The sequence below is a fragment of the Sabethes cyaneus genome, chromosome 3 (assembly GCF_943734655.1).
Source record: "Sabethes cyaneus chromosome 3, idSabCyanKW18_F2, whole genome shotgun sequence".
NCBI classification, from domain to species: Eukaryota; Metazoa; Arthropoda; class Insecta; order Diptera; family Culicidae; genus Sabethes; species Sabethes cyaneus.
The window spans coordinates 30,934,943-31,007,031 of record NC_071355.1 but is presented as its reverse complement, the minus strand read 5'-3'; the positions used below and the strand labels follow the sequence as shown (position 1 = coordinate 31,007,031).

Below are 72,089 nucleotides of genomic sequence, written 5' to 3'. Positions count from 1 at the left end.
TGAGCAGCTGAGTCGAGCAGTCAAGTCGAGCAGTCGAGTCGAGCAGTCGAGTCGAGTAGTCTAGTCGAGTAGTTCAGTCGAGTAGTCCAGTCGAGCAGTTGAGTCGAGTAGTCCAGTCGAGCAGTTGTATCGATATAAATTCGATTCGTATCGAGCATTTGAATCGAGCAGTTGAATCGAGCAGTTAAGTCGAGCTGTCGAATCAAACAGAAGTCAAGCAGTTGAGTCGAGCAGTCAAATCAAGCTGTTCAATCAAGCAGTTCAGCCGAGCAGTTGAGTCTACCAGTCGAGATGGCCAGTTGAACCGAGTAGTCGAGTCGAGCAGTTTAATCGAACAGTACAGTCAAGCAGTTTAATCTAGCAGTTAAGTCGAGTAGTCCCGTCGAGCAGTTGAGTCGAGTAGTCCCGTCGAGCAGCTGAATCGAGTAGTCTAGTCGAGCAGTTGAGTTAAGCAGTTGAGTTAAGCAGTCTAGTCGAGCAGTTGGGTCAAGCGATTCAGGCGAGCAGTTAAGTCGAACAGTTGAGTCGAGCAGTTCAGTTGAGTAGTCCAGTCAAGCAGTTGAATCGAGTAGTTAAGTCGAGCTGTCGAATCAAACAGTTAAGTCAAGCAGTCGGGTTGAGTGGCTAGGTCGAGCAGTCTAGTCGAGCTGTAGAATCAAGCTGTCAGTTGAATCGAGCAATCAAATCGTGTAGTTTAGTCGAGCAGTTGAATCGAGCAATCAGGTTATGCAGTTGAGTCGAGCAGCCTATTCGAATAGTCCATTGAGAGCAAATTGGAGGTACGCTAACGCTATGTTACTCTATGACGTGCAACTACATTACTTTTGCTCGTCTTGAATGTAATCTGGTATGATTGGTTTGAGTCTTTGCTTACTGTGGGCGATTATTACCACGAAAATACATATCGCGCCCCTCGTTTTGGCGACAGACATAAGCCTCTTATATTTATGACGATGATAATAATGATCATTAACACAAGCAGAAGATGACTGGTAGGGGGATTGTCTTCAGAAAATATAAACGCAAAACATTTCCGAACTATTTGGTACAAGTTGACTATTGTTTTATACTTTACAGCTTATCATGACGTGATCAGAATTAGAACCACCCCTTAAAATTGATGATCGGAATTAGGTGCACTGATACATCATACTTTGATGCATTTTTTATAACTTTCGGTAAATAATTTAGGCATTTTAATATTTTTCCATGAAACATAATTGAAAATGCTTGCTAAAGACACATACCATGTAAATTAATGTCTAAGCTTTATTTTTTAGTGAGGAAGAGGATTCAAAGATGAATCATACCTTAGGTGATCGGAATTAAGTGCTTTCATGATAAACTTGAATGGACTAAGTCGCACATAAAATGAGAGTTGAAACCGGGCTTGAAATCAGGGTTGAAGTTGGATTTGAAATTGAAATTAGGTTAGAATTGGATTTCGGATTGCATCTATTTTTATGCAATCAATTCAATTGCCACAAAATACTGTCAGTGTGGTTAACCTTTACGTCCCCGACATCAAAAATGAAGGTACTTTCAGTTACACTTTTGGCTCTATCTCCACTAATTTTCAATCGATTTTTATGAAACTAGTCTTAAAAGAACCACATTAGATTGGCCTTTAATGAAAATATATGCAGGTAAATTATGGTTCCATTTTTCCGGAGATATTCCAGATCGCGGTGGGATTTTTTTTGACGTCATAAGTAACAGATGAAATAAAATTAGAAATCTGTTTAATTGACATCGCAAAAGTTATCCATTTTATTTTTATCAAATATTCGCTGGCTTACGCCTCACTCTCCGGAACATCCGTTGTCGGTTCTACCGGAACTCAAAAGTGGTCATTCAGTATTCTCTTCGAAAGTATGGCAAATGGGGTATCAAATCACAGGATTTTTCAACACGAGCTCGTTAGTGGACATTTGGATGTATTTTGAGTCGATCTGGACATTTTGGAACATCCGGCATCGGTTCTACCGGACTTCAAAAGTGGCCATTTGGAATTCTCTTCAAAAACATGGCAAATGGGGTATCAAATCACAGGATTTTTCAACACGAACTCTTTAGTGCATATTTGAATATATTTTGAGTCGATCTGGGCATTCCGGAACATCCGGCATCGGTTCTACCGGGCCTCAAAAATGGCCATTTGTAATTCTCTTCGAAAACATGGCAAATGGGGTATCAAATGACAGGATTTTTCAACTCGAACGCTTTAGTGGACATTTGGATGTATTTTGAGTCGATCTGGACATTTCGGAACATCCGGCATCGGTTCTACCGGACCTCAAAAGTGGCCATTTGGAATTCTCTTCGAAAACATGGCAAATGGGGTATCAAATGACAGGATTTTTCAACACGAGCTCTTTAGTGCATATTTGGATCTATTTTGAGTCGATTTGGACATTCCGGAACATTCGGAATCGGTTCTACCGGAACTCAAAAGTGGTCATTTGAAATTATTTTCGAAAATATGGCAAATGGGGTATCAAATCACGGGATTTTTCAACTCGACCACTTTAGTGGGCATTTGGATGTATTTTGAGCCGATTTGGACATTTTCACACCCCATTTGCCATATTTTCGACAAAAATTCCAAATGACCACTTTTGAGTTCCGGTAGAACCGATGCCGGATGTCCGAAATGTCCAGATCTACTCAAAATACATCCAAATGTCCACTAAAGAGCTCGCGTTGAAAAATCCTCTGATTTGATACCCCATTTGCTATGTTTTTGAAGAGAATTCCAAAAAGCCACTTTTGAGTTCCGGTAGAACCGATGCCGGATGTTCCGGAATGCCCAGATCGACTCAAAATACATCCAAATGTCCACTAACGAGCTCGTGTTGAAAAACCCTGTGATTTGATACCCCATTTGCCATATTTTCGAAGAGAATACTGAACGACCACTTTTGAGTTCCGGTAGAACCGACAACGGATGTTCCGGAGAGTGAGGCGTAAGCCAGCGCTCTACAGGATAGTGTACAAGTCATTATTAGTGACTACAAATAAAATGGATAACTTTTGCGCTGTCAATTAAACAGATTTCTAATTTTATTTCATCTGTTACTTATGACGTCAAAAAAAATCCCACCGCGATCTGGAATATCTCCGGGAAAATGGAACCATAATTTACCTGCATATTTTTTCATTAAAGGCCAATCTAATGTGGTTCTTTTAAGACTAGTTTCATAAAAATCGATTGAAAATTAGTGGAGATAGACCCAAAAGTGTAACTGAAAGTACCTTCATTTTTGATGTCGGGGACGTAAAGGTTAACATCACGCACTCTCTTACGGCAAATAAATTCCGATGTAAATTTCTTAATTGGGAATACATCAAAATTTGACAATAAAATTTTTCTCGTGTATAAAATATTTTGATGGCAAATTTATTGTCGCTCAGGTTAGTTTTATGGCATTCATTCCAATCACTTTTTTTTTAATATTCCACTAATCATACGCTGAAATTGTTGAAGTCTTGACCGTACACTGATTGTACACTGTTTATATATTTCTTAAAGTCCATATACAGACTTTAATACTGAAGTAGCACAGTTTCGTTGCTATTCCACACTGCGACAGTAAACGAAATCAATGAACGAAGCAATTTTCCATCATCAGCAAGTTCGTTGTCTACCTATTACTACCAAAATTGATTTCGAACCGACTTCTCATCTACGGTGGATAACGCAGTCGACTCGAAACCAAGTTACAGACAGTTTGTCAATATCAACTTCCGTTCCGAGCGATATGATGCGATGGATGGTCCGGAACCCAACCGGGTAGTGGGATTGAATGCTTTCGAAATACAAAATCACAACGTCAAACGTAATTCGGTGAGTATCGCCGGAACTCCATATCATAAACTGCCGTCCCTACGCTCCTGAATACTAAATCCTACCTGTCTGCGGCGGCGTTGCACCCCTGTCCGGGGAGCGAGACACGAGAAATGATGCCGATTTGACGAAATCGTCAGATGATGAAATCGGATATCGATTTGATGATTGCTTTTCAGCGCAGCCGGTCTGTTACCGTCGAGCTTGGAATACGAATCGAACGGAACAGGACCTACACGTGTAGGGAATACCGATTACGGATGCCGTGGTAGCGGGCTTCAGAATGAAACAAATTAAAGTTCTATTGTGGCTGAACAATTTCGCAGGGGTTAGATGTTTGCCCAATGCCGGACGCAGGGATTTGTTGTACAAATTCTGGGTTTCTGAATATTTCCGGCTACTTAGGGAGCTTATTCAGAACATTGTCTCTGTTTATCAATAAAATGTAGTTGAAACTGATGTGAAGTAATGAATACTTTGTTTCAAAAGTACCAAACTTAAAAATTCCTTTTTGAAAAATTAATGTTACCATTATTCAACCAAACATTCAAAGGATGTATCAAAGTTAATTTAAAATTTTAAACAGGAAATCAAAAATCATAAAAAAATGCACAACTAACAATCATTAGCATAATTACACTTTTCATCTTTTATTCATCCGTGCGCACTGGCCATGACCACCCACAGGCCCGACTACACCCGGCATGTTACTACGGTTAGTACCCCCACCGCCGTCCTGTACCCGGCCCGTATAGTGCTCGGAAGGCGCGCATCGGTGCGATTCCTCCTGCGATGCGGTGCGACCTGCGGCTGCGGGCAATACTGTTTTTCTTTTTTTTCTCCCTACTCGAAATCCCTCATATCTTCACCCGTGCAGTTGAGAGCCACTTCGTGCCAAGGCAATTTGTTCAAGGATCGATGCCTACCAAAGTGTAATTTATGGATATCAAAAACCCATATACATCCGGCGGGGCGGCGGGCGGGTAACCCGTCCGCCGCCGTCGGCACCAGCTGTGGCTTTTACTTCACACTGCAGAGAATCGGTCCCAGCTGGCGAAAGGAATACGGTTACTCTACCGAGTCCTTTGAGGTATGTCTGTGTGTGTTCTTTGACGTAATGCCCGGAACGATAGGTCGAGTTACATGCTGTAGCTTTTGCAACGTAAGCTTCACGGTAATATAAAATTGAATGCCCAAAAGAAAACCAGCAGTTGAACCCCCTTTGAGTGAAGACCTTCCGACGTACCTGTGCGCATTAATGTTTCGATGTGTGATATGAGTATGCCCCCGTGTGGTGGGTACATGTGATGTGACCGGAAGCCGGCCGGTGGAGCACGCAACTGTGCGAATGTAGCGAAAATTCATGATTCATTCCCTGATTTGATATTGCGGAAAAATGATATTTGATAGCGACCGGGCCGTATCGTGCAATGGAGGCGATGTGGTTGAACGCCAAGCGCAAAATATTGTGCGCCTTCCGGTGACCGACAGGATAAAATGAATATTTTTTTCATATATTTGGCGACCGATAACAATACATTGAGCTGATTCGTCGTGCTTGAAAAATATCCATGCGTACTTATCGTTTTTGATGATTAAAGTAATAAATTTGAGTCGGCTTTTTTGCCCGGAAGGGACGGCACTTTGTGGAATGAAACCCGGAAACTGCTAGAAATAAATTGGAGTTATTTTGTATAATTTTTTATATAGTAAACAAATGGTTTAAAAAAAGATATTTGAATTGCTCGTTTCAATATTTTTTTAGGGTTTCCAATTCCAAAGTCCGTAGAAATTCAAATTTTTGCTAGTCATTGTATCCACTCACCTCTTGTTTTCACAGTTCGATTTACGGAAAAGTTCTTCGCAAATCGATTCTGCAGGTTGGCAATAAAAAGCACGGATTATCCGCTTATGAGTAGGCTGAACTATTTAATTATCCTAATTTCATGGCGGGTGCTAAAGCAAAACAATTGAGAAAACAGCTGGTCGTCGATCACAAACCTAATCTAATCTAATCTAATCTAATCTAATCTAATCTAATCTAATCTAATCTAATCTAATCTAATCTAATCTAATCTAATCTAATCTAATCTAATCTCATACTAAAGCAGGCAATCCTTGAAAACATCCTGGAAAATGACGATTACTAGCATCAAATATTTTTCTTGTCAACAACCAAGCCAACTGCGCAGCATGTAGCACAAAGAAAATTATAAAGAATTAAGTGAAACCATAACTAATACCTAATTGCATTCAATTCCCTGAAATCAAGGAGAAGGAAGAAAGCGTGGACCTCCCGTACTAAACGATAGGAAGCGATAATGTGATAATGATATGAAGGGTTAAGTGATACTCCGAACCCTCGGGGATGAACTATGCTGTGCGTCTTCAATGTCTCGACGGTCCCACACTTTCGGGATCCTGCTCCACATGGTCTAAAAATCGAGCACGTTGCGCACCTCTGCGTCTGGTACCAACCGAACCATTGTAACCTTCCAGCTTTAGCAACTTTCTGGATACTGGGTTCGCCGAAGAGCTGTGCCAGCTAGTGCTTCATCCTTCTCCTTCATACACCGCCAAAGGTGGTCCTAAGCACACGACGTTCAAAAATGGCTAGCGCTTTCAAGTCCCCGTCGAGCATTGTCCACTTGATAACGCGCCCGAAATTCTCACACGGCACCGAAAACCATTCATCGTGGCCTAATCAGTCTTGTCTGCTTCTCGGGGAAGCCATTTTCATCCATAATTTTCCATAGCTCTTCACGATCGATAGTATCGTAGGCGGCCTTTAACTTTATAAATACTTAGGTGCTGCGTAAGTACTTAGTATTCGCGACTCTTTTGCAGGATCTCTTGCAGCACAACAATTTGGTCCGTTGACGATCGGCCGTCTACAAAACCGGCTTAATAACTTCCCACGAATCTACTTGCTAGCGGCGAAAGACGGCTAAAGATGATCTGAGAAAGCACTTTATAGGCGGCATTAAGAACAGTGATCGCTCGATAGTTCACACATTCCAACTTGTCGCCCAGATTCTGACTAGGGGAATTGTGTATAACGTGCCCCCCCTGGCCAATGTGCCCCCCCTTCGTTTTTCATTAAACAAGCGGAATTAAAATGCAAAACCACCCAGAAACCATAGTATTTGATGGAACTAGCCTACTATGCAAGTATGACAGTTGTCACATGCTGTAAAAACAAAACAAAAATAAATTTGTTTTTGAACAGCTTCCGATGTAACTTTTGGCGTCATTTCCATAAGCTATTTTCTTGTCAAAATCTGTTAATAACCGGTTGTTGCGATTCGATTGCGTGAAGTGAACTTCAAAAAGACATCCTTGCCAAAAATGGCGGTTTGAAACGCTTTATTTGCTTTAGCATTTAATATTTTTTCAAATAAGTTAAAGCAGGCCAAAATGCCCCACTTGCGGTGGTGCAATTTGCCCCCCTTGCAAATGTGGCTATAAACATATGTAATCAGATCTAAGTTGAAGTCAATTGCCATTATTTAATTCAATTACTATTGTAGAGTTACCGTGGTGGGAATAATTTATTACCTACGTCCAAATTCCAGGTAATTCAACTACGCGGTGCGAAATGCCACAGCTGCGGTATAATGTGCCCCACGCAGAAAAGAAAACGTGCACCAGAAGGCCGAAACTAGGTTTATTTTATGTAAAAATACGGTATTTTGAAAACAAAGGAAATAGTTTTACTTTATACAAAGTAGAGTTGGTCTGTCACTGGTAGAAATACTCAAATTACCGCATTGGGCATATTATACCGCAGGTGGGGCATTTTACCCAGCGCAGACGAGAAACACAACATTTAGGTGCTTTTCTTAAATAATTCCTAGCATCTTTATTCCACAATACTAAACGAAATAAACAATTGCAATTGGTTGTAAGCTTAAATACCAACATATACTCGTAGTTGTCACGTTAGCTTGGGGAAGCATAACAGAGATATATCCATTTATTCTTAGGGGGGGCACATTATACACATTTCCCCTATCAGCCGGTGCTCCTGTCTGCAACCTATCCGGGCCCATCTTGATAAGCTCCGATGCCATCCTGGTCAGCTGCCTTGTTGTTTGTGAGCTGCTTGATGGCTTCGATCACTTCACCTATTGTGGGTGTCGGCACATCACCATCATCCGCCGTACTGATGTAGTCATTCTCACTGCTGTCTTGATATACATATTCAGTTCCGGGGATGAACTAATGGCATTTAAATCAGAAGCCTGGCTGCAAATGGCCAAGGGTGTAGCACCTTATTTTGCTCTCTGAAAATAGATTAAACAAACTAACTACCAAAAATATTAGTTTAAATAATAACCATTGAAAATAAAGCCATGTGGTTCCATGGTTGCTAATTAGCTTATTTACTTACTTACTTAGTTAACTGGCCTGAGCTAATCAGCAAAACGCGTAATTTTTTAGGCATGGTGTCTTTAAAGAAGTTTATTAATAAAACATAGCGCATCTTTCTGCACTATTAGGGTGACCGTGAATTCTCCTATTAGGCTGATATAAACTTTTTTTATCTTTAAGGTTCATTCACAAATATAAACTTTTGTTTTTTTAATAATTTCATAAATTCCTGTAAAAAGTTATAGAAGGTACGAAAATAAGCAACTTTGCTGAATATAGTAACTATCTATCTCTTACTGGTTGCATAATATAATTATGTGTGTTGTGGCTCGAATTAAATTTGTGCTTTAGTGTAGCGATTAACGGTGTTCGATGAGAATAGCAGAGCCGATTACAATAATCTATCGGAAGCGATCGTTTGTGAGAGTATTCCTGTTCAAGGCCAAACGATTTGGCTCTGGTAATCCACCTACTTACATTGGAATTATTTTGGTTCACTGTTCGGTGTGGCAAAACACTGTTCAGTTTCCATTGGCATCCGCAAGCAGTAAGCTTGTAATTCCCGGTCCAGTAAAACAACAGATCCCGCAGCGATTTTTCCTATTGAGTGGCGGTTATTTAGCATCCGCAAGCAGAAAGCTTCTACTTCCCGGTTCAGCTGAACTATAGATCCACTAGCGATCTTTCCCAAGCAGTGGCAATAATTAATCGAGTATCCACATGACGGCTATATAGTTCCCGGATTTCAACATACAAGGCATATTTACCCTAGAGTGACTATATATAGAGTGGCGACAACGTCAAAATTGGAATGATAATTATCTGTCAGTGTCATTCCAATCGAGCAGACGACCAATCCAACGCGTATGCAGGAAAGAGAAAGAAACTATAAAATAAATACGCATTGCATACTTTTGGGATGACATGTCGCGACTCTGTATATAGTCACTCTAATTTACCCTTAGAAAAGAAAAAGGTCGCAGTAACGCTTCATCATCACCTTCATCGTTTATCATCATTCCACGTAAGGTGAACACAAAATGTGCGAAAAACGACATTTGCAGCTTTGACGAATATCGTTACTGTCGGTATTTGAACGAGCTAAACAATTTCTGCAACATATGAGGCAGACAGAGATCAGTTTGAGGTGGCACCGCGATTGGAAACCCTGGGTAGTATTTGGCGTCAGCTAGATAAGCTGCAAGCGGCACTGGAGGCAGCCGAGGAAAGCAGTGAGAGTTTATTACACAATAACGAAATTCGTGCAAAATTTGAAGGCAAATATTTTAGAATAAAAGGTAATCTAATCTCTAAACTGCCACCTTCTATTTTGGATGCTGGTGCTTCCCAAATTGGTTCACCTGTGGTTTCCTCTAGTCCTATGAATACGGCTCACCGTTTAAGTCTAGTTTATACTAAACGGTTATGTTATTGTCGGAGTGACAACTTCTTTAGCAACTGTTTATCGAAATATACGTGTGGGTTTTGCAAAAGACGTCAGCATTCCCTCCTCCATCCTGGGCTCGACAATAGTTATGATCAGCGCCCGGCTAGTACATCTACCAATGCGCATACAAAGGTTGAGTGTTACATAGCACCGGTCCCCTGCGGTTCTCATTGAATGGAATTCGGAGCTGAAGAAGAAACATCAGGAATTCACGGCAGAATACCTCTCCCTCGGACAGCGGTTTGTTCGAGAGGATGACAGGCAACCTTTAAAGGTGTGTTACCTCCCACATCATCCGGCTCTCAAAGCAATCAGTACAGTAACAAAGGTTGGGGGGAATTTTGAATCTTCGGCCAAGACCTCAATAGGCTTATCTGTTAATGAAGCACTATTAGCAGGTCCTATGGTGCATGACCACCTCTTACCAATTATCTTTCGGTTGCATCGCCAAAATTTTCCTTATTCGGATGATACATCATATCGGACAAATTTTGTAGTGAAGCAAGCACCGATACAACTTCTCACTTCACTTTTAGTACCATTGGATACCGTTCATGTAGAGAGAAGACCCTCAGACCAGCCATTGCAATCCGAGCTTCCAATTCTTGTACCAAGTAATCATCATCTATCATGCTGTATTGGCAAATCCTACCACCTGTCATTTATTCACGGTGGCGGCCATGTTATCCTCGCCGTCATGCTTGAAAAATATTGGCCAATGCACAGCAGAAGACTTGTTCGCAGCATTATTTACAGCTGCAGCAACTTAGTGAAGACTCCAAGAACACTGTACCCGTATCCATCCGCACACTGGCCGATCGGAGCTTTGATGGATTCACTTCCTGAAGGAGACTTGAACCGTGTACCAATAAGCTATTTCGACCGTTACCAGATCCTTCAACTGGGTTATCAACCTTTTTGGCATCACTGGAGAACAAAGTATTCGCAGGAGATGCAACGTGTTCAAGACGTGTCATCCCTTTCGATTAAGCAGCTACAGTCCTCGAAAAGAACGTTGTGTGCGTCATTACGTCAACCAGAAAATGTTGCCGTTGGTGGATGAGAATGAGCAAGGCGATTAAGTGAAATCCTACTAGACGATCAATCAACTTCAAGTTATTATGTGTCATCAATATAGATTTATGGGAAGCAAGTAATATTCCAAATTTTTTTGTAAATATATGATCAAATTGTTATAGTTAGTCTATTTGTGAAAAACTATTTATTTGAAAATTCCATTTGTCAAAGGTGGCGGCGATGTTGTGGCTCGAATTAAATTTGTGCCTTGGGTTAGCGATTAACGGTGTAATTCAATTTCGATGAGAATAGCAGAGCCGATGACAATAATCTATCGGGAGCGATCGTTTGTGAGAGTATTCAATCACATCGGTAGATCGGTAGCGTTCTCGCCTATCAGTTAGTTAGTCTATGTCGTACCACAGAATAGTCCGGATGCGGACAGCATCAGTGAAATAAAGTTAAGTAAAACGACATTGTGTTTGGCTATCCCTTGTGGCACCGGTTGACAGTTAGCTTGAAAAAATCGAAAAAAATTCACTTTTTTAATTTTCTTAATGTAAAGAAACAATATACTCCTCTCACGCCGAAGACCCGGGTTCAAATCCCAACCCCGCAGAAGTCACAAATGACCCAAAACTGGTTAAAGTGACTATAGAGTAGGGCGGGGCATAAGCGCGATGTTTGAAGTTGTCATCAATTTTCGTGAGATACAAAGAAGGACAACAACATAATGTATTTTATAGTGATGCAGCAACTCAATGTCTTCACAATCTATACCTATAAAGAAGGATTTCTGTCTGTCTGTCTGTCTGTCCGTATGTTCCTTATAGAATCGAAAACTACTGTACCAATCGACATGAAAATATGCATGTTGAGGTTTTTTGGGGCCAGGAAAGGTTTTAGTGATGGTTAGAAACCCCTCCCCCCACTAAGAGGGGGGGCTCCCATACAAATGAAACACAAATTTCTGCATAACTCGACAACTAATCAAGCAAATGGAACCAAATTTGGCATGTGAAGGTTTTCAAGGGAAAGAATATTTTCTATAGTAAATTAGGACCCCTCTCCACTTTAAGAGGGGGGGATCCTGTACCAAAGAAACACAATTTTCCTTATAACTAGAGAAGTAATTAAGCAAATGGAACCAAATTTGGCATGTGGGTGTTTATGGAGACAAAAATTTTTTCTATGATGAATTGGGACCCCTCCCCGTTTTAGGAGGGGGGGATCCTATACACATGGAATCCAAATTTCCTCATAACTGAAGAACTAATCAAGCTAATGGAACAAAATTTGGCATGTGAAAGTTTTCGAGGGCAAGAATATTTTCAATGGTGAATAAGGACCCCTCCCCACTTTAAGAGGGGGGGCTCCTATACAAACGAAATACAAATTTCCTCATAACTCGAGAACATCAAGCAAATGGAACCAAATTTAGCACGTGGGTGTTTTTGGAGACAAAGTTTTTTTCTATGATGAATTGGGACCCCTCTCCACTTTAGGAAGGGGGGCTCCTATACAAATGAAATGCAAATTTCCTCATAACTCGAGAATTAATCAAGCAAATTTAACCAAATTTGGCATGTGAAAGTTTTCTAGGGCATGAATATTTTCTATGGTGAATTAGAACCCCTCCCCACTTTAAGAGGGGGGGCTCCTATACAAACGAAATACAGATTTCCTCATAACTCGACAACTCATCAAGCAAATGGAACCAAGTTTGACACGTGGGTGTTTTTGGAGACAAGATTTTTTTCTATGATGAACTGGGACCTCTCCTCACTTTAGGAGGGGGGGCTCCTATACAAATGAAATACAAATTTCCTCATAATTCGAGAACTAATCAAGCAAATGGAACCAAATTTGGCATGTGGGAGATTTTGGAGTCTTGAATTTATTTTACGATAGTTAGGGACCTCTCACCCCTAAAGGGGGATATGAACTCTCATACAAATAAAACAGAAATTTTTGCGAAACTCAAAAACTAATCGAATTCGAGAAATTCGAGACTCTTCCATAAAACATTAGTCAATACAAGACCACCAAAACTATCTATAGTAACACTAGATCATTTAGGACGAGACGGTCGCGAGTGTTGCCGGTGACCCGCCGTCGGAAGCGCCGCCCACTGGGGGGCTTGCAAAACTCGAGATTGTGACAAAGATCAACCGAGATTCATGATTTATGTACAACACAGGTTAATTTGTGGCAATACGAAGTTTGTCGGGTCAGCTAGTCAACTATAAATCATCTGCGGTAATAGTGTTTTGCAAAATAAATTCTTCTTTCTTCTGATCAAGTGCAGATTCGCACTTTTACCCCACTAGCGGGGCAAAAGTGCGAATGCCGCGGGGTAAAAGTACGAAGCTATAATCCATAAAATTATCCCAGCAGTAGCTAATAAAACCATATTATCTTCAATCTGCGGTATGTTTCGGTAAGAAATTTCCGCTGGTGTATTGCAGCCTCCGTTAGATCGAAACTTTTCCAAACGTTTGTTTTTTGTTTCATCAACGGAAACACATTGTTTTTCTTCGGCCAACATCTGTAGAGCACACAGTTTTCAGCAGGTCTTTTATTTCTAGTATCTGTAATATAGTGCCTAAAGCTGTATATAATTAGCTATACATTTTTACCTCGTCCATGAATCGCACTTTTGCCCCTTCCATGAATCGAACTTTTACCCCGCTAGACGCTTGACGGGGATAGATTAAATTAAAGAAAATCGAAATATATTTTGTAAATTATTTGCGCCGTATTTTCAAAACAGATTTGTGAGTGATGTAAAACGCTGCTACAAATTTTCAACAAGTAATATCCTCCTGTTGATATCGTATTTGCCGTATAACGAAAAATTACGTCAAAACCGCGCTAAAATAACATTTGCTCATAACTCAGCAACTATGCTTCGTAAGCAACCAAAGTTTACGTTAGATTTAAGCTGTCAAAGTAGTCACCCATCCATACCAATGTAGAAAATTTACTCGGAATCTACACCGATAAATCATTGAATCGCACTTTTACCCACATCGTACTTTTACCCCTCCCTCTAATATAAGCAAAACAAAAACAAAGGTAAAAAAACTATGTACAAGTGAAATTATTATTGCAAAATGTAAGAAAATTGTGTACCTTATTTTTGGTATATACTTTTTCAATGGTTTGTGTACGGTATATCCGAGAAAATAATGTTTTTGTATATTTGTGCGACAAAAGACAAGTTATATATCACGTTAAATTATTAAAATCGACGTGTTCAAGTGCTAAAAAACTTGTTTTTTTTTTGGTTAAATTACCAGGCTATTGCAAGCAAGAAACGACCTGTGCTTCTTTAAAAGGATACCAAATACACTAGAAGCACATATAATATTTCAATGTTCATTTTTTTTTTTTGTTTTTAGTTAAAATTAAATTTTATCATAATATTTTGATCTGCTCTCAACCAATTAAATTTTGTTTTTCTTGTTTAGTCTATAGTTGAGTGTTAAGTGTCCATTTACAGGGGGCTCACGAGAGTTTTTTAATGTGGGGGAGAGCGGAGGGTTAATTAAATAAACAATGAAAAAAATACACGATAACCCCAAATAAAACATTCATGGGGAAATATTTTCATGCAGTGCCGGAGCAACATGGTTTGCTAGGACACTAAGTCTTTACTAAACTACATGGGAGATTAGGTACAACCGGTTTGTACTGAGTGTTAAGCCAAATTGCTTGCAGTAAACAAAGTAAGAGCGGCTGTTCCTTTACGTTAAAGGGGATGTATTTCAAATTTCGCATTCAACAGACACGTCGCATGAAGTGAACAATATGGTGTGGTAGCTGTATTGCATACGTAAAGCAGGAACAGAACACTGCGAATACATTGTTTATTGTAGATTAGCCAGCATTCGTCTTTTTTTTCTCTGAAAAAATTTAAGATATTGTTGAAGCATATATACGTCCGATATAACAAAGTTTTTTTGTCGTTTTCCAGAACTTTGACTTGAACCGATGCAAAACAAGCATGTGTTCTTCAAATTTATGATCTTTTTATTCACAATTTTAAAAGTATTTTTAAAATACCTTGCAAAACAGTAATTTTCTTACAAAACCTGATGAAAATTTAGGGAAGTTTTCAATCGAAAACTAGTTAAAAATTAAATTGACTGAAATTTTTTTTATGAAAAATATACCGCATCTGACGTTTGTTTTCGTTTTTATCACCATCGCAGCAAGTAGCGCCACGGCGCCTGTGGCAGTTTTTATTCGAATTCGTCAATAGCTTTGTTTACATTTCGCACATGAAGTAATTTGCGGTTTCGTCACTAACCAGAATGACATTAGCTGAGGATCGGTTATGTAGGAGTGACAGGGGAGCGAAGAGTGGAGGAGAGGATCCGGGAGTTTGATATTTGATGTTTTTGATATTATTCCTACTGCAAACAGCCTCAGCGAGGGCCTCAGCTAATGTCAAAAAATCCTTATATGTGTGCGTGGTGGAATACTTCATGTTACCAGTTTATCATCACATTCGTCTTCTGTTTTGTTCTGAATCGGTTGTTGAAGATTTAGTGATTTTGTTTTTAAATAAATTGAAACAATAATACGCCAATGCCAATCAAATGCTGTGTTAAAGACTGTACTTCTTAGGTACGGAACAATTGGGGTAAGTTTCCATCGATTTCCGGCTACTACAACACCTCGCGATGCAATGCAACGAGAACTCTGGTCAAAAGCTGTGCCAGCAGATGTAGCTAACTTAAATAAAACTTGTTTCTGGTCGGCATTTCAGTACAGGTAATATCTAGTAAAATTACCCAAGCACACATTAACATCGATAACTTAATCAACAGGAAAACCAGCACAGCCCTTTGTAAGGCCAAGTATGATTTAAATTCGATACCCTCTTTATTTTTAAAGAACCACCAGGAAACAGATGCTATCGCAAACCCGGCCGTTTGCAATCCGTGTAGGTCGTTTGTAACCAGCAAGTAAAATTTTCTGGATGAAAACTCAAATCCTCTGTGCAGTTCTTCAAATTTCGCGACACAAGATGAATGCCACGAGGAAGACTTTAATCAAGGATTTGTAAGTATCTTAGTGAAGGACTTTTCGTTCAACAGCACGACCGTGAATAATGTTTAAGCATGGTTTGAGGTGACATTTCCGGTACTATCCGGACAGCTACAGCTCAAAACTCCTCAAATGGCCGCGATACGATTTATCTTCACCTGGAAGTGTTATTGAAAAAAAAGTAATTCGTATAAGAAATCGGCTAGTTTAATTCGAAAGACATAAAAATTTGTCTAACAATTTTTATAAAATTTGACTCGAAAGTAGACAACTATTCAGCATTTTCTTTTTCTGATTTGTTTTTTTTTTTGTATAATGGTCAGAAGAGCACCGTGGCAATGCCAAACGTGAACGTTTCCAGCAGATTTCACTCAGCTCAATGTTAAATATTAAAACGGAGCAAGTTTCACAGCTGTTCCACAGCTAAAGAGCTAAACAAAATTTTGCTTTCTACATCCATTGGCGCAATTGGCATTTATTTCTAGAGTGTAAAAACTAAATGCAAATTTAAAGCGATAAACCGAGTTTTAGCAGATAGCTTTAAAAGTTGCACTGTTTCTTGCAGGAGCGTGACAATATTCTTCTTCTAGTAAAGGCATAGTTATCCTAGCTCCTTCCGCTTCCGGTTCCGCCAATGGCTAAATTACCGTTTTTGTTTTAGGTACAATGTGAGGCGACTTTTGATGACGAAGTACTTGAACGAAAAATCGTTAATGAGTGGACTAAAGAGCGATTAGAAAATGATTCTGTACTGATAACTGATAAAATAATATCAGCAACTTTATAGTCGCGAATGATGACTCGTTTATCGTTCCGGACTGGTGCTCCAAACAGAAACATGAAGTCTTTGGACGTCTGAAAAAAAAACAAATTGAATAGTGAGAGTTTTTGACGTAGGACTACGTCTTTGTTTACTATACTGCGACTGGGTAGCACTTTGTGAAAACGAAAATAGAAGTGTAACGTTTGAATGAAAGATTTCAAATGCGAATAACTACTAAACTACAGAACGAAACTGAACAATTTATATGTCGTTGGATAGATAAAATGACCAGCAATTTTATAGGGGGGTGAGAGAGCAATTTTAAGGAGGGCGTAAGAAGGGGGAGCTCCTATACAAATGAAACACAAATTTCCTCATAACTCGAGTACTAATAAAGCAAATTGAACCAAAATTGACATGTGCGGGTTCTTGGAGGTAAGATGTTTTTCTATGGTGTACTGAGACCCCTTCTTCTAAGAGGGAGGAGGGGCTCTCATACAAATGACATACAAATTTCCTCATAACTCTAGAACTAATCAAGCAAATGGGACCAAATTGAGGGGAATTAAGACCTTATTTAGGAGGGGGCAGGGCTCCCATACAAATAATACACAAATTTCTTCATAACTCAAGAACCAATCAAGCAAATGGAACCTAATTTGGCGTGTGGGGGTTTTAGAAGGCAGGAATTTTTTCAATGGTATAATGAGACCCATCCGTCTTTTAACAGGGGGAGGGAGAATTTTTTCAATGGTGAATAAGAACCTTTGCTTTCTTTAAGAAGGGGAGGTTCCATACAAATTAAATACAAATTTCTTCATGACTCGAGAACTATTCAAGCAAATGGAACCAAATTTGGCATATGGGGGTTTTTGGAGGCATGAATTTATTTTGAATTTATTTATTTAATGACGGTTTGAGACCCCCCACCCCTGTGATAGGAGGATAAGGACTCTCATACAAATAAAACAGAAATTGGTCATTCATTACCATTTCAACTTTTATGATCCACACAAGTGATTTTTAAAAGTAATCTCTATGTCTCAATGGTTACTGGCGTTGTACTTATGAACCCCCGTCCACGTATTTCAAAGCCACCATTGCATTCAATGAAGAATTGAATCTGAATTTTGCACTCTTCTCTTTTAAACATTTACTTAAGCAATGGCACTCACAGATTCTTATAAACATACATATGCCAGAAATGCAGTTTGCATTAGTCTTTGATCTGATGATCTGATATAGTCCTACGTCACCCTTTCGTACAACCCTTAGGGCTGTATACCTTGTAGTTTTTTTTCTTAAATTCTTTCATAACTCATTAAATATGCGTTTTAGCGACAAACAGTTTTCAGAGAAAATGTGTTTTTTAACACATTGAATAGCTTTGGTTGCCTGGGTAAGCATAGATATCCCAAGAAACATTTATACGCTGAATAAACATTTTAGCAGTCATAATTATTCAGCCATAGCTGGATATGCATCGAATAAAATTTATGTAAACAACTGTACAATACTTATTCAGCCGAAATTGGAGAACTTATACAACCTATTTTATTCGAGGCGGAAAAACACTTTTTAAGCCGTTATATCGCCTCTATGCGCCTTATTTCCAGCTTTGCGCAAATTGGTTATTTAAAAACGCGCAAAAGCCTCTATTAAGCTATATTACAGCTTCAAAGCAGCTATTAGCAAGCCCGAGCTTCACTTAGATGTTTAGGAGCTGAAAAAAGGTTTTTATTTCTAATACTAAACCATAGTTCAGCCACAGGTTGAATATACTCAGCTAAAAAACGTTTGATCAGCCTGGAATTGTTACTTGGGTAGCTACATTCAAAGCTGCAATGGAGCTTAATAGAGGCTTTTACGTGTTTTTAAATAACCCATTTGCGCAATACTGTCAATTTTTAGAACGAGAAATAGTTTTGCAATGCTTTTTCAGTCGCTTAATCAACGTCTTATCAACCTTTATGGAGCCAAAAAATAATCTATTCTGAAATTTGAAAAAGAATAGAACGCGTCATATTTATTTTGCAATGGCGTCGTATGCGATGTTTTAAATTTTGTATAACTTGAATTCGTATATGCTAGCTAATAAAAATTGCATGTCGTCATCGTTCAGGAATTGAACCGCCATATTCTGGTCCATAAGCACTCATCGTATGATCCGCCTCATCTGCATCTGCAGAACAGACAGTGGAAATATCTTTACACTTGAAGCAGTCGATAATGTCGATAACTGACATATATTTTTGCTGCCAGTCTAATTGCGAAACTCTATGATCTGACAGTATGTGTGCTGTAAACCGAACGAAAGCATGGTATTAGTTTGTAAAGCCACTTTTACACCCTTAAGCATCTTTAAAGTAGTTTGAAAGCTGTGAGCCTAATGAAAGCGTCTACTGGTTTGTAAAGCCACTTTAACACCTTTAAGCAACCGTAAAACGGTTTTACGTTTATGGCTGTTTAGAAGCGGATTGTTTAGCAGAAAAATCCGCTATTCAACTTGTTTATCAGCTTTTGAGGAAAGCTGGTTTAGAAAACTTAAAGTAGCTTAAACACGAGGGGCAAGACACTTCATAATATTATCATATATTAATATATTACGCCCTATTAAAGCCCTATAAATGTATAACTTTATAGGGCTTTAGGTTATATTATGGGTGGGAAAGGTAAATATATTAAGGTTGAAAAAATATTTCCATAGGGAAAAGTAATATATTTTCAACAGTGTCTTGCCCCTCGGTCAAACACCATTTGATTTTTATGCAGCTTGGATCGCCTTAAACCAACTCGGAAACAGCAATTGCTCTTGCTGTTTACGAGTTGGTTTAAGGCGATCCAGTGTCCAAGATTTTTCGAAAACAGACACTGATGAAACCTGCATGTCGTAGGCGAAATACGTATCTGTCGCGAATAAATATAAATAGTAGAATTTAATTGGAAAGTTTTTAATTTCAGAAGATGGCGGTTCAATTCCCGAAAGATGACGACATGCATTTTTAATTAGCTAGCATATACGAATTCAAGTTATTCGAAATTTAAAATATAGCTTATGACGCCATTGCAAAATAAATATGACGCGTTCCATTTTTGAAGTTTAAAAATAGATTATTTTTTGGCTCCATAAAGGTTGATGAGACGTTGATTAAGCGACTGAAAAAGCATTGCAAATCTATTTCTCGGTCTAAAAATAGAATTGACAGCATTGCGCAAATTGGTTATTTAAAAACACGCAAAAGCCTCTATTAAGCTCCATTGCAGCTTTGAAAGCAGCTACCCAAGTAACAATTTCAGGCTGATCAAACGCTTTTATAGCTGAATTTATTCTACCTGTGACTGAACTATGGTTTAGTATTATAGATAACAAACCTTTTTTCAGCTCTTAAACATGTAAATTTGGTGATTTTATCAAGCTTCGGGCTTGCTAATAGCTGCTTTCGAAGCTGCAATGGAGCTTAATAGAGGCTTTTGCGCGTTTAAAGTAACCAATTTGCGCAAAGCTGAACATAAGGCGCATGGAGGTTATATATAGGACAATATAATCGCTTAACAAGTGTTTTTTCTGCCTCAAGCGAAATAGTTTGTATAAGTTCTAATTTCGGCTGAATAAGTATTGTAGAATCGTTTACATAAATTTTATTCGATGCATATTCAGCTATTGCTGAATAATAATGGCTGCTAAAATATTTAATCGTGGGATGTTTCGTGGGAGGGCTGTTTATTAAGATGACAAACCGTTTAATCAGCTAGTATAGCACAATTATTGAGAATATTGACAGGTTGTGGAAAGGTTGAAGATGCGCTTAATCTACTGGTGACACTATTATGTGAAGCAGCTGATTTACAGCGCATTCGTTGGCTGCTTAATCATTTATAGAATACAGAGGCCTTTGCTTAAATTTGTTCAGCGTCTACCACCTGTATTCAGAGTTAAATCAACTGTGACCAAATCAGTAGCATTTTAATTCAGCTTCGGTGTTTGTTGGGATGGGAAGAAGACACGAGAAACAGAAATCGAATTAGCAAATGGAAGATAAAAGGCAAAAACTAAGAGTATAAGAAATATAACAGGCGCAGGGAAAAGGCAGAAGGTAATTAAACTAAAATGCTAAAAGAAGAATGGAAAAAGAAAGCCAAGAAACGTGAAAAAAAAGTGGGAAAAAAAGAATCAGGAAAAATAAAAAGAATATTTGAAAAGAAAAGAGGAAAGAAAAACTGGAAATGAGACAAACAAAAACGTAAAAAAGACTGGGAAAGGTTGGACGAGAAACGGCAAATGAAATTGGGAATTAAAATGGAAAATAGGAAAATGGAGAGCAAAACAGGAAAATAAAAAGTAAAAGTGAAGATGAAAATGAAAAGAAAACCAGAAGGCGCAAGAAACAAACTGTGTAAATATGAAAGTCCAAAGAAAGTCGGAAAGGAAAAAAAGAAATAATAGAAAAAGTATAGGTAAAATTAAATAGAATTACGACGAACAATAAAAATAGGAACGGAATCAGGGAAGTAGGCGTAAAAATTGCAGTAAACCTGGGATAGGAAAAGAGAATAAAATAAGGAACAATGGGAGTAAATGTGGCGGTCCTTGTTAGCTCTGACGGCAGTGACGGTATTCTTCATCAGATGAAGAAAAACCGATGATTTTCTTAAAGGAACAAACATCTTCTTAGTGAAATGTTCCATGTTTAGCAGCAGAGTTTCAACTTTTCTTGTATGAAAAGAAGTCGAAACTTAATTTTTTATCCGCGGATATTTTTTTTACTTTTCTTCTGTAGAATTGGCTTCTCACATGATGCTGCTACCGATTTACATATCTGCCGTACCACGAGCGATATTCGAGTTGAAAACTTTTACACGGTTCAATCTAATCTACCTATTTCCATGAATCCGCTTAAGGCGCAATCGGAAAGCTGTCGCTGGATTCGAAAATGCGAGTTCGATTCGGTGTGCGACGTGTATGCCTCTGACATCGGAAACTATAGCGTAGGGAGCGTTTTTCTTACCAGAGGTTAATGCAATGCAAATCGGCAATCGTTTAGTATAATGCCGAGACCATCCTAACACGGTGCGAAAGTCGAATTAACATTTTCTTTCAAAACTTTTACGTACCGAAGCATAGTTTGTTGAACCCAAAGAATCTTTTTTGCGTTGCCGCTTTCAGCATAGAAAAAATCTTTCCAAAAATCAACCACAATAAATAAGCAATAACTGTCCAATCACCAAAAGAAGCAAGTCAACCGTCGTAACCGGCATAAGTCGCTGATAAACGACAATGATTTTTTGCATATTAGCAGCTATTTGTCACCGGTAACAAAATCGATACTGATTTTCCGTATTCCCTAATCGTACTTCTCCTAAAGCAACAGCGAACAGTGTTTCACAACCTGCCAAGTAAAAAAAACAGATAGCTATCCTAATCCGGAGACCGACAGATGGTACAATCAAGTGATTTACCAGGCTTGATTGCGGTGCTGAACCGGGATTAACAGCTGGCAGGGTTTCCCCTTTCCCGTGCGTCTCCGCCCGCCCCTGCAAGGGGGACCACCGACTCTCCCACAATCAATGTTGGGATGCAAAACAGCTACCTTCGCTGGTCCGACCGCATTCGCAGAAGAAAGCAGGATGACGACGATGTACGTACCTACTATCGTTGGAGAATATCAATTTGACTACGCGGAAAGGACTCCCGACGAAGAGGAAGTCGGATGTCGCAACACACCGACCGACTGCGACTGGTTAGATCTTTTTCTCGCACCCCCCACAAACTGAGCTTACGTAGCTAGTAGGGCAGCGATTTCGCAGGAAATTTTGAAGCCTATCATCTGCTGGATCGATTTATTCGCGGCGCTGCTGAAATCATGACGCCGCCGTCGCCGTCGCCGTCGCCATCGTACCGAAAGCAAAAGGAAAAGAAGGACATGGAGATGGAGAAGGATAATTTGCGACAAGCGCAAGCGACACGGGTTTGATTAAGCCCAAACGATCGGTGAATGATTGGAGGAAATTCGATTAATGAAGTATCTATTTTGAGTAATCGAAGTCGGTGAGCAGGTGTTCAATTTCCGGTTTATTGACGCTTGAATTTAACGGAACGTGCCCGTGGGTTGATTATAATTTCTTCGAAATAATAGACACGTAGATTTTGTGCGTAAAGTTGTTTCTAATAAAAAATAATACCTTTAATGTTACTATTAAGAGGAAGATTTTCGCTCGGTTTACACTTTCTCACTCTGGATAGAAAAAAAAGTATTTTAAAATTTGTTATCCGGGAAAAAATGGATAACCATTTTTCGAAATTATTGGTTCATTTGTTTATTTTACTCCATGTTTTCTCCGATATTCTTATCGAAACCGTGGAAAATTTTGTGAGAAACTTTTTCAAATGATAATAATTTTAGATCAGGCCAAAGATTTTGTCCTTCCGATGCTGGACAACTGAAGGGGGGAAGGGGGGGGGGATCTCGACAAAAAACAAAGAATTTTTTTTAATCACGCAAAAAATTGAGATTTTTAGGAATTTTTACTTGAAGTCTTATCGTGAAACCCGAATCTATTCTTGCTTTTCATGTATACGTTATTATTTTTCATGCAAAAACCTTCCAAAATATTTTCTTTCCAATAAATTTTCGTTTGCCGATTTTCGTAAATTACATTATTTGTACTTCCACTTTTGTTTCATACTAGAAGCGTTAACACTCCGTACACACTTTTTTCGAGTTCTTTAGGCTGTAAAACCGATAGATAATTGATTTTATACAAAAAAGCTTTTACTCAAGTTTAACAATTTTTTTTCAGGACGCATCGCCTACACTACTAAGGCAGTCCCTGAGCCACCCGACCAAGTCGTGCTTGCAGACAGTTCATTTCTACACACTCGGCAATCTTCTGATAGTTCCTGCCAACAAAGTCGTCCTGGCCCTTCGGTCTTGGTTGGTGACGGGATCTACCGACAATCAATCTGCTGTTGCTGTTTTGAACTTGACTTCTTCTGATCCGTCGATTGCTTCTAGTTTGTCTCAACCAGTTTGTTCTCGTCGATTATCACCTGAAGGTCACGCGGGACGCATTGAAGTTGGTATTATGGAAGCCCTTGATCCCTCAGCTACAGTCGTCCAATTCCTGCCAGCGGCCAGCAGCCGTCCCCGCCCTGTGTACTGATGTGGTGACAGGGTCTTCCAACCCAGTTATGCAGGTAAGTGCAATTGTAATCCGGACATTCCTTCCGCTGATGTATTTCCCGCTTCCAGCGTAGAATCTCCACGTGCAGAGAGTTTTATTTCGGAGCACACGCCAATGACGTGGATGGTATTTGTGCATTCTATCAGAATGTGCGAGGTTTAAGGACTAAAGTAGACGACCTATTCGTTGCAACTAATGACTGCAACTACGATGTAATCCTGCTAACTGAAACCGGTTTGGACGACTGCATCGATTCTCTTCAGCTGTTTGGATCCGCCTTCAACGTGTATCGTTGTGATAGTAGCTCGAAGAATAGTGACAAAAGTAATTTTGGTGGCGTGTTGATTGCCGTTGCTCAACCGTACTCTAGTTCGCTGGTCAACTTAAGACATGGAAATTGTTTCGAACAAGTCTGTGTTTCTGCTGTCATCAAAGGAATGAAGTTTTCGCTTGCTGCAGTTTACATCCCACCTGACAGAAGTAAAGTTGTCAAGTTTATCGATGAGCCTATTCTCTCAATCCGTGAATTACGTGACAAGGGGTCTTCAGAAGAAAGAATTCCCATTTGTGGTGATTATAACCAACCGCAAATTTCTTGGTTTAACGGAGAGGATGGAGTACAATACAACAATTCTCTCCCGCTTCCTGCTGCTAGCGCTGCTGTGGTCGATGAATTTGAATTCCTGAACTTGAAACAAGTTAATTCACTGCGTAATAATCTCGGACGAACAGTGTATCTCGTTTACTGCCTTCCTGAACAAGAGATCGCTGTGCGTCGGGCTATTTCTCTGCTACTTCCTGTTGATCTTCCTCATCCTCCATTGGATTTACTCTTACCTATACTGGCATGCCCCGTTGAAGTTCCAGCTGTCAGTTTCGAAATTGCACCTCTGAACTATCGTCGTATTAACTTTGATGTTCTTGTGAACCACCTTTTGTCTCTGGATTGGGCTGCTTTATAAGACGAGGTCGATGTAGATGATATGGCATTGCGGTTTTGCGAAGCTATTTGCATCTGACTGAACGAGAATCTTCCCAGAATTAGAGCTCCTTCAAAACCTGTCTGGAGTAATAGTGAGTTGCACAAATTGAAACGGCATCGAAATGCAAAGCAGAGACTACTTCGTAAGCAACGAACACCGCTGAATAAACGCACTTTCAAATTTGCAGTAATGCATACCGTAGGCTGAATAGTTCTCTCTACAAATCACACGTACTGCGGACGCAATTCAGAACTAATCCAAAAAGCTTTTAGACATTCGTAAACTCTAAGAGAAAATGATCTTCTATTCCTTCTACTGTATTCTTGGGCTAGCTGCGTCAGGTGTCCCCGATGGTGCTGTTGATCTGGACATTTTTGACATCACTCCCGACATGGTAATTTCTGGTGCAAAGATATTGAAGAGCTCCTACTCGCCTGGTTCCGATGGTGTTCCGGCTATAATTTTCTGTCGTTGCACTACTGCTCTTGCCGTGCCTCTAAGTCGAATTTTCACCAAATCGTTTGAGCAACGGAAGTTTCCAACGCTGTAGAAACAGTCCCATTAGTTTCCCGTATTTAAAAAATGAGAAAAGCGAGATGTAAGGAAGTGGTATAATTTTGAATAGCACCAAAAACTAACAGACCGTACTTTACGGGTCAAGCTGGATTCCACAGTTTCACGTGCATTCAGTAATACTTCTGGTGTTCCGCAAGGCAGTAACCTGGGGCCTTTGCTATACGCCTTGTACTTTAACGACATTCTGCTTGGTTTCAGATGCACACTGGTATATGCCGACGATCTAAAGATCTACCTCGTTGTGAAATCTATCACTGATTGCTACCGATTGCAAGCGCTGTTGGACACCTTTGCTGATTGGTGTAATAGAAACAAGCTCACAATAAGCATTGCCAAATGTGTATTTATAACATTCCACCGATGTAATACGCCCATCTCATTTAATTACCGGATAAACAGAGCTATTCTCGGAGGCGTCGATCAGATCAGCGATCCTGGAGTTCTGCTGGATAATAAGCTCATGTCCAATCAACAGTATACTGCTGTCATCTCTAGAGCTTCGCAACAACTTGGGTTCATCACAAAAATTTCCCGGGACTTCACAGATCCCCATTGCTTGAAGGCATTGTACTGCGCGTTCATACGGCCAATACTTGAGAATGCCTGTGTCATCTGGAATCCTCATAGCCTATGTTGGAAAACCAGAATAGAACGTGTTCAACGAAGATTTGGTCGTATCGCCCTGAGACATCTACCCTGGCGTCTACCTCACAACCTCCCCCGCTACGTAGACCGATGCCAGCTTTTGGATTTTCAGACATTAGAGAGTCGTCGAAGGATTCAACAAGCAACTTTTGTGGCCAAGCTGCTTAACGATGAAATAGATACCCCGGTTCTGTTGTCCCGTATTGATTTTCGTGCTTCACGTAGACAGTTTCGTTTATCAAATTTACTGACAACCAGATCCCATCGGACTATGTACGGGTTTTATGAACCACTGACGTCATGCATCCGCGCCTTCACGCTGGTCGAAGAATTATTTGACTTTGGAGACGTTTCTTCACGCGCCTCTAGTAGAAGACTGACACGGTATAGGATGCTGCAATAGTTTTATTCTAGATTTAAGTTGATATTCATGCATATAATATCAAAATTGTCAGATGGATCAACCAAAACACAAACATACAAACATCATTCCTATTGCTACTTCTATTCTTGTTCCTATTTCTATTCTTTGTCCTTTTCCTTTTCCTTTTTCTTTTTCTTTTCCTTTTCCTTTTCCTTTTTCTTTTCCTTTTCCTTTTCTTTTGCCTTTTCCTTTTTCTTTTCCTTTACCTTTTCCTTTTCCTAACTATCGTAAACGCACCTAACCCTGCGCACCCCGCCATTGCGAATTGCGACAAATTTTTATTTTAATTTAACACATCTAGGCAAATATGTATACATAGAGGTATTCATTTGAGAATGCAATGATTTTTAATAAAAGTATGCAGTGTGCAGAATTAGGTGCGCTTACGGTAAAAGGTACCGAAAACATTGTAATAAAGAAATGGCGTGTTTTCAATTTGGGTTTATCATTTGGGGTTATTAACCCCAATATTAAACTTATTTTGGTGATCTTTTTTTTTGGCCTTTATCAGTGATGGCGACAAGGTCTGTTGGCTGGGCTGAAACAATCGGTGTGAGCCTGGAACCAGAAAATTGGGGTTCAAGCCTGCTGGCTCTGGCCGACGCTACCTGGAAGAGCAGAAATATGCAGAGTTAGAGCGGCTGCATCGTTCTCAGGAAACACGAAAGTTCTATCAGAAACTGAACGGATCCCGCATAGGTTTTGTGCCGCGAGCCGAAATGTGTCGGGATTAGAATGGCGCCCGGGCGGAAAACTATGGCGACGGGGAAAGCGATTTCGACGGTGCAGCAAACGGGGAAGAGGTACCAGCCCCAACGATAGGCGAAGTTAAGGAAGCCATCATGCTGCTAAAGAACAATGAATCAGCTGGGAAAGATGGTCGGAACGAAGCTTACTACAATGGGCACAGAAAAGCTAGCCGTTTGTATGCACCGGCTAATTGTTACAATTTGGGATACGGAACAGCTACCGGAGGAGTGGAAAGATGGGGTTATCTGCCCGATCTACAGAAAGGGTGACAAGTTGGACTGTGCGAACAATCGAGCGATCACCGTTCTCAATGCCGTCTACAAAGTGCAGTCCCAAATCATTTTCCTCCAACTATCACCAATTGCGAACAGATTTGTTGGAACTTATCAGGCCGACTTCGTCCTAGGTCAGTCTACAACGGATCAAATATTTACACTTCGGTAGATCCTCCAAAAGGGCCGTGAATACAGAGTTCCCACGCATCATTTCGACAGTTGCACCGTTTATATTTGGATGGATTGCAAAGAAATATCCAGTCCAATCCAAAAGGTTCTGGAATTTTGCAAATAACAAACGCAAAGACAAGGGTGTTCCTTTGAATGTCATTCAAAACTCTAAAAAAAGTGATAATATGCAGGATACCGTTGATATATTTGCTGATTTCTTCAAAAGTGTCTACGACACTGTATCGGTCATCAATATACCTGAGTTTATTGCATCTGACACAAGAACCTATGCCTGTAATTGACTTGAACATGGAAAAAATTCGTGAAAAAATAATTTTGTTGGATGTATCGAAAGGATCGGGACCGGATGGAATACCGAACTCCTTGCTAAAATATTGTGTGGATGGTTTTCTACTTCCGCTTTACATTCTATTCAACGCATCTTTGACAACTGGCATATTTCCAGACCCCTGGAAAATATCTCATATTGTACCAATTCACAAGAATGGTTGGAAGATATCAGTTGAAAATTATAGAAAGCAAAGCCTGGGTGCTAATACCGTTATCGAAATTTGACCTTCTGTTTTTATACGACAGACTTCGCAACCAGCTGTTAGAATACAGGACAGTGCGGGGTCAGTGCTACGATTTTACTGACTCTAACAGCCTCTCCCAGCCGAGATTCGAACATACGACGACTGGCTTATTAGACCAGCGTCTTACCTCGAGGCCAACTGCGAGGGTGGAAGGCAAAATTATAGAGGCGTTTCTATTTTGTCGGCAATGCCGAAGATGTTGTGAAAGTATTGTGTACAAGGGGTTTCCAGCAGCAATGATTACTACGCACCTTTGAAAAAAGTTACTTTTGATTACTTTAATGATTACCGCTGATTACCAGTAATCAATCTCTTGTGATTACTAAAAATTAATCATGATTACCAATGACTACTTAAGATTATAATTGATTACTATTTACTAATTACCATTGATTACCTAATTAATTCGTAAATGATTACAAAAGTAATCTCTGATTACTACACACTGATACGCCTTACTGGAAACTCCTTGATTTTGTACGATCATGCATATACATGGATCGAGCCTCTAACCCTAAACTGTCAACACGGATTCCTTAAAAAACGCTCTACAGTGACTAATCTAACGGAATTCGTTTCCAAGACCAGGGCTTGAAAAGGGATCGCAAGTTGAATGTGACTGCCGTGAATGCGAACTTTCCGCATTCAAACTCCGCTTTTTGAACGATCATTTGACTGTTTTTCTTATCCAGTCAATCTGCCGCTTGTGCTGCTGCCGTCTTACAATTCATGCGGCATCTCAGCAAAAGCAAACAGTCAATCTCCCGGAAGCATACGGTGACGTATTTTTTCGTTTCTCTTTTTGTCTCCAAATCGGCTGCTCACAGTAATAGTTTGTCACCCGGACGTCGGTCCGACGCAAGCGAAATATTCGTTTGTATTGGACGGAGTCCGACCGACTTCTCCATGCACATGTAGTGGTTGTTTTTTTGTAGTATTGAATCATACGATTGTGCGGTCGCTTTTCGTTAGCGTGGTGATTGCCAGTCATTTGACTGTTTTGCAGTCATTCGCTGCTCCAAACGGTAAAGGCAACTTGATCAAAACGAAAATGTCAAAAAGTTTTAGAACGCGTTCATTCTGTTGCGTGCATTCGGCGTTTGACTGAGCAAACTGCCAGTTGTGTTATGCATAGCGTTCGTATTCCACCTCTAAACGGACGGTGTGAACTTGAATGCGCGTTGGTGTGACTGCGGTAGAAAAAAAGGATCGGTCGAAGCCCTGTCCAAGACAGTGCAATGGATGTCAGATGGCTTCCAAGTTAATACCGTTTATACAGATGTGTCCAAAAGGTTTGACCTAGTCAATATAGGGCTGCTGTTCTGCGGAAATATGGATTCAATGGTGTCTACTTAAATTGGATCACTTCGTACCTGACTGACGCTTACAATTTGTTAGACTGCACAATACAAATTCTAAACTGTTCACAACGCGTTCCGGAGTACCTCAAGGCAGTTACTTGGGCCCTCTACTGTTTTTTATCGTTATGAACGAGTTGCCCGATATGCTAATTGATGTTTTTGTGTTAGTCTATGCTGATGACGTGAAAATGTTTGTCCCTGTACGTTCCCCGAAGAATTGTATGACTCTTCAAGAGAACTTGAATCGTTTTCTTGACTTTTGCAAACTGTTTGGTCTAAGAGTAAACGTCTCCAAATGCAACGTGGTCTCTTTCAGTCGCAAATCGCGCAAAATCGAATACGGATACCGTCAAGGAGCTGATTTAATGCCAAGGAAAACTTGGCACTGCAATTTAGGTATTGAAATGGATAGTGAATTGACCTTTAGCAAGCACACCGAGAAGATAGTAACGACTATCTATGTAACTACTAAATTGAAAAGTAGTAATTTCCCATCCCAAATGAAACTTGACGGGCTTATTGGAAATAATACTAATGAAATCTGCAACCTTTTCGCAAATTTCTTTCAAGAAGTATATACAACATTTACTGAAGAAGACCGCGACCAAGAATATTTCTCATTTATCCCCGAATTTTCTAACGACATATCTGTCTCTCAACTATCAGAAATTGACGTATTTGAAGCACTCAAAGGCTTGAATGCGTCAAAAGGGCCGGGGCCTGACGGAATAGCACCCATATTTCTCAAAAACCTGGCCGAAGAACTTGCTACACCATTACAACACCTATTTAACATGTCTCTGAAAAATGGAAAATTCCCGAAAATATGGAAATCTTCGTATTTAGTCCCTATCTTCAAATCAGGAACAAAATCAGACATCCGAAACTACCGTGGAATTGCCATTATCTCTTGCATTCCTAAACTATTTGAATCAATTATAAATGAAAAAATTTTTCAACAGGTAAAACACAAAATTACAAGTCAGCAACACGGCTTTTTTAAAGGCCGCTCTACTGCCTCAAATCTTCTGGAATTTGTAGCTTTTACTCTTAATGCAATGGACAGTGGCAACCACGTAGAAGCTATTTACACGGACTTTAGTAAGGCATTTGACAGAATAGACATACCATTATTAATCTTCAAATTAGGCAAAATTGGAATAGAACCGAAGCTCTTGAAATGGCTTCAATCATATTTAACGGAACGTAAACAAATTGTTCGCTTTCAAAATGCCCTCTCGGACCCTATTCAAGTCACCTCTGGGGTTCCCCAAGGTTCCCACTTAGGGCCACTTCTTTTCATTTTGCACGTAAATGACATTTCCTACATACTTAACCACTCAAAAGTACTTGTATATGCAGACGACATGAAAATATATATGGAAATAAAAAATGCCCATGACGTCGCAGTATTTCAGAATGAAGTCAATGTATTCAACACTTGGTGCAACAAATCTTTACTAAACCTCAATGTAAAAAAATGTAACTCAATAGCATTTAGCAGGAAAATTCAAACTCCCTCTATTGACATATACTTAGGAAACAATATTGTACCAAAATGTAAAATTGTAAGGGATCTAGGAGTAATCTTAGACTCAAAACTAACATTTACAGAACATTACAATACCATTATTAACAAAGCAAATAGAATGCTGGGCTTTATCAAACGCTTCAGTCATAATTTCAAAGACCCATACACAATAAAACTTTTATACATTACATATATAAGACCTATCCTGGAATATTGCAATATTGTATGGCACCCACAGACTGCGTTACACGAAGGACGCATTGAATCTGTTCAGAAACAATTTCTACTATACGCGCTTCGAAAACTTAACTGGACAGTATTTCCATTACCATCTTATGAAGCGCGCTGCATGCTTATCCATATACAAACACTTAAAGAACGTCGCGAACAAGCAATGCTTTACTTTATCAATGACATTATTTCTCAACGCATCCAGTCCGCAGATTTGCTTGCTCAATTAAACTTTTATGCGCCGAGTCGTAACCTTAGAACTAGAAAAATATTTATGGAAAAATCATATAAAACCAATTATGCGAAAAATGGACCAGTCAATAACATGATGCGTCTTTATAATCAAAATTGCGAAAGAATTGACATCACTATGTCCAGAATCCAAATTAAACTACGACTTAGCCATAGGAATAATGTATAGTATATAAGTAAACATTGTAATAATATTATTGTATGTAGTCTACAAATGCTTGACGAATAAAACAACTTGAAAGCAAATTCATTATTTGGAATGGTGAAACGATTTAGCCGAGAACTAGATGATCCGTATACGATAATTGCAATTTACACGGGATTAGTGTTGAAAAATTCATAGCAGCAAAAAACTCAATGAGATTTCAAGCACCATGAAATTTCAACCTTGATCAGAAGCGCCGAACTCACATATGAATTTCTCTCGCTATTATATGCAATGTCTCTGTTGCTATGAGATGTGAACCAAATTCAGCTGTGAGCATTTTGCTTACTTCTTCCACAGCTGGCATTTCATACAACGAACCAGAGAGCGAAAGAGAATTAACCGCCAGAGAAAACATCAGCTGCGAAAAAAGCTAGCACACATTCATGCATGAAGATGGCAAACAAATTGGCAGAATTTACATTTTTCCTTCGCGGAAATCGACATTTTCTTAACTAGAAAGTAAAAAACCTAATAAGAATTAGATAAACATGTAGTTTAAATGTGTGTTCTAGTTTAACTTTACGATTTATTTAGAGATTCATTATCTTACGCTCAGTCATAGTTACGTATCGCACGTGAGAATGCCTTTGCTGTTGAAGCAAAGCAGAATATGATCAAGTGGGAAGAAATATGTGTGAGTTTTGTGCTTCTTGCTATGAAAACAGAAAAACTCACGCGTGAGTTTTTTCTGCATAGGATCAAGTTGACATGATTCACAGTTGATTTTGATTTTTGATGAGTTTTGAGATTTCGAGTTTTTAACATCACTGCGACGGGATTGGTCCGCACGACAATTGAGTATACAAGCGTGGTGTGGCGTCCATTCTATAATATATACGTTAACCGCATCGAACGCGTGCAGAAAAAGTTTGTGGGATATGCTTTACGTAATCTTGGTTGGAGGGATGAAATGCCTGATTATCGATCTCTTTGCTTGCAAGTCGGAATCAACAGCTTCAATGAGCGCAGGATTTTAATCGATGTTCTATTTTTAAAAGACGTTATTTCGGAGAAATACAGTGCCTCAGCCAAGTGACAAGATACATTTTCTTATAACAAGAATACATTTCCTCAGCCAAGTGACAAGATATGAAGAAAGAACCAACTTAAGGAGAATTAGGCCGTTCCATTTATCGAACAGGTCGAACAGAATTATGCCCGGAGTGAGCCTATGTATCGAATAATGGCTCTCTACAACGATCTTCATTCCGTTATTTCCATAGAGATGTCAAGTGGTCAACTAAAACATAATCTTAAGCAATATTTTAATAACTATGTATAAAGTTTTATGTAACCATTTATTTGTTAGAATTTTAAGTCTGATGACGGGCAAAGCCTATATATTAATAAAAGACATATCAAATCAAATCAAATCAAACCATTTGTTCATTGACTTCAAAGCCGCATATGATACCATCGACCGGAAAGAGCTATGGAAAATCTTGGAAGAGATCAGCTTCCCCAGGAAGCTTATCAAACCTATTTCGGGTGGATTGTCAAGTTCATTCGAATCACACAGAGGGCTTCGTCAAGGTGATGGTCTCTCATGCCTGCTGTTCCACATAGCGCTGCAAGGTGTTAAGAACCGATCGAATATCAACACGCGGGCCACGATCTTCAATAAAACTAGTCGATTCGCATGTTTTGCCTATGATATGGGTATCTGTGGTGGGGCTTAACAGTACGCCAGACTAAAGCGCGAAGCAGAAAAGATTGGGCTAAAGGTAAATACATACGTCTAAAACAAAGTACAACCTGATGACCAAAATATTAGAGCGGATTAAGCTGGAAAATCGTTGACTTCGTTGAGAAGGAGTGTTGTGTGCAAACCCCAATTGCATAGTAACGAAATAACAAACAATTGAATCGAATACAATCATAGCAATCTCTGTACGTTGAAATCCGACTACTGCTATCACAATATCGTAGTCCTACGTCTATAACGTGGTCGGCTACTAACGGACACAAATCATCAGTTTTCTGTATTGTTTACGCATGCAAATGATCCATTTCACTTCTCTCCAGAATACGCGTTTGCATTGTATAGCAAACAAAGAAAGACCATTCCGGTGTACTTCGAGGAGTGATTGCACTGCATAGCATGTTATGGTTCAGTTCATGCAAAAATTCCGGTGCGTAGCAACGCTCAACGAATGCTGCTGCAGATTAATCTCGAAATAGGCTTCAATGGTTTTTATCGATGAATTTTTAGCTCGCCAGGTCATTCAGCAGTTTACATACAAAGGCAGTAGGGATCGTGTGTCACTATAATCTTTCGGAATTAAAAAAAGTAAACCCTTTCGCAGTTCAATCGGTCCGAACGAAGCAATTGTCCTTGCTTGCTTTCTCTCGACAGATTAAGCGGATGACCGACCATAGAAATGTGTATTTTACGAAAAAAAAAAAAAAGATCTGCTCCTCTTCATAGAAGTAGCATTGCGCTGATTAAACTTTTTCCCCTTGTTAATTGAAACACATGTATTCCATCCGACACAATTGCAGTTTGCAGTTTGCTGGGAAGCGAGAATCCCGTAAATGACTCTGCTCAGGGTTGTTTTTTGCTGGTTTCCCGCTTCGTTTTTTTTTTTTCACTCCTTTTCGTCGAAGGAATTAAGTTTAGCCTGACCCTATCACTGATACCATCATCGCCGCCAACGTCAACGTAATCAACATTATCAATATTAGCGCATCCAACACGTACGCGCTTGGTTGTTGGATGTTTTTCAGCCGGCAGCGGTGGCTTGATCCTGGCTGCATCCTTTCGTGTCAGATGGAATTTCGTTGGAACTGGCTTCACCAGCGAAAGTTTTGGGTTAACTTTACACGCAAGGTTATGGCTGCCGACTGAAATAACAGCAGTTAACTCAATTGATAGTTCACAGTCGGACTTAGCTATGATGAACGAGCTATGATGACGATTTAACTGATAATAAGAATTTGATATTCGAACCTAGGACGGCAGTCTGTTTGAGACCCTCTTTACCATCAACATGGTAAAGTAAACTTAAAAAAATGTGCAGAGAAGAGGCTGTGGATGGATGACATCTAGATTGGTTGAGTCGGATGACCAACTGGGTGCTCTATTACTGGCAACGGATTATGACGTTCACAGTAAGGTTAAAGCTTCTCATTTTTGTAAAAAAAAACACTGATCTACTGTTTAATTCTTCCACAATTGCATTTTGCATCGATACGAATTGAATACATATTGAATTTTTTCAAGTCTTCAAGCACATTTCCATGCTCACCTACGCTGTAACTACCGGTAAAGCATATGTCATATTGCACTGTTAGGGCACTCAGTATAGAGAATTGAAACTGCATAAACGTTGGAATGCAATTTCATTAGACAATTTCCGACCAGCACCAGCTGAAGCGGAAATTAACACATCGTTCAGGCACCAACCTAACCTGGCGTTTAGTTGTAAGTGTTGTTGCAACTTGTATGGTATAATACGAACGTTTTGTTCGATCCATTGTTATGCCCGTTTACGCATGAACATTGTCAGGTGCAAATGAGAAATTCTGCATACGTGGGCGATATTTGTGAAGTGCTTACTCCGAAGAGCATGAAGCCTGGTGCAATTGGTACTGCAAATTTTAGATTTAAAATACCTACATTATTAAACGACAGAACAGAATATTTAGCGCTTCATAATGTGGATTATAATCAGGAAATTTGTAACCAATCGAAATCCACATACCTGAAGTGAGAATTAACATTCTCGAATCCACCTACGCTTTCCGTCGCTATTACAAAATAAACCACATTAATAGCATTTCATCCGTATCTATGTAGGTCACTTGCTGGAGGAAAAAAGGCACATAAATCTTCTGCTAGAGCAAGTGAAAAAGACATCCACCGCATCTTCATTGTATGATGTATCATTGCTTGGCCAGTGGAACGACCACTTCAAAGCCCAATGGCTAGCACAATGGCCAGGCATGGTGCTGGTGCTGGTGCTGCTGCTGCTGCAGATAGGTATGTACCGGATGAAATTTGCGAAAACTGATCAAAGAATTTAATGGAGCGAGTAATCGCTCCCCGGAAAGGAACCTCCTTTGAACAGCCAGCTGTCAAGTTCTGTTGTGTTTCGCAACACCACGTTATCCAAGCTGTAATAACGATGTAGATCCTTTGCTGCTGCATGCTCCGCCCATGCTGGTCATTTTCAGCACTCAGGTAGATACTTGGAACGAACCGTGCCTTCAACAGAAACTTTTTGATGCGTCGAAGTGCTAGTGAACTGGAAGGAGGAGATTAAACCAGCAATCAAATCAGACCTTCGCAGAAATCATATCTATTTAGGTTCATTCATCTTCCCGGGTCTATTTATCACCAATTAGTTCTTATTCCACGCATCGGCTTACCCCTTACTACCTTATGTTCGGCCTCATGTCCATTCGATGTCACATCCATTCAGGCTTGCGTCCGTTCGGCCTTGTGTTCGTATGCTTAGCAGGATGTCTTCAAAGAAAAATGCTTCTAAAGCCTAGAATAAAAACAACAACGAAAATTATCTCGAAGAAGTTTTAAACCACTGAAAAATGTTTCTGAAGATCAATGAAAAAAAGAATCTCAAAACTAGCTTACAATGACGGGAAACACTGCTAAAGGGCAAAAAAAGAAAATCATCACCAAAATAAGTCTAATGTCGGGGTTAATAACCCCAAATGATGAACTCAAATTGAAGACACGCCATCAATCAAAGCTCTTTTTATTTTCTTCTTTTACTGTAAGCTCACCTAATTCTGCGCACTGCATATTTTTCCTAAAAATCATAGCATTCTCAAATGAATGTACACATATTTGCCTAGATGTGTTAAATTAAAATAAAAATTTGTAAGAATTCGGAAGTTTAGACTGAAATGCGGGGTGCGCAGGATTAGGTGCGTTTACGGTAGTTTTTTTTTTTTAACGAGTAGGTAAATCTGCTATCAGACACCTGAGAAGACAACTCAGGGAGTGGGGTTTGGTATCCCGACCCCCCTACTGGGGCGTGAGGATCCAGACCCACTAAAACCCTACTCGAGTCTCCAGCCTCAATCCCCCCTGGAACCACCTTATCGGTATTACTTCAGGGAGGGGCTATTGTGCTTAACGCACACTCTAAGATAACTACTGGACTATGGTAGTTAGGCTGTTTATTCGCCGTTGATCGGCTTTCCAGCGGTTTTGTAGCTCAAGTACGATCTGGATAGCCGCCGCATTGACCGCACCCCAGACGTCCGAGCTTGAACACATCCTTTGGACTAAGTTATCCGGAGTAGTGTCCTGTCCGCTAACTGCCATCATGTTGCTTCTCACGCCCGCGAAACGAGGGCATATGAAGAAAGCATGTTCTGCAGTTTCCTCAACGTCCGCGCATTCGGGACACTCGGGGGACTCCGCATGCCCAAATTTGTGCAGATACTGTCTAAAAAAACATGCCCTGACAGAATCTGTGTCAGGTGGAAGTTGACTTCGCCATGATGCCTGTTGACCCATCCGGATAGTTCCGGGATAAGTCTATGTGTCCACCTGCCTTTTGTGGAATCAGACCATGCCCGCTGCCATGTGATCATCGAGGCCGATCTTGTGGTACTCCGTATGCCTCTAGTTCCACGTTGGTTGAAGCACTCTACGTCCTCGCTGATGATGATACCAATAGGCATCATACCCGCTAAGACGCAGATTGCGTCATGTGAAACTGTGCGGTACGCACTCGCCACTCTTAAGCACATGAGACGATAGGTGATTTCCAGCTTGGCTAGATAGCTTTTGGTACCTAACGCCGATGACCACACCGGCCCGCCATACCTGAGTATGGACTGGATCACGTTGGCTAAAAGCCTTCGCTCGTTCGCTGTGGAAGACTTCTTGCAGGCATAGTCGACGTGGCTCCCGAACTTGAGCTTGTCGTCGACCATGACTCCAAGGAGTTTTAAGGACCGCGTTGACGAAATAGTGCAGTCCCCGACGCTGGTATTTGCTTGCTGCACCGACTTGCGGTTGTTCACCACGATAACCTCCGTTTTATGATGCGCTAGGTCCAGTTTCCTGGATCGCATCATATCTTCAACAATGCTTATAGAGTGGGCACCCGTCAACTCTACCTCTCTGATAGATTCACCGTAGACTTCCAAGGTGATATCGTCCGCAAAGCCGACAATCACCACCCCTACCGGGAACTTTAGCTTCAACACCTCGTCATACATGACGTTCCACAACACCGGGCCCAGTATGGAACCTTGCGGAACCCCTGAGGTGATTGGAGCGCATTTCTGACCCTCCTCCGTGTTGTAGCATAGCACACGAATCTGAAAATAATTTTCCAGAATTCTGTACAGCGACACCGGCACTTGGACGTTCCGAAGCGAGCTGGCTATGGAGTCCCAGCTAGCGCTATTAAACGCATTTCTCACGTCGAGCGTGACAACTGCGCAATAACGAATACCTGTCCTCTTGGGCTGGATTGCCACCTCGGCTGTCTTAGTGACAGACAAGATGGCATCCACCGTAGATTTGCCTTTTCGGAAGCCGAATTGGTTCCTTGACAGACCGTTTGTACCCTCCGTGTACTGTACGAGTCTGTTAAGGATAACCCTCTCCAGCACCTTGCCGGCAGTATCGAGTAGACAGATCGGCCTATATGACGAGGGGACACCCGGAGGTTTTCCCGGCTTCGGCAATAGGACCAGGTTCTGTTGCTTCCATCTGTCCGGGAAGTGGCCAGCTTCCAGGCATCTATTCATTACTGCCCCGAATAATTCGGAAGCCTCTAAAATAGCCGCTTTAATGGCCATATTCGGGATACCGTCTGGCCCCGGTGCCTTGCTCACCTTTAGGGATTTAGCGATATCAATGAGTTCCTCGTTCGTAACCGTCACTTCCTCCCCGACCTCCAAACCGCCGTCGCCCACGTTACTTTGGATGTTCGGCTGGGAAGCCGACCATCCTACGCTATGGTCTGAGATACTGGAACGTCGGCCGTGGGACGACTCAGCAGCCTGGGGCCAGGGCCTTGGCTCGTGGCGCGGAAAGAGGCCCTCGATGATCCGCTCCAGCATCTCTGGCGATTGCTCAGCGGGCGCCATCACACCCTTGGTCTTTGCCATTACGCCCCGGAAGCCATCACCCCACGGGTTCGCATTGGCACTAGCACATAACCTTTCAAAGCAGTCTCGTTTACTAGCTTTTAACCCGCTCTTAAGCGCTGCGCGTGCAGCAACAAGTGCTACTCGACATTCAACCCTGCCTTCGTCCGAACGAGCTCTTTGCATAATTCTCCTCGCACGAAAGCAGGCTCCGCGGAGTTCCGCAATTTCATCTGTCCACCAGTAAGCCGGTGACCTGCCATACCTAGGTCGACTTTTCCTATGGTATGGTAGCGTCACACGATCGCGACAGTACCTCAACCAAATGATCAGCGTTCGGATCGGGCATACCGCGATCACCGCACTCTCTCCGGATCGCTTCCACAAATACTTCGGGATCGAAGTATGATGTCTTCCATCCACGGGTGGTTGGAGTGTTGGCCCTACTCGCCGCCTGCCGCCTCGTTATCTGACCGACACCATAGTGGACCGCCTGATAGTCACTGTGAGTGTAGCCATTATCTACCCTCCAGTCTCCTATCAGACCAGGACTGCCGAAAGTCACGTCGATGATAGACTCCGCACCGTTCCTACTGAAGGTACTTGTGTTGCCGACGTTGGCCAGATCTACGTTAAGCTTCGCCAGAGCTTCAAGCAGAATCCGACCCCTATGGTTCGTGCGACGACTTCCCCACTCTACCGCCCAAGCGTTAAAGTCGCCCGCCACAACCACCGGCCTTAAACCAGTCAGCACAACTGATACTCGGTCTACCATCCGCGTAAACTGCTCGATAGACCAACTCGGCGGAGCATAACAACTGCAGTAGAACACTCCACCCACTTTGGCAACCGCAAATCCCTCGTCTGCAGTTGACACAACCTCCTGAACCGGGAACCTGCTTGTCGTCCATATAGCCGCCGTCGCAGACCTATCCGAGACCCAGTTGCCGTTTCCGGCAGGGACGCGATATGGATCCGAGACTATGGCAATGCCCATTGCTGACTCAGAAACTGCTTGGTGTAACAGCTGCTGAGCCGTGCTGCAGTGGTTCAGGTTGAGTTGTGTCACTTGCACTATGAACGTGGCTTAATCGCCGGCACACCGGCCGGGTACCTTGGACCTCCCGTTACGTGCTTTGCATCCCGTTTACCAGTACAGATCAGGCACTTGGGAGGCTCCGCGCAGTCCTTTGCTTTATGGCCAGCACTGCCACATCTCCTGCACAACTGACTCCTATCTGGCCCCTTGCAGTTCCAGGCTTTATGTCCGTGCTCGAAGCACCGGAAGCAAGCTTCCGACTGCTTGGACACGCTCAGTGGGCATACCGACCACCTCACTTTTAGCCTAGCAGCTTTCAGGGCTTTGTTTCCGTCAGTCAGCGGAAGTCGTATGGTGGCTACCTGGGTCCCGGCCGGACCCTTGCGTAGGCGAACCGCCTCGGTTGCCACCACCACTCCACTTTTCTCTTTGAGAGCTTGTACGACCTCACGCACTTCGGTAATCTCGTCCAGGTTCTTAAGCTGGAGAGTCACTTCTGGTGTGAGAGCACGTACCTGCACTCCATCTCCAAGCACTCCTTCCGCTATGGACTTGTATGCGGGACTCTTCTTTGTGGCGTCCTTCTTTAACTCGAGGATCATATCGCCCGTGCGTGAGCGGCGGATGCTCCGTACGTCCGCGCCCAGATCCTTGAGTAGGGCGTCTCCTCTCATGGCCTTCAGAACCTCCGAGTATTTCGACCCGTCGGTTTTCTGGATAAGAGCGTCGCCCTTCTTCGTTCGCTTTCTTGCCGGTTTAGGTGGAGCAGTTTTTTTTACTGGAGCCTCCTTCGCCTTTTCTCTTGGCCCTAAGCTCGGTCCACGGGCCACCTGTCTTGGAGCTTCCCGCTGGTTCATCGGTTAGCTCTGCCAACCCGCTAGCCTGAGGGCTTTTACCGATCAGGCGTTTTTTCGGTCCGCCAGGGGTGCTATCCCCCGGGGACTGTCTCGGGCGCTTAGCGGATGCCTTACCGCTGCTGGTAGCGCCTTCCGTAGCCTCCTGGGCCGCGTTACGACACTCCGTCAACGGGCAAGCGTCCGTTTGTGCTGCCTTCGACGCCTTCACGGTCACCTTCCTAGCCTCTCCTGCACGTGCCACGAGGTCGTTGTGCGTTTTGGTCGCTGCATTCAAGGTTCTCCGAAGCACGAGCAAGCTCTGCTTCAGGTCCTTGGAGAAATTGCCGTGACCTGACGTAAACTCGATTATTACATCGAGCTGCTGTGATGCTGCTACCACTTTAGATACAGCGTCTCTATTTTTCTCCATCGCCCTGATAAGCGCTGGGCCGTTCATCGCTGTGTCCGGCGTGGTAGGCATACCGCTGCCTTTGCCACCCACACTAGCGCTCACCCTTGGTGGAGAACGCTGGATGCCTCCTCTAGCGAACGGGTTTTCCACCGTATCTACACTTGTTGTATTTTTGATTTTGTTTACGGTACGTTTACGGTAGTTAAGAAAAGGAAAAGAACAAAGAAAAGCAAAATTAAAAGGAAAAGGAAAAGGAAAAGGAAAAGGGAAAGCAAAAGCAAAAGCATAAACAAAAGCAAAAGCAAAAAGTATTCAATTTCAATTTTTATGAAGTACCGGATTCCGGTTACGGATGGTACCTCCATCGAGCGCTTTGGTGCTCGATTTCGATTCTTTGGAAAAGGGTGTACGGGAGCTACTGCCTTTGCAGCAACACTCGCAGGTTGCCTTCACTTCGCATTCGTGGATCTCCGGTGACTAAATCGTCCCTCTCCATTCGGGAAATCTCGTTCAGGTTCCGGTAGCCGAATTTCTAATGCCACTCTAACCAGTCTTGTTTGAGCGTTGCTATGGCTACCGTTTGATTGCCTCGCATCATATGACAACCGCTTATGTCGAACATAAATGTTGCATTTCTTACGAGCGACGGAACAAACAAAAGCTTCATCGCCAGCACATGTGTGTAGATCGCCTTGCTCACGGTCATCTCGGTTTGCTTATCCTATAGTCGTTATAGCATTGTATCACGCCGATGCACAGTGGTCCAATCAGCGAAATGCGTGATCGTTTGATATAGCGCCGAAACGTGAAGTTTTTCGCATATATTGTCTTTAGAAACATTTCTTGGTATAACAAGCCCCTTCTTGTGAGAGAAATCTTTGGGTGATTAATTCCCTTAAAAGTGAGATACGAAATTTATTTTCTCGTATATTCGAGATACAGGTTTAGTACTTTCGGCAAAGTTGTAGTAAATATCAATACAAAAAACTTTGTCAAAGTCACCATATTTGTATCTCTTCATGGAAATTGTCTATGAAGCGTTAGTCATGGACAAACCCTTCAAAACAGTTTTTAAACCCTGAGTTATTCTGGTCAACTTTTACGTATTCATAGTGTTCTAGAAAGTTATTTATCTTGCTAAAATCAACGTTTTTGTAGAACATTATTATACGTGATTTTCTGAAGTTTCGGAGATATTGAGCATTTTTGATGAAAAATAGTACTACTTTGAGCTTAAATATTTCCCAAGGTGGCAAATGATGGCAGATCAAACAACTCGTACTTAAAAGTGCAACAAAAAGATGTGTTGCCTATTTTATTAATTGTTTGAGTAAAGTTAATTGTTAACTGCTTGTCAATTCGTGTTTTCTAATTAAATAGACTAAATAAGTCATTTCGAAAAAAAATCGGTCTTCTGTGATTGTTGTTGAAATTCGACCATTTGTGTTTCGACCATTTGATATCAGCCCATTATGAGTGCGATCTTTTGAAAAGATCCCAATCGAAGGTATTGAACAAAATAGACTTAAGTTGGTTATTTGGAAGCTTTTCTCTTATTAATTGCGTCAAATAATTTTAAGTCTACATTCATTTTCGACTCGAAAATAGGCGAAAAAATTACTGGTAACTCAACCTGTTAGAAAGAGATTGTCAACATAAACAAAATGGCGTTTATTGCATCCGAAGTACATTTTAATTGTTCTATAAACATGACTGTGAAGGATTTTTAAAACAATTATAACTTTTGAGGATACAAACAGATACAGTCAATTGACACTTGCTTTTGAAGGTTTTTCGTTGTACTTTTAAGTAGGAGTTGTTTGGTCTGCCACCATTTGCCACCTTGGGAAATATTTAAGCTCAAAGTAGTACTATTTTTCATTAAAAATGCTCAAAATCTCCGAAACCGCAGAAAATCACTTATAATAATGTTCTACAAAAACGTTGATTTTAGCAAGATAAACAAATTTCTAGAACACTATAAACACGAAAAAGTTGACCAGAATAAGTCAAGGTTTAAAAACTGTTTTACAAGGTTTGTCCACGAATAACGCTTCATAGATAATTTCCATGAAGAGATACAAGTATGGTGTCTTTGACAAAGTTGTTTGTATTGATATTTACTACAACTTTGCTGAAAGTACTAAACCTGTATCTCGAATGTACGAGAAAATAAATTTTTTATCTCACTTTTAAGGGAATTAATCACCCGAAGATTTCTCTCACAATAAGGGGCTTGTTATACCAAGAAATGTTCCTAAAGACATTATATGCGAAAAACTCCACGTTTTGGCGCTATATCAAACGATAACGTATTTCGCTGATTGGACCACTGTGCGATGGCGTTAGAGAAGCCCGCGCATACCATTTCGTTCCTCATTAACTCTCTCTCTCTCTCAGCCTTAGACAGACTTGGCTATAATTGCCTGTAGTTAGGTGCTACATTCCATTTTTGAATTGCGAGCTGAGTAGAGCGTTTTAGCAATAGATCTACATATTAGAATTTACAAAAAGAATTGTCCAAAATTCGATGATTGGTTATATTTACTAGATCTTGAAAAGGGGGCTGGTTGGTAAGCAGCATCACTCACACATACTGGGGATTTCAAGAATCTCCTCCAAGCAAGTGTGAGAGCATGAAGCCCAATAACAGAATTCTCACGTAACTTTTCAAAAGGACCTAAGTAACATTGAGAGACTCTCTCTGGCGTCCCTCTCTTCTGATTATTACAGCGACATAAATGCATTCTAACAACAAATTTCCTCACGCTTAACTAGATAGTGACGCTAGCAACCGATTCATGCAAAGCTGGTGCTTTAAAGCACAATTTAAAGTGCATTTGAAGATAGAATTAACAAAAGGGCGAATGTCGCAAACCGAGTGAGGGTTGATTTTCCTATGCTGGTCCAGCAAAAATAACTCTCACTCGTTTTGTTTACATTTGCGACATTCGCCCTTTTGTCAGTTCTATCTAGATTTGTATTGCCGTGGGAGGTGAAAGAGAAGAGGCACAAAGAGAATCTCTCATTGTTATTTAGGTCCTTCTGAAAAGTTACGCGAGAATTGTGCAAAAAATAATGAGAGATTCTACCCAATAAACATTTTGTTTGAACAGTAGATTATTCAACCGTTATAAAGCCAAAGTTCAGGTATCAAGCGCTTAATTAGTAATTAAACAGCAAAAATGTTTGTTTCATCAATTTAAATGTTACACTTGCAAAAGCAGTTGCAATCGGACTTCTACAGTTTTTAAAGCAATAATCAATTTCTATTTCATAGCATCACAACCGCAGCCGTTGTGTGCGTTTGAACTGATACATAGGTACTATAAAATGTTCATCCTGTACACTGATCATACCGGTTACAACTTAATTAGATTACAGCTAAAACCTTCAATCATATTCACATCTACAATGCAAACAACGATGTAATGGGCCACATGCGTCGGTACTCTAAGCAGCGCAATTAGTCGTTTTTTGCATTCTAGTTAGTTGAGATGACAGTGACCATAAAGTATGTATTCTTTTAATGTATCGAAATCAAATCTAAATTTAATTGAACTCTCTACAAGGATACTGGTGCCAATCTTGATCTGCATTGTTGCTAATGCAGAAGTGCATAACCACGAATGTATTCCAACTAGCTTCCACGGTCTTTGTATTTTGGAGTACGTCTTCTATCATCCAAATAACAACGGTACCCACATTTTTCCTAAGGGCCACCCGCTCATCCGGATCAGCAACAAAAACACATGGGCGAACGGAGTGCACTCAGTTATCGAGAACTTCGATGCAGACCTGCACAACCAGCTCGGACAGCCGGAGGCTGTCGAAATCATAAACGTCTACATGACGTCCTTGGAAATACCACTTTCCCTACACCATGCCAACTTCGAGGACAATAGCATTGAATGGTTCACGATCGAGGTCGACGCTGGAAGAGAACCTTCCATTAGCCTACTGGATCTATCCGGCAACTCAATTTTCAACCTAACCAATATCAGCAGACTTATAAATTTGGAATCTCTCTATCTGGCAAGTAATCGTATTCAAACGATTGATAAGCGAGTTTTTGCACCATTAATCAAGCTAAAGTATCTCAGTCTGAACCAAAACAAACTAGTGCAGCTCTCGCTGAGCACGATTCCGCCTAGTTTAACCTCCCTGTGGCTGTACTACAATGAGATAAGAGTGATCAGTTTTGACAGCTCAAAAAGCTTCCCTTCGCTGAAGGCATTCAACGTAGAAAAAAATAACTTGGAATCATTAAATATTTCCGCGTTGATTCAGGCAATGCCACGATTGCAGATTGTCCGCTTCGGTAACAATAAGCTGGACCGTAGCAGCGTGCTGGCAATGGTCGACATTCTACGGCGACACAACATTAGCTATAGCTTCGCCAACGAAGGTGACACTGTAGTTGATCACTGCTACTACGGCCACGTAGAAGGTGTTTGCTTGCAGGAGCAAATGATGGAAAGGGGTTGGCCCAAGGCGGCCATACTCAGTCTACTGACCGCTGGCACTGCCAGCGTTTTCGTTTGGATCGTGTGGCGAGTGTTCGTCGCGATGAATAAGTGATAAAGTAATGTTTGTTAAGTTTGAGAGAACAAAATTAAATATACTCAAATTGTTTTTTTTTTTCTTCTGGTAGATAAACCAATCTGCTTGAACGTGTATTTATTATAATACTATTATACAAGTGCTTGATAAGCTATTCAGGGCTGGAAATTGGTCATTTTTTAGTGACTTGGTCACTTTTTTCAAGCTAGTCTCTTAAAAGTCACTTTTTTGATCAAAAAGCCACCAAAGTCACTTTTTTCCATCAAAAAGTCACTAAAGTCACTATTTTCATAGGGGCCTGTGCTGTAAGTCACGTCGTGTGTCACTTTGCTCGAATAGTCCACTTTCCCTATTTTGTAAGTCACACGCGACACAATTTTTGTCGAGAACACTCGACCGAGTCGATCGCTACAAAGCTAGTGACACCTGAGTTTGCTTTGTTTAAGTTATTTATCGCGCCGTTATGCTGTCCGTTTTCCCTGTACTCGACAGTGACTGGGACGTTGCTGGACGTGACTTACAGAACAGGGCGCATAATCTTATTTTTCACTACTGCTAAATGAAACTGCTAGAAATTTTCGGATTTGAAAATTTGAATAATGGGTTGTTATTTCCGCGGGATGTTATCTGTATACTCTAAGCATTTTAAGCTTTAAGATGGATATGTAAGCCACTTGTATGGCCAGCCAAGAAGATATTATGGAATTAAATTATTGGAGATCACTTGTAACCCAGCTTTCCAAGCTAAAAGATATCGATAAAATCAACTTTTTTCTTTAAACATGCCAACGTTATTTTTGTAAATGTATCACTTAAGTACCGCCAATGTATAATCCCAATGCCAATGCCAATGCAGAAGACCTACCTTAATTCCAACCCCCCCGCAGAATAAAATTGGTTCTACATGTACATACTCGAAAGTTCGCAGCAAGCTGTTCATAGCATGGGTGAATTTATAGGGCTAGTTGTACGATCCTCGTTGTCGTCGTCATCGCCATTAGCATTGATCCGGGTAGTTCGTGTTGTTTCAAAAAGTCGTCATCGTTCAACTCGATCTTGAATTACTTGTCGCCAATTTTTCAGGTAGCCAGGCGTCTCAGAGATGTCGCAAGTCGCTTCAGACCTGGGCCTGCTTTATCACACGTAGGACCCCTATGTTCTGGGTCCCGGTGGGGTTGTTGAATAGAAATGACTTCCTGTCCTGTTAGAAGTGTATGCAGTCCACTGTGACTTATCAATTTTTGCTAGATATACGATAGTAATCTTCCTTAGCAGTGTCTGTTGTTCGTTATTCATACGCTTTCAGCTTGTACTCCGGCAAGTATCGTCCGCAGTACCTTCCTCTCGAACAGAGAGGAAGCAAAGGCGCGTATGTTCTCCGTGAGCATCGTCAAATCCATAAAAACTACCGGTCTAATGAGGAGTTTGTACATTGTTGGCTTCGTACGGCGGCTTGTACCTTTTGCTCGCAGCGTTTTGCGAAGGCTCGTACTCTGCTAAGGAATTGACTACCTCTACTGAAAATCGAACATCTCGTTTCGATACTCGCTTGTCGTATCCCACCTCAAGAGTGATGTCAAAAGCATGCAGGATAGGCCATCAACTCGTCTCGTCCCTCACCGCGTGTCGAAAAGACCGAGATTCGAACATACAACATACCTCGAAAAGGACGGCTTTAAGTTTTAACATCTATTTTCTCTGGAGGAACGCTCAATTCAAACCAAAATAGTTTTTGATTGAAAATAATTCCAAATCCTCACGGTTAGGCTATATCCGATTTTGTTTTGTATGACCTTCCAGGAAAATTTTCTAACTATGCCCCTCGATACGTCTTGATGGTGTGTATCATGACTCGTAACTAATAAAAAGGGTGACCACACTCGGGAAATAGGGAAATATGTTGGAAATTTGAACTTGTCGGAAATTTGGCGAAAATTGTTCTTAACGAATATTTATTAATTCTGAATTCCATTCTAAGACAAATGAATCTATACACCCCGAGTGAAATCTGCGTACAAGGAATTACTAGACAGCTTTGATCTGTAGATCTGTGATCTTTTCGAAAGATTTGAAATTAAAAGTGGGTAATAAAAAACAAAGTCCTTGTGGCACAAAAAATATATATGCACAACGAATCGCTGTTTATCTTGAAAAAGTAGAGAATAGGTTTGGCAGAATGTCATTAACTACCTGACCGAAACGAAAAATTGAAGTCAAAAAACGCACAAATGAATGAACAAAGAGTTAATTATCTATTTGTAGAATATTCATATACCGGACCTTTGTGATATTCATACATACATATATGGTTTAAAAAAAAGTCTTGAGTTTAAGCATCTTTCTAAGACATGACCCTTCTTTATCGACAGACTTCGCGGCCGACTACAGGACAATTACGGAACTAGTGCAAAAAACCTGCTGACTCCATCTAGCAGCATCGCCTAGCCGAGATTCGAACATGCGACGACTGACTTGTTGGACCAGCTAATAATTATTATAATTAATAATAATTATGTTCATGAAACTCTTCTTCACTTCATTCTTTGCATTTTTCAGAATGTACATGTTTGAACATTAAAATATATTGAATTTTGTATAAATGATGAATCTGTCTCTCGTACGCATACCGCACGTTAAAAATTTTCAAAAAAGAATATGAACTAGGGCGGTCTAACCGGTAGTATCGAAACCGGCAATACTGGCCAAATTTTGAAAACCAATATACCGGTTGTAAAAGAGCAAAAAATGTGTATTTTTCTTCTTTCGAGCATTTCATTAAAACTACGCTTCAAAAAGATTGGAAACTCGTAGAAAAACAGCCTGTAATTATGGCTGAAGAGATTTTTAAAATTGAATGGATTATTTAAAGAAATCTAAATAGTAGCACTTGAATTTGTTTAGGTTGCCTTGAAGCAACCCGCTGGGAATTGGGCTCAATATATGAGGCGGACATAATGCTGCAATCCATGTTGGAACCACTTGATATTCAATTATCGTTTTCGAATTATTCAAAGCTGCCAAAGAACGATTTGAGGGAAAACAATCGAAATACGATGACCTTTTCGTTTTCTGGATCAATTGTGCCTTTAAAGGATCTGTAAGTAAAGACTTCAAAATATTTTTAACTCTTCGAGAGTTACTTTAAGAACAAACTAGTTGACGAAATCTTAATGCAAATAAATGCTCCTTACATTTGTGGGATTGATAACTGAAAAGTGCCTGTACCTGCGAATGGTTAATGACGAATAAGATGACGATATGATTGATCCGGCCTGCCGATGATCGAAGAACTCGAGAAGGCTGGGTGAACGCAAAGTACTCATTCTACTAGCATTGATTGAATTTAATAAAAACACCTCTTTTAAAACAATCAAAAGTGAATTTTCCTTTTTAAGAAGGGATAGAAGAAAAATGCTTAACCATAATATTTAACGCGCTTGCAACCATTCGTCACATTTCGATGGAAGCGGAAAGTGCTTTATCAATTGCTGGAAATTTTTCCATTTAAACCTATTCTGGAATGAGAGATGAATCGCTAAGCATTATGTGACTCTTGAAATTCAGCTTTGCTAAACTGCAATCTGAAAGTAATAATTTGAAAATTAAAGTTTTGCAATAGAACAGCAACATTTTTTTAACTCGAAAAATTAAAAAATTCCACTACATATTTGCTCTATTAATCTGCAAGTTCAATTCCTTCTATGCCATCATGACCAGGACTTCAGTACCGATTTACTGAGTTTACGTGGCTTAGTGGACGTTGCGAACGAGCAGTTGCGAGCGTATTAGTAAATCTTGAGTGCATAAAAATTATGTAGAACTTAGTGAGGTTAATTTATCAAAATTCAAAAAGCGATCCGATCGAAAAACATGACAGCGGATGTTCCACTAGTAGGTACAAGCTTTGTTTGAACGTGTTGCAGTTCTGAAGCAGTACATTAGATCACATGATGTTATAATGCACAGCAGATTGTGGAGAAGTAGCGTAGTAATTTGCAAAAAAAACCTGGGCTTAAACGTCTTTCTAAGACTAAGTCTTTAACTCTTCTTCATCGACAGATTTCGCAGCTGGCTGCTAGAGTACAGGACAGTTACGGGGCTAGTGCAAAAATCCTTCTGACTCTATCTAGCAGCACCGCCTAGCCGAGATTCTAACATACGACGATTGGCTTGTAAAACCAGCGTCATATCTCGAAGTTAACTAGGCGCAAATTTGTTAAAAAGAAGAGGTATGAAATTTAAAAAGGGCAAAATGGCTTTTTTCAGTTGCTTTCAACATTATATACTGCGTGAATAATTTAATCTAAGTTATTTTTTATAAAACTTAAGGTCACTTTTGGGTCACTATTTTTCAAATTTTGGTCACTAAAGGCACTATTTTTAGTTGGCCAGGTAGCTTCCAGCCCTGTGATCATCTTCCGCGTAGGACCTTGCTGACCTTTTTACCAATTGGTGAAACGAAACGTCCAAGATCCAAGAGAAAAGCGCATCCAATTTCCTTTTTCATTTCGGTTGGGCCATAAAGCAGAATCCATGACTTCACTTATTTATCGACCAATATTCCCATCAATTAATAGCTTTTGTCAACACCAAATAGCTTCTTTCATTCCAATGCCAAAGCAATATGCTCATTTTATGAACTAGGAGTTCGGTACTGCTGAATGTCTTCTTCGAGCTATAACACTTTTTGATTTAAATCCACAAATTCACTAAACTATACCTCGTGACACAAAAAATATGTAACTCTCAAATAGTTTCTAGCCTTTTAAAACAAAAATCAAAAAAGAAAATTTCCGCGAAAAAAATGACGTCTATCACGCTTGCAGGTTGCAGTCACAGCCTGCTCCTTTCCAGTCTATCGAAGACGAGCTAGTTGAAAAAACCTTGGTAAACTATAGAAACTAAACATATTTTTTTTCCCATTCAGGAAGACTAAACCAAATTTTTGCGAAAGGCTTGTGATATTTTTCAGCAAAAGGTTCACAGAGAAACTTTGTTTCCAGGACTTTATACCAAACATATAAGAGCTCGTTGCTTATTCTGTGTGTCGGCGCTGATGAGTTTACAACACTTGCCTTATACGTGCATAACTTAATAAACATCCAGGAAACGTGTTTTTTTTTGTTTTGCTCTTGTCTGTTGCGCTTTCTGCTGACGCTTTCGTTGTTTTTACCCCTTTTTGTTTAGTTCGACATCTTCTTGTCCGTGAAAATTAAAAACAATATTGAAAACTTCTAAAACAACATCCGTCGCAGACTGCAAACGTCCCCAACCCGGTACAAGATTCAAGAAAAATGCAAAAGATCTCCCTTTTTCCCCTGTTCCTAGAATCTTCCCTATCGCAGCTCCGTAGTCCATTGTATTCTCTCCTTTCCGTGGTTTATCATAGATTGGCGATATGTGTTCTAACGGGCGGCGTTCCTAGTCTTTTCGTCGGTGGATCGGAATGACGGCTTTGTCGAAGGGTGATTTGTACTTGATGCCCGAATCGATGAAGAACTTGTCCGGAATGCCCAGGTTGCACAGGTACAGCCGACCGGTAGCGGATTCTGGTCCCAAACCGTTCAGTGGCAAGATCGGCAGGAGTGAGCATTTGACTGGCAGCGATTCCAGTCCACCCGCTGGTGGATCGATGGCCAGTACCGGAGCGCGGCTCTCGGCCATCCACTTGCGCAGTGGTTCACTTGGGATGCGCGATTTGATCGCCGCAATCACGAGATCTGATGATGGAAGTGCTACAAAGCAAAAATAAACGTAACATTTCAGAACTTTCCATTTTAAATACACTATTAAGCACTTACCGTTGACGTTAAAGGTGAAGAGATTCCCGGTGGCTGCGTACAGTTCCAGCTCGTGGCTGGTCCGTGTCGACTTCGTCGCACAGGATACGTACACAACAATCTTCAGCCCATGGCAGGCCAGCATGCGCCCAGTAGCGATACCGATTTCGCTTAAATTCGTATTGTACGGTTCATCACAGACTACCACAATTTTCGGCCACTGGTGCTGATTGTTAGGCGTTAGACGACGAGAGCCTCCTAACAGCTGGAGGGCCAGCTCGGTGGCACCTCGTGCCAAAAGGTCATTCTGGCGTTCCATCGTTAGGCCATGGTTTTCCGCCAACTGCTGAACTAAATTACGTGCATTGCGAGGAATCGAAGGAATCACAAGTCCTTCATCAGTAACGTACTCGTCCGTACGTTCACTGACCGATGCGGCGGTGTGAGTCAGCTCAATCTGACGATACTGTGTGGGCTCCGAAGCGAGGACATTTTCATCATGGCGATATTTCTTCTTTCCCGATTGGACGGCCTGTCGAACCAAATCGGGCTTCTGTTGGATGGCATCGATTTCGTCCCAAATGGCTTGCTTATCGAATAGGGCTAGGTTCTTCTCGAAATCGAACTCTTCATCCATCATCGGATCATCCACCGGAGTACCAAAAGCGGAGTTCTTATTGGCGTACCGATTGCCATTTTGACCGTTGCCATTTCCGTTTCCATTGCGAGGTTTCTTTTTTTGCTGGTTATCATTCCTATAAACCGCGAAGGAATTCACCTTCTGGTGAGCACCTCCACTGCCGTTAATCTCAATGGGACGACTAGTGCTTTTGGCCGACCCACTTTCGAATCCGTTCTTCTGCTGCTGTCCGTTACTGTTTTTAACAGGACCGGGGGACTTAGCTGCTAGCTTCCCACTGAACTGCCGAAGGTCGTTTGGTGGCGTTTTGTTTCGACCTCCGTTCTGCTGTTTTCCTATCTTTAGAGTTTCGATCCCTGCCGTCACAGCGTCATCCAACTGGCTTGGTTGACTCTGCTGTGCTTTGGCAGGAAATAAATTTGGCACATTCGTGCAGGAGATCAAGTCAAGCTTCTCAATGTCCTTGCAGGTAAGCGTTACCTCAACATTGTTCTTCTTTAGTGGAATCCCATTTCGCACAGCTTTCGTTATCACAATTTCTACCGGACTAACCTGTTTGATTACACCCTGAAACACTCCGATATCCCCACGGCACTGGATGGAAACAGATTTACCAACCCAATTTTCACCCATGGTTCCCTTTTTTCTTCTGTGATTTCTGTTCCACTGCACCACGAATTGTAATGGCTTCCTTTCAGCTGTTGATTGTGGTGCAATTCGCGTTTACTGACCTGGATCCCCACCTTTCGGAAATCGTTCACTTAGGGGTTGCTTTTCGGGTGGACAGATTAGTTACACAGATATATCACGGTTGCCACCGACCGTGTCTAACTAAATGCACATCTACACCGTATAGTCTACGTAAAACTCTACCGATTGAAAGAAGTTTTCAACAGCTTTTCAATGGCTTTCAAATATTTTTTTGCAAAAATATCACACACTCACAGTAAGTTCGCATCGCAATCTCGCTCATTTTTTTATTCAAATTGCATGGAGCAGCAGGCAGCATAATTTTTGACAGCTGTGAGCTGTTGTAAAAAATGCACGCTCATTATATTCGATGAACAAATGAGTTAGATTGACGCAAAAATGAGGAACACGGGATCCGTTTAAATATTGCGTAACGCACCAGAGGGTGGGCGTTTGTTAGCTTTTTCTACAAAATTGTATTGCAGGTTGCAGTGAAACAACTAAATGCACAGCAACTGCAAGGAAACAGCCAAAGATCTGCGATCAGTGCTGCGATCTAAATTGCCATTGCAGTGCTTTATAATAGAGAATATTATCATCAGTCGTTTTTCTTCTTCAAACAATATCAATCAAATTGTTTCCATGCTATTTTCTATTTTCAGAATATTTTTAACAAAATTTGTGTGATAGAATCTAAAAACATCATATGTTATGCTGCGAGCATGTTTGTTACATTAATGCAATTTTTTATTCCAAAGTTTTCGAAACTTTAGCATCACTGGATACGAGCACAACAGCTCTGACAGCTTTTGGTAAACAAACATAGTGGCACCGAATTTTCGTAACATGAATTTATGTCTTGTTAAATTTAGGTCACTTTGCACCATATGTTGAATTATTTGCAGTTGTATATTTCGAAATAACCATCAAACGATCTCAAAACGTATCCATTATCTCACTCTTCTTCTGCGTCTACTGTTTAGTAATCACCAATTTGACGGCTCGCAAAAATTTGACATGAATCAATGACAGCTCGCTGCTGGGATTTTACTTGCATTTTGTCTGCAAGTTCCTTGTATTTCGCGTTTTTGATGCAATCTGCAATATAACAGCACTGTTGGCGCGGACGGTTTATTGAAGTATACATTAGCCTTTGGACTTTAAGCAATCCAGCTTTCCACGAGCGAAAATGGCGGATATTGAGCACAAGTGGGCACAATCTTTTGACATTCCTTGGAGGAGCGTCGAGTTCGGCCTGACGGAGTTACTATGGATACATTCATGATTGTTTGTTGTTCGAATGTAAAAATGTAAACATTGTTCAATTTTGCAGATCAGCTAGAGAGGAACATAATTGAACGGACAACAAGTTTTATGGATTGTGGCTTTGCAGTTTTCGCAAATTTCACGGAGAATGTCCAAATACGCAATGGAAAGTTTCTTATCAAGTCGAGACGCTGTTCGAGAGCAAACGTGACAACGGCTCGACCATGAAGTTAATATTTGCGTTAATGTGTAATGTTTCGAATGTTTTATTCGCACGATTGTGAAAAAGTATTCTGAGCCAGCGCCTTCAGCAAATTATGGCCGCAAACCACTATAAAAGTTTGAATCCGTTTAGTTATGTTCCACTTCAGCTGATCTGGAAAATTAAACAATGTTTACATTTTTACACTCGAACAACAAACAATCATGAATGTATCCATAGTAACTCCGTCAGGGCGAACTCGACGCTCCTCCAAGGAATGTCAAAAGATTGTGCCCACTTGTGCTCAATGTCCGCCATTATCGCTCGTGGAAAGCTGGATAGCCCGTGGTAGATCAACTGATCTCGGGGTTGCTTGCGGGACTAAGTTCTTTCGTTAGCGATAGCCCGATTGGGGTCGCATTAAACGCACAAAGTCTGAAGTCGAAATGGCTTGCTTTATTGTTTGAAAGGTTAGCTTTTATAGTTAAATTTTGGTGGAAAATATCGGTAATACATATCGATATTTTCCTTATTCTAAATGCATTCTTAAAGCTAAAAAGAGATAGGCGAATTTAAATCAAACTGCAAGACCATGTGCGCTACCTGGTGGTAAATTTAGTTACTCAATAAAAAGTATAAACATTGGAAATAAAACGTAGCCTTGGTGCAAATTCATTTCACGGGCGCGATAAATCAATAAAAATATACCTTTTCTCGGTAAAGATTACCGCAACAGGAAAATGGCAGGTAATAAAACTTATCCACTATCAGTTTTTATGTTTTTAACATTGTTTTCTTGTATTCGCATTATTAAATTAAAGTTTTAATGTTTTGCAGAAGCGCAAGATCCGGAATTGAAAGCAGTGTTTATTACTCTTGGTGAAATTATGGATTACATCGGTGGATCCATGAGACCTTTACGTGAGGGACAGCGAGTGTTCTCATCTGGACACATTGTGTGCCTAGGATACACAAAGCAGCAAGGAACCATACTGGAAATTTTAGCTTACGTTTTGCAAAGCTCACATCCGGGTGATATTCCGCACGAAATAATTCTTAAAATTGGATCCAACTATCGACAATGGACTTTAAACTGTACTTGTAAAGCAGGAACTGCCAGATGTAAACACATTGTTGCCTGTTTGCTTCATCTCAGTCAGTTAGTACAAATATTTTAATACATAGTAAGTATTAAAACTAAATCAACTTTTTTAATTTTAGCTTCGGATTTGCGGAGTACATTACATGCACCGACTCTCGGCAAGCATGGGGAGTGAGTAAAGCAGAAAAAACAAATCTCTGGGGTGCTAAACCGCTTTCTCAACTTTGCTGTGTGCGTAAACATGCAAGTTTACCCGAATGTAATAATTCTAAAAGAGTACAAATTCTTGAAGAAGCATTTGCCCGTATTCTAGAAGGTAACAATTGCAGTAGAAATGTAAAATATTCAAAATTTATTGTATTTTTATAGCTTCTCCAGGATCATCTGTTAATAGACATACTGAAGGACGCGAACTCAGTATGCCAAAACCGGAGATAAGTCCTGCTGATAGACTCGAGGCTAATTGCAGTGTTTCGATATTCTTAACACGAAGTCAACTGAAGCAATTATTTACTGAAAACCAGCATACACATATCTTGGAATCTTTTGATTGTTTGAACGAAAGACAGAAGGAATTCTATAAGCAGCATGTGTTTAAAGATATTAATTCAATAATCGATATTTGTGATGATACCAAAAATCAGTCAAACAACGCTTGGAAACTTCACCGTTCGGTTCGAATAACTGCAAGCACCAGCTACGATCTGTACACTTATAGTTTCAATGCTTCCCCAGACTGGGCAAAAAAAGTTCAAAAATACCTTTCACCTAAAACTACTATGACAAAAGCGATGAAATATGGAAAGCTGACAGAAGATCTAGCATTCAACTGCTATCGATTAAAGCGCAACCCTTTAATTAAAAAATGTGGATTTGCAGTGAGCTTAAGTAACCCGTGGATTGGGGCGAGTCCAGATGGCGTGGATGCTGCTGCAAAGCTTATATTAGAGATTAAATGTCCAATAGCAGGAGAGAGTTTGAACTTGGACCAGATTCTTGGTAACTGTAGAGCTACTAAAAACTATATACGCAATCAAGGATCAATCTATTCTTTGAATCGAAAGCATAAATATTTTGCACAGGTTCAACTTAACATGTATGTTCTAAATTGTAATAGTTGTGATTTCATTGTATACTCTAAATTTGAAGATGACTTTATTTTGATTGAAATCGAATATGATGCTGAGTATACCATTCAACTTCTGAACAGATTAAAAAACATTTATTTTAATCAAGTGCTTGGACATATCGTTGGAAAAGCTAATGGTAATGAACCGACCAATAACAATGGCAACACAATGATAGATTCGGATTATTAATGAAAAAGATGTTCAATTTAGTTTTAAAACAATGTAACTATCATTTATATTACAGTAACTGCATCAGTATGATAAAATAAAACAACAATTTAAAACTTGTCATTGCGTAGTATCGGAGGAGATAAATTTACAAGTGCACAAATTACAGTCATTATTTCGTCGATTATCCCAAGAGAAGAGGCATCCAACGTAGACTTAAGAATTCCAAAAATCTTGATTCTTTGTATAACCCTTTCGACGTGTATCCGAGCCTTAGCCACTTTCTCGTTTAGTGCTGCATCTTCCGGATTATGCTGATCACCACGTAAGAATGGTGGTATATGTACACGAATTCCATGCTGCGAGCATTCTTGTTTAATATTGAAGCCTTTGTCTACCATTAATTCATCACAGTATGGATCGAAAAGTGTCAACACATTTTGGTGGTTAAAAATCAATTTATCAGATGCTTTCCCACCGAATGCTTGGCTTACAAAACTAATTAAACCCGCTGGTGTTACACCGATAAGAAACTTGGCTGTTCTTCTACCTTTATAGTTTGAATAACATGCAATACAACAATTTAGGCATTTTGGCGTTGCCATCGGGATTTCTGTGCAATCCAACACACATCTCACGTTGTGAAATTTTTCTCTAAAACATAAAGGAATATTGCGCTGAATCTCATCACGTTCTGGCCAGTATATAAATTTACCAAGAACCACGGCTAATACATGTATCATGTTAGTAAAATAATACGCAACTGTTGCGGGAGATAATTTGAACAGCGTTGCTAACGCTGCGAAAGACAGATTTTGTTTTAATTTTGTAAGAGCTAGAATCACGCGGTGAGCGGCGTGTATACGAAATCTTTTCTGAATAATTTGATCTTCAAAGATTTTGACGGATATACATATAGCGTCGAGTTGCCTCAACGAAGCAACCCCTGTCCAGACTATACCCAAGTAACAACGGTAGCTGAATTGCAAGAGCAACGGCTGTTTACGGGTTGGTTTAAGGAGATCAAAGCTGCATAAAGTAAGCGCTCAAATGGTGTTTAAATAAGCGATGTGTAAGCTACTTTAAGTTTTTCAAACCAGTTCTCTCCCAAAAGCTGATAAAAAAGCTTAATAGCGGATTTTTTTTTGCTAAACAATCTGCTTCTAAACAGCCATAAACATCAAACCGTTTTACGGCTGCTTAAAGGTGTTAAAATGTAGAGTGGAAGCTTTCATTATGCTCACAGCTTTCAAACTACTTTAAGTCTGCTTAAGGGTGTTAAAGTGGCTTTGCAAACTTCTACCAAGTTTTCATTCGGCTCACAGCACACATACTGTCAGATCATAGAATTTCGCAATTTGGCTGACAGCAAAAGTTTGTCAGTTATCGACATTATCGACTGCTACACGCTAGACGGGCTAGGCTTCAGGTGTAAAGATATTCTCACTGTCTGTTCTGCAGATGCAAATGGGGCGGATCATACGGTGAGTGCTTATGGATCAAAAGATGGCGGGTTCAATTCCCGGAAAAAAGACATGCATTTTTAACTAGCTAGCTTTACTTGTAAGAATTAAAGTTATTCGAAATTAAAAATATCGCGTTCACGGCGAAATAAAAATGAAGCGTTCCATTTTTTTTAAATTTGAAAATAGATTTTTTTTGGCTGCATAAAGGTTGATGAAGCGTTGATTAAGCGACTGGAAAAGTAGATTGCAAAACTATTTCTCGTTCTAAAAATAGAATTGACAGCATTGCGCAAATTGGCTATTTAAAAGTGCAAAAAAGTTTCTATTAAGCTTCATTGCAGCTTCGAAAGCAGCTATTAATTAGCCTGAAGCTTGATAAAATCACCAGATTTAGATGTTGAAGGTTTTCATTTCTAAACCTAAACCATAGATCAGCCACAAGTTGAAGAAAATCAGCTATAAAAGCGTTTGATCAGCCTGAAATTGTTACTTGGGTAGCATCTCTATCACTTTGAATCAAGTGTGGTAGCGTTAAACTACTTCTGGTTGGTGATTCAGTTGTATTCGTACACTTTACGTTATCAGCATGTTTCTGCTGTAGCTCAAATACATGGCACGTATCATCGGCGAAAGAATCAATTGAAGGAAAACATTTAGTTAAGATATCAGAGCTAGAGTTTGGTTCCTGACCTCGGACAGGAAAAACTTCGTCACTGGCATAAGATTCCCTTGCTCTTCCTTGCTCCAAGTTTGTCAAGGAGGATGTGCCGATCGATTCATCACTTTGACGTTTCAATGATTCAATAACTGTACTATTGAGCTCATTATCATTACTCGATATTTCACTCTCTGTAACACTTTCACTTGATATTGAGGTATTCAATTGAAATGTGCGCCTACCATATGTGGGTAAAAAGCGGGTGTAAACATTTGTTTGTTCTGTTTGTGAATATATGAGGCGCCGTGTAGGGAATGCATCCTTCTTGAGCCGTTTGCCACCTAAAATAAAGTATTGTTTAGTATTCAGAAAGAATTGAATATGTAATGAAAAACCTACTTGCTGTATAATCCGTTTTCAAGAAATGCCTGCTGCAAATTCTAGTGTGCTGCGTGGGGCGCTCGACCGTTTTTAACACTGGAAGCCACTTCTGGTAGATTGTGGTATTTGGTGGAGGAAATTTATGAAGCACGATACCATTTCCTGCTTGAGCTGTACAACCCACAACAGAGCACATGACGTCACTACGTGGAATATGAAACGGTGTACAATAATTGTGATCCGAAACCGGGGTAGAAATATTAGATATATAAAGCCTTCGTTTGTAAAAAGTTTTTGACATCACTCCGATGGTTGGTACAGCATATGGCTTCAAGTAGCGTGACGTTTCTTTAAAAAATAATATAGTTTAGTTATTTAGAATAATTTTTTCACATTTTTCTAACTTACTTTTTATTAGGTCAGCAGCCAGAAAATGTCGCCGGCACACTCTTATTTTGCGCAAACTTTTATCACTGACATCATTCAATCGAAGAACCATTATCCACTGAAGCCGGATCTTACGACGAGTAATTGGAGGAAGACGTTTTAAAAATTTTTGCTTACGGGTTCGACAACCAGCAATTGAACATCCTTCTTTGTCAAGTGCGGTAATATCTATGGGTGGGCGCTGCGTAGGAATGATCGACGGTACTGCTTGATGTTTAAGCTGACGTGACGTTACTGAAAATAAAATTAGAACACCATTTTTTAAAAAATATTTTCCAGCAGTTACACCTGATTCTCTACTTACCATTTATAAAATCTCTTGCAGTAAAATGATCTGCGCAAATTCGCTGCTTCGACATTCCTTCCAGTTTTAAAAGCTTATTCCACTTGTTATACACTTTACTACCTTTGCGAGGGACGGGAAATAGCAAACAATTTTGTTTTCGGCATGTCTTGACCATGCAGGAGTGCGACATATTTCGAATGCCTTATGTAAACAAACGTTCTGAATGCTGAAGCAAATAATACAGGAATAGTCTGTGCAATATTCACTACCGATCTCGACACCATAGATCAATTAAGACCAAATATTTTTTATTACCGTTTGCGCTTATTTATCACATTCAATTACATTCGATTTTTGAATAAAATAACAATTATTTTCCGTCTGCGAAAATGTACGAACGATTTGACAGCTTTTTTGTGTTTGTATACTTTTTTGACACCAGAGACATCTGCTGGAAAATATTCTTTAAATTAGCCTATAGACTACTGGGACAGAAAGATTCATTGTTCGATACATTGGGTTCTGGAATTGTAATTCGAGTCCTTACACCGAGTCACATATGCCACCGAGCGGTCGGAGAGCCAGCTCAGCGAAATGCGTGCACTTGTGAAGTGTATGCATGGCGCTGGTGCTTGCGTTCGGTGCCCGCCGTGTGTCTCAATACGATCGGAGTTGTCTGTTTTGTTTTGCTTGTTGCATAATATTTATTTACATGATGTTGTGCATGGCTAGGGTAGAGTACGGATAGTACAATTGTTAGGCCTCGTACAGAGTTAACGCGACAGCGACGCGACAGTATAATCAATATATAGAATGCCAGTGTCGCTGCAGTACGCGTGGTAAACATCACACATGTTTAGATAATGTATTTACATTATATATGCAAATGTGTGTATGCCTGAGATTCATCAAAAGGGGAATCTCATTGTCAAACTTTGACAACCAGTTTAGAATTTCAAATATGGCTACCAAGTAATGTGATTGGAAACTTCGCTTGCTTCAAATTTCTGAAAAAAAAATCGGTGCAAAAGGGCGCAGTTGAGGGATTCTATTCATCCGGACGAAAAGAAAAAGAAAGTTTAAAACCATTTCACTGGAATAAAAGCACAGCCGAGAACGCACTGATGACAGCACCAACCAGCGCACAGATAAAGAGCAGATAAATAACAATGAGCAACTTTGACAATGAAGTTCCCGATTCACAGACTTGATACAGATTGTTAGCATCATGTTTACCACAATGAGTCCTATAGAAAAACAGCGACACTGGCATTCTATATATATTGATTCTACTGACGCGACACGACTTCGCTCTCATGTTGCTAAATGCACAGCCCTGCTTCGGACGAAAAAGGGCTGCGCGTATAACTACAGCAAGAAATGTCGCGTCGCGTCGCATGTCGCTTGCACTCTGGCGTTAATTGAGCGGTTCGTTAATTGGGTGTTCGCTAATTGGGCTATGTGACAACTTGAATGTCAAAATTCTATGGAATTTTCGAGTTTAGAAATTTCTAACAACTGTCAGTCGGCCCAATTAGCGAATCAGCTGGAGTGCAGTCGTGGCCCAATTGGGTCCTAAAATTTGTGATAAAAAGATGATTTTTTTAGAAGGAACGATAAAGCTTCCCATTATGACTACCAGAGTATAGTTTTTTCTTTTTTAAAAAGATGCAGAGCACTAAAAAATTAAAAAACAAAAATATTGTAATTTATTCTCCCTTGACATTATAGATCTTCCTTGACATAACGAAAATAACACGTTTCTGGCAACAATGATAACTTTTTCTCACTGGCAACTCTGGTTTGACATTAGAGCAGCTGATCGTTTTGACAGTTACAGCTTCGCAGTTGTCTCTTGTTCTTGTCTGCGTTTTGCTGGTCGTGAGGAAGTGGAACATCAAATTTGTACTAGTTATCGGATAAAAGTTTTGATTCGGGCAATGTATTTCAATCCATCGATTCACGGTGCTAGACTTTGCCCAAATCTAGTTCGCGCTAATGACTAAACGATGTCAAACTGATGGCCAACAGTATAATCTCGGTACAATCGACCCCGCAGAACAGTATGAAAAAAAAAACGCCAACCGAAACTGGCACCGTATTATCAATCAGATTGGTATGTTCTGCTACTCCGATGTGAATCAGCAGTAGGGCGAACGGCAGACCAAAAATTTCTGTGCGTTTCTAACCAAACACGGTCGCATCTCGATGGCGAGTGTTGCATCCGAAAACTGAAGCCATCCACGCTGTGACCAAGTGCAGTCACTACGCTTATTGCTAATTTTGACAAAGGCCTTAATTAAACTGAGATGACCGGAACCGGAAAATGAGCTGTAAACTCAGAAAATGTTTTAGGTCGCGATTGCCAAGCCATTTCCTGACTTTGCAACTTTTGACTTTTTGACACACTATCACATGAGCGTGAAGGTAAACAAAAAGTTTTCCGTGACATTTCAAGATATACTATGGTTTCTTTTTATAATTCATGTTGTCTAAACACCGCTTGACACAACCATGCACAACTATAGTTTGTCTATATAAGGTTGCCCAAATGTTTATTTTTTGTTCAAAATTTCACAAAATTAAAAAAAAAAGGTTTTTAACGGCAATAGCCTAAAAATATAAAATTGAATATCAAAATATTTGTTCCTAACCCTAACCTCATCGATTCAAGCTAAAAACGACATAGGGCTTTAGGACCCAATTAACGAATTCAGACTGTAATCAAAAGTAACTTTTGTCAACGGTGCGTAGTAATTAATGCTGCTGGAAATCCCTTGGGCGTAACACTTGGCGAAACGTCTTAAATATAAAAATGGATTTCTGTCTGTCTGTCCATATGTTTCTTAAAAAATCGAAAACTACTGAACCGATCGGCGTGAAAATTTTTATGCAGGGGTTTTTGATGGGACCGAGAAAGCTTCAAACGATGGTTAGAGGCGCCTCACCTCCCTGAGAAGAAATACAATTTTCTTCATATCTCGAGAACTAATCAAGCAAGTGGAACCAAATTTGGCCTGTGGGGCTCTTAGGAGGCAGAATTTTTTTCTATGGCGAAATCTGACCCATTTCCCTTTAAAAGCTTAGTATTGTGCGCGCATTCCCTTACTGGACACGACGGTTGAAACAGTCGTGTTTCTGAACGGTCGTAAAAAGGGTCGTTCTTAGCTTTTGACAGATAAAATGTCAAATTGTGTCATCATCGCTGTTTCATTATTGGAACCAATCGAGCAAAGTAAATAAACCTAGGAATTACCGTTCTATCAGAAGAAACGGAATGAAATTCAGCATGAAATGAATTTGTATTTTCAACGCCGGTTTGCCGAAATTTCATACACCGAAAAAACTATACACGTGCGATCAATGTGCAGATCACATAGATATTATCAATTTCCCACCCTTTCGTACGCGATGAATTATAACCGTCGCGGGCGAACCATCGCCGAAATCGTCGCGAGGGCAAATATCGTTTATTTTGTCAAGTAAATCAATAGCTTACGTGCTAGACAAGCATAATATATACTTATAACTTACATACAGCCAAGCAGATTCTTTCTGCGACGATTTCAAGCTATCAAAAAAGTGAGTAGCGCGTTTTGTTACCAAAGAAACGGGCAATATTCTCCTGGTGCTAATCACTACAGTTCCATAAGAATAACACATGAATCATATTCAATGGTAAAACCATGAGTAAAACACTTTGAGATGATCTGATATTCACATCAACTCATCGTGAAAGCCACGTGAATTTCAAATAGAATGACATTTCATAAGAGTTACCCTTTGATTAAACGTGTAAAACCAGTGAAATATTTATAAAAACTTACACCTTAATTTCATGTGGATTGCAACAGAATATGATCTAATAGTAAAACACGTGGATTTGCAATGTAAAAGTAGTGACTACCATGTTGATTGAAGGTTTGTTGGAGAAACATCCCAAGTAACAATTTCAGGCTGATCAAACGCTTTTATAGCTGATTTTATTCAACCTGTGGCTGAACTATGGTTTAGGTTTAGAAATGAAAACCTTTATACAGCTCTTAAACATCTAAATCTGGTGATTTTATCAAGCTTCAGGCTAATTAAAAGCTGCTTTCGAAGCTGCAATAAAGCTTAATAGAAATTTTTTTGCGCTTTTAAATAGCCAATTTGCGCAATGCTGTCAATTCTATTTTTAGAACGAGAAATAGTTTTGCAATCTGCTTTTCCAGTCGCTTAATCAACGCTTCATTAACCTTTATGCAGCCAAAAAAATATATTTTTAAGCTTTAAAAAAATATGGAACGCGTCATTTTTATTTCGCCGTGAACGCGATATTTTTAGTTTCGAATAACTTCAATCCGTACAAGTAAGCTAAGCTAATTAAAAATGCATGTCTTTTCCGGGAATTGAACCAGACATCTTTTGATCCATAGGCACTCACCGTCTGATCCGCCCCATTTGCATCTGCAGAACAGACAGTGAGAATAGTTTTACACCTGAAGCTTAGCCCGTCTAGCGTGAAGCAGTCGATAATGTCGATAACTGACAAACTTTTGCTGTCAGCCGAATTGCGAAATTCTATGATCTGACAGTGTGTGTGCTGTGAGTCGAAAGAAAACTGGGTTGAAGTTTTTAAAGCCACTTTAACACCCTTAAGCAGCCTTAAACTAGTTTGAAAGCTGTGAGCCTAATGAAAGCTTCCACTCTACATTTTAACACCTATAAGCAGCCTGTTGCGAACGCAACAAAAAGACAGTTTTCCGGTTCTTTAATAACGTAACTTTATTTATTAACAGCCACTGATGACGCTATTAAAAAATCCCTATCGTATAACATAAGAAATAATTAGTTGTTATAAAGGTGCAATAATTTTAAGTTTTGGTACGTGTTGACACCGCTGAGCAGTGCGACGGTGTAATCGAAAACGGTGTTGTGGACTGATCGCGGCTAGTTCAATTGACAGTCAAAATCAAAACAAACGAAGGAAAAAAAACAATAGCGCAATAACTCGAGTAAGGTGGATAAATGATATTAAAAGATTAATTCAGAGTGAAGCTGTAGTGGAAGAAAAGTTTATGAGATTGCAGAGGATAAAAGGCATTTTTACTAAAGAAAATCGTTTAAATAGCCCGCAAATCTTTGGTGAAATAAACCAGCAATTAATCGTTTCCAATACAGTGTCTGATCCAGATTGATTGTGAGAGTGCGTATGAATACCGTCGTTGCTGTCGCTTTAATCTGAAAAGAGAAAGGGAATTAGTACCGAAAAGCAGTCGTAAGTAAATAGCCAAAAAGAAGTGATTAAGTGAGTTAATATTTGTTGATTTGAATTTATCAGGGAAACGAAAAGGCAAGCAAGAGAGATAGCGAGAAGGAAGGATAGTAGGCAAAGGAAATTTGTAGTGTACGAAGGGAAATAAGGAAACTACTTGTTGTAAGTTTACTGTATGCAAATGTAATTTATGAAACTAATCAAATAAAAAATACTTACAGTTTGAGCTGCATAAAACCAATTGCTGCTACAGAAAATAGTTACCAGTTCTATCCGAACAGTACGTTTGAATTCATTATAATAGAACAATGAAATAATGACTTTTCATAGAACTGACGTTTAGTGTCTTTTTCCAGCTTCCTTATTCGTAATTAGCTCAATTCTGCTTTATTAGTTAAATCTATCCTGACCGTACTTATTCATTCACAGACCGTACTGTAGGCTTATTTTCTCTATGAAACAACGATTGTTTCAATCAACGTATCGTTTGCACCACAAAACATTTATACTAGTTTTAGAGGCAAGGCAAATATAAATTGAAACACTTTTAAAGCAAGTTTTAGTTTTAGATTCGATTTTTAGATAGATCACAAAAATGCTATCAGTTGTTTACTTTATCCGAGTGACGTTTGTCCATTCAGTTTTCTCCCATCGGTTTACTGGCGCTAGCAACGGATTACGGTACCAAAGTAATCTTGACGAAGGTGCACCGCAACAGAATGTTGCGACACAGCCGTAAAACGGTTTGATGTTTATGGCTGTTTAGAAGCAGATTGTTTAGCAAAAAAATCCGCTATTAAGCTTTTTTATCAGCTTTTGGGAGAGAACTGGTTTGAAAAACTTAAAGTAGCTTAAACATAGCTTATTTACACACCATTTGAGTGCTTACTTTATGCAGGTTTGATCGCCTTAAACCAACCCGTAAACAGCCATTGCTCTTGCAATTCAGCTACCGTTGTTACTTGGGATGGTTATTTAACGTGTTTTCCATATGAAATATTTCATTTCACGTTAAATCGAAGGGAAACGCTTTTGATACCCGAATGATTGACATATGAAACAAGATTTTCAATATTTGCACGTTGAAATTCATGTGTAAGATCTTATGGAAACGCCGTGTCTATTTTTATCAGTGTAGTGAATAAAGCGTATCCAGCTTTCCACGAGCGATAATGGCGGTGATTGAGCACAATCTTTTGACATTCATTGGAGGAGCGTCGAGTTCACCCTGACGGAGTTACTACAAGGGGTCGGTCACTCGGCACAGCCGTTTTTATGTTAGGCGACTTGAAACGAACCGAACTGTGCCGATGCTGTACCGAAAGTGCCGAACTGCAAGATTTGTTAAATTCGTTAAAATCTGATAGATCTGGCAACCGTGCGAGATGATTTTGACAACTGGCAGTGCTCCCATTTCATATGTAAAATTGTACCGGAGGTGTGTAAAGCCCTATAAATGTTATTTTTATAAGGCTTTAGAGGTGTGCCGTTTGATAACTCTGCAGTGCCGGGGCACTATGTGCTGAGTGTCCGACCCCTTGAGTTACTATGGAAACATCCATGATTGTTTGTTGTTCGACTGTAAAAATGTAAACATCGTTAAGTTTTGCAGATCAGCGGAAGAGGAACATAATTGAACGGAAGCAAACTTTTGTGGTTTGTGGCCATAATTTCCTGAAAGCACCGGCTCAAAAAATACCCTTTTGTATTGTGCGAATTGAATACTCGCGTGCACTCAGACAAGCATTAACTTTATATTGGTCGAGCCGTAGCCAAGTTGGCCAGCGTCTCGGTCTGATAAGAAACTTTCCGTTGCGCATTTGGACGTTATTTCTGAAGTATGCGCAAACTACGAAGCCACAATCCATAAAACTTCTTATCTGTTCAATTATTCATCGTACACGAAAAGGTGGAAAATTAGCAACACGTTTCGCTTCATGTGCGAAAACTAAACAATGTTTATATTTTTACACTTGAACAACAAACAATCATGGATGTTCCCATAGTAACTCCTTCAGGGCGAACCTGATGCTCCTCCAATGAATGTCGAAAGATTGTGCCCACTTGTGCTCAATATCCGCCATTATCGTTCGTGGAAAGCTGGATAGTTTATGCTTCATTATCCAAACAAGCAATAACAAAGCAATAACGTTCGTATCAAGGGGTCGGACACTCAGCACATAGTGCCCCGGCACTGCAGAGTTATCAAACGGCACACCTCTAAAGCCTTATAAAAATAACATTTATAGGGCTTTACACACCTCCGGTACAATTTTACATATGAAATGGGAGCACTGCCAGTTGTCAAAATCATCTCGCACGGTTGCCAGATCTATCAGATTTTAACGAATTTAACAAATCTTGCAGTTCGGCACTTTCGGTACAGCATCGGCACAGTTCGGTTCGTTTCAAGTCGCCTAACATAAAAACGGCTGTGCCGAGTGACCGACCCCTTGGTTCGTATTCGAAAACAATTTGTTTAATGCTTTGTATGATTAACACGAAGTCACGGTTAAGGTAAAGCATTGCACGCAGATGTCAGTGCGTTTTTTTCCTTCCAGGTTTGACAGTGTTGTGGGGTTTGTTTTGATTACTTATTCGTAAGACTCAGAAAGTATAATCAATATATATAGAATGCCAGTGTCGCTGGTGTTTCATGGATATTTTGGTGGCAAACATGTTGCTGGTTCGTGTCTTGGATACGGGAACTACATTGTCAAATTGCCCAATAGAAAATTTTCCTCCCGACGAAATACCCCAAAACGACCAAATCGGGTGATTTATCCTACGTGATTTACGGAAAAGCAGAAGGATTTTTTATTGGGTTGCCTTTTTAGTTTGACAATCAGATTCCCGTTTCGAATCGATCACTCACACATATGCGCATACAGTGTAAATACGTAATTTTCAAATGTGTGATGTTTACCACGAGCACTGCAGCGACACTGGCATTCTATATATATTGATTCAACTACTCAGAAGCAAAAAACTGCAAAAAGGGCAAAAATATATGTTGTACAGAACTGTTATCATTTTCGGAAAAGTCGGGTATTTCCGGTTTCCACAAACAAGTAGTACCAATTACAAGTAATAAACCCACTAGCAATAAAATTAGGTTACAAAGGGAATCAAAACAAAACACACAAAAACGTCAAACCAGAGTTGAGGTTAGGCACCGTGCAAAGGTTTGTTGCGACAGAAACGCAATGAGTCTGTGTTGCCAGTTATGGCGATAAAACATTACGAACTGTGTTGCCAATTTAGTCATTTTTTTACCTTTGGAACGTTTGAAACAGTACCTGAACTCCCCTCGGAATCCATCGATCAAGTAAATGCACAATACAAACAACAAAGGTGCATAGTAATCATTGCTGTTGGAGACCCCTTGGCAGGTACGGCGCACCCGGACACCCCTCTGCAATTCTGCATTTAGGTAAATTTTACTTAAATAAATAGACGAAATCTTGTTCTGTGTGCATCCCAATATTTGACGTTTTAGTTTCTTCTTCGACATCGCAGTTCAACTGCAAATTGTGTGATTGTGCTTATCGTTCGGTTTCGGTGCAAAATTCGCCGAAAATCCTTCTAGTTTAGTGAAAACAAACTATTATTCTCTGTTCTCGTAATTTTGCTACAATTATAGACACACTGTAAAAAAGCAATATTCTGCCAGGATGCCGCGAATAATGATAAAGGGTGGTGTTTGGCGAAACACGGAGGTATGTAAAATTATCGTCTATCATACTCTGCTTTATAAAAATGTTCATGGAACCCCAAAGTGTATTGATTTTATCGTTTTGTTCTTACTTAATTCTTTTCCCCAGGATGAAATCCTTAAAGCAGCTGTTATGAAATATGGAAAAAACCAGTGGTCACGAATAGCCTCACTGTTGCATCGTAAATCTGCCAAGCAGTGTAAGGCCCGCTGGTACGAGTGGCTGGATCCGAGCATCAAAAAAACCGAATGGTCTCGGGAAGAAGACGAGAAATTGCTGCACTTGGCTAAATTAATGCCTACTCAATGGAGGACAATTGCGCCTATAATCGGGAGAACTGCGGCGCAATGCCTGGAAAGGTACGAATATTTGCTGGATCAGGCCCAGCGGAAGGAGGAAGGCGAAGATGGTGGAATGGATGATCCACGCAAATTGAAGCCGGGAGAAATAGATCCAAATCCCGAGACGAAGCCGGCACGGCCTGATCCGAAGGATATGGACGAGGACGAGCTCGAAATGCTGTCCGAGGCTCGAGCTCGATTGGCGAATACACAGGGAAAAAAGGCTAAAAGGAAAGCTCGGGAGAAACAACTGGAGGAGGCTAGACGTTTGGCTGCTTTGCAAAAACGGCGGGAACTGCGAGCCGCCGGCATTGGACTTGGCAACAGAAAACGTAAAATCAAAGGAATCGACTACAATTCCGAGATTCCGTTCGAAAAAGCACCGGCTCCAGGATTCTACGATACTTCCGAAGAATATGTGGTTCCAATAGCGGCTGACTTTTCCAGCCTGCGTCAGCAGAATCTGGATGGCGAACTGCGAACCGAGAAGGAAGCTCGTGAGCGTAAAAAAGACAAAGAAAAAATTAAGCAGAAAAAGGAGAATGATATTCCACTTGCGATGCTGCAAAACCAGGAGCCTGCCAAGAAGCGTTCGAAGTTGGTTCTGCCGGAGCCGCAAATTTCCGACCAAGAGTTGCAGCAGGTGGTCAAACTGGGACGCGCCAGTGAAATAGCGAAAGAAGTAGCTTCCGAATCCGGCGTGGAAACTACGGATGCTTTGCTTGCTGACTATAGCATAACACCACAGATTGCGGCGACTCCCCGAACTCCAGCACCGGTTACGGATCGAATCCTGCAGGAGGCTCAAAATATGATGGCACTGACGCACGTAGACACTCCCCTAAAGGGCGGTGCCAATACACCGCTTATTCAATCCGACTTTTCCGGAGCACTGCCACAAAGCCAAATAATTGCCACTCCAAACACGGTTCTAGCGACTCCTTTTCGTTCCGTTCGAGGAGCGGACGGAGCGGCAACTCCACAATCGAGCGGTTTCCTAACGCCGGCATCCGGTGCTCTCGTGCCGCATGGAGCAACCCCAATGGGACAACCGGGAGCCACGCCAAACTTCGTTCGCGATAAGCTCAACATAAACGCAGAGGAATCGCTGGCCGTCACGGAGACTCCGGCTGCCTACAAAAGCTATCAAAAGCAATTGAAATCGTCCTTGAAGGAGGGTCTGGCCTCTCTTCCGGCACCGAGGAATGATTACGAGATTGTGGTACCGGAACACGAGAACGACGTAGGAATGGACGACGGTGCTGATGGGGAGAGAATGGTGGCCGATCAGGCCGATGTTGACGCTCGCAAGAGACAGGATCAACTTGCTAGAGAGGCGAAGGAGCTATCATTGCGATCACAGGTAGGAAATTTTTAGTTTTTATTGACTAAGTGAAACTAATTTTTACTCAATGTAATTTTAGGTTATTCAACGTGAATTACCGCGTCCTCTTGACATAAATATGACGGTCCTTCGACCACCCAACGAGATGCACGGTTTAACCGAGCTGCAGCGTGCCGAGGAACTGGTTAAGCAGGAAATGGTTAAAATGCTTAACTACGATGCGATCCGGAATCCGATCGTTAATCCGCAGGCACCGCCTGTTAAAAAGAATCCACTGGCTCAGCATCTTGCCTATCTGGAACAGCATCCGTATGAAGACGTTGCTGAGAGTGACCTGGAGCAGGCAAAGGAATTGCTTCGGGAGGAAATGGGCGTGGTCAAGTCAGGAATGGCTCACGGAGACCTTTCACTAGAAAGTTACACCCAAGTTTGGCAGGAGTGTCTGTCGCAGGTGCTTTATCTGCCCAGCCAGAATCGCTATACCCGAGCTAATCTGGCGAGTAAAAAGGATCGAATCGAATCTGCTGAGAAGCGGTTGGAAATCAACCGAAAACACATGGCAAAAGAAGCCAAACGATGCGGCAAGATTGAAAAGAAGCTGAAAATTCTTACCGGCGGCTACCAGGCTAGGGCTCAGGCCCTGATCAAGCAGTTTCAGGACACTAACGAACAAATTGAGCAGAATAATTTGGCTCTGTCGACGTTCAAGTTCTTGGCATCCCAAGAGGACTTGGCAATTCCGAAGCGCATGGAATCGCTAACGGAGGACGTAATGAGGCAGACCGAGCGGGAGAAGGCGCTGCAGAAGCGGTACGCACAGCTGCTGGATGAATTTAGGGAACTGGCCAGAGATGAACGTCAGCCGAAAGCGGTTCCGCAGAACAAACCGCGAGTGGAAGTTTCTCAGCGAAACGGTCGAGCAGAACCGGAACCGGAGCCAGCAGTGGACGATCGGCAAGACGCTGCCGAGAGAGATGTCGAAGAGCCGCAACCACCAACGAATCAGTTACCGTTGGAGGAACAACAAGAGCACCAGCAGCAGCAACAGCAGCATTCTGCAGAACCACCCAACGCCGATGATGCCATGGATTGTCAGGACGATGAAGAGGAACGGGGTGAATAGTTTAGCTTAGTCATTGTTCTAACAATTTGCTCTAACCAACTCTAATATTAATTGAGAAAATAAAGTATTTAACCATTACTCATTTAGTTTTTATTTAATTTGTTTTTGTGTCATGAGATCGGACATTTTTAGTATTAATTCTTACAGTCACAGCAATTGAACGCTTATAGTATATCCAGCCGTTCCCATGTCCCATTATGATGATGATATTACTGCTAGGTAGAACATTTTTTCCTCATCCTGGAGAGCATCTGCACTCTAGTTCAGGAGTATTGGGACAAGAATGGCAATATTTTGACGGACGAGGCCCGATCATGAGGAGACCGAAAGGTGGAAGCGGCACTTTGGTGAACTACTGAATGTCGCCAGGCGGAGAAAGTAATTTCGATGATGCGACAAACGGGGAAGAGGTGCCAGCCCCAACGATAGGCGAAGTTAAGAAGGCCGTCATGCAGCTAAAGAACAATAAATCG

General features: G+C 40.7%; 3 protein-coding genes across 3 annotated transcripts; 2 read left to right on the top strand and 1 right to left on the bottom strand.

Moving 5' to 3' along the window:
- Positions 1–44,543: 44,543 nt before the first annotated feature.
- On the top strand, positions 44,544–46,289 carry LOC128743211 (uncharacterized). Its single transcript, XM_053839741.1, has 2 exons — positions 44,544–44,569; positions 44,628–46,289. Exons 1-2 carry the CDS (start codon positions 44,553–44,555, stop codon positions 45,634–45,636), a joined length of 1,026 nt encoding a protein of 341 aa, XP_053695716.1. The 5' UTR covers positions 44,544–44,552; the 3' UTR covers positions 45,637–46,289.
- A 4,336-nt stretch (positions 46,290–50,625) lies between these two features.
- On the bottom strand, positions 50,626–52,972 carry LOC128742629 (enhancer of mRNA-decapping protein 3). The gene is made up of 2 exons (XM_053839047.1): positions 51,420–52,972; positions 50,626–51,353 (listed from the first exon to the last, which is right to left on the bottom strand). Exons 1-2 carry the CDS (start codon positions 52,669–52,671, stop codon positions 51,040–51,042), a joined length of 1,566 nt encoding a protein of 521 aa, XP_053695022.1. The 5' UTR covers positions 52,672–52,972; the 3' UTR covers positions 50,626–51,039.
- Positions 52,973–68,631: 15,659 nt separating this feature from the next.
- On the top strand, positions 68,632–71,647 carry LOC128741772 (cell division cycle 5-like protein). The gene is made up of 3 exons (XM_053837801.1): positions 68,632–68,810; positions 68,916–70,511; positions 70,573–71,647. The coding sequence occupies exons 1-3, from the start codon at positions 68,766–68,768 to the stop codon at positions 71,614–71,616; spliced, it is 2,685 nt and encodes an 894-aa protein (XP_053693776.1). The 5' UTR covers positions 68,632–68,765; the 3' UTR covers positions 71,617–71,647.
- The last annotated feature ends 442 nt before the right edge of the window (positions 71,648–72,089 follow it).

Coding starts and splice junctions, on each gene's coding strand:
- LOC128742629 (XM_053839047.1), bottom strand. CDS start 52,671: ATGGGTGAAAATTGGGTTGGTAAATCTGTTTCCATCCAGTGCCGTGGG. Junction 51,354..51,419: donor CTTCACCTTTAACGTCAACG/GTAAGTGCTTAA, acceptor TTTGCTTTGTAG/CACTTCCATCATCAGATCTC.
- LOC128741772 (XM_053837801.1), top strand. CDS start 68,766: ATGCCGCGAATAATGATAAAGGGTGGTGTTTGGCGAAACACGGAG. Junction 68,811..68,915: donor GTGTTTGGCGAAACACGGAG/GTATGTAAAATT, acceptor TCTTTTCCCCAG/GATGAAATCCTTAAAGCAGC. Junction 70,512..70,572: donor AGCTATCATTGCGATCACAG/GTAGGAAATTTT, acceptor ATGTAATTTTAG/GTTATTCAACGTGAATTACC.